General features: G+C 38.9%; 1 protein-coding gene across 1 annotated transcript; it reads left to right on the top strand.

The window, feature by feature from the left end:
* The first annotated feature begins 32,468 nt into the window (after positions 1-32,468).
* LOC109035769 (uncharacterized) lies at positions 32,469-46,671 on the top strand. Its single transcript, XM_019049517.2, has 2 exons — positions 32,469-33,785; positions 46,348-46,671. Exons 1-2 carry the CDS (start codon positions 33,041-33,043, stop codon positions 46,578-46,580), a joined length of 978 nt encoding a protein of 325 aa, XP_018905062.2. The 5' UTR covers positions 32,469-33,040; the 3' UTR covers positions 46,581-46,671.
* Positions 46,672-72,089: the final 25,418 nt, after the last annotated feature.

The following is a 72,089-nucleotide window of genomic DNA, read 5'->3' as shown; positions in this document are numbered from 1 at the left end:
ACGGTGTGAAAAATCGTCTTTTGGCGTCAATTTCGAGGATTTTCGGTCGGTTTCCGGTTTCCATCAGGCCGTTAATCGATCGGTAAATGTATGGAAAGTGTCGATAGTCTGATTTTATACATCTTAGAGGGTAAACTGGGGGAAAACATCGTCAATTGAAGTGTTCATTATCGAAATATTTGGATTAAAATGTAAAAAATCGTCTTTTTTTACCAATTTTTGACCTTTTTTGGCCTATTTGAATTTTTTTAGGCCCTTAACCGTCCGATAACTATCGAAAAAAGTATATGAACCAAAAGTATATATCTTAAGCTTGAAGTATTAAAAAAAAATCGAAAATCGGAGTGACTGTTTTTTAGATAATTCAGTTTGAACATTGAATGGCGAAAAAATAGTAAATTTTAAAAAATCCTAAATTACGGCCATTTAAATAATTTTTAGCTAAATTTCGATGGCATATTCAGAATCTACATGAAAAACTGGTCTAGAAACACTCTTTCAAAGTATGATGGATTGATACAGAGTCTCGCTATGGAGAGTCAAAGAGAGGAAAGTCGAGAAAATGAGAATCGCTAAAACGGGCTTTTTTGAATATCGCTAAAATTCACCCCATCTTTGGGGGTCGATATCTCGCGAACGGGGCGTCGGATGGGAAAACCCTTCAAATTAGTTTCTTATAATGATGTAAAGACCCCGTATACCAATTTTCAGCCAAATCGGAGGGGGTCGGGTTCCGAGCCTGGCACAGTTGACGTGGAATGACCCTTAGGTAAAATTTTAGAGGGGGTAGAAGGGGCTTTTGGGACACCCTGTAGAACAAATCCTTCCCATCAAAAAATGAGCTTTAGAACTCATAATTTGAAGCAAATGTCTACGAGATACAGTGTTTTAAAAAAAGACCACACCCGCTGCTTTTACGGAGAACTTTTTTTAAGCATTAAGTGAACTACGTAGCTGATGTTAGAGAGGTAGAGCGATTGATATTAATCAAATAAAGATCAGCTTTGAATTTTTTAATGATTTAAAACAAATGATGAAATAAAAATGTTCCGTAACCTCTTAAAAGAAAGAAGAAGAAGAAAAAAAAAGAAAAGGAACATACCATATTATTCGTCTTTCTTCTTTCAAAATAAGGAAAAAAGTAAAATGTGCTCCGTCTTCCGAGGACCTATGCACAACACATCTGCTTTACTTTTATCACTATCGTAATGTGCTCATATGCACGATCCTCAAGGAGATTAATGAGCTCAGCGACTTATTTAGCTCAATGTCTATTTTAAACCAATGTTGACATTTTTATTTCTAGTATAACACAGTGTTTTATTTACATATTAATGGAAAAATTTAGCCTTAAACTTGGTACCAACACTCTTGAAGGTTAGCGGATTTTGAAAAGTCGTTAAATTCCTAAAGATAGCGGATGTTCGATATCCGCTGTTTTTACAGGTATGGCTTTAAAAGTCCATTTAAACTTTTTAATTGAGATCTGAAAAATACAGGTAAAATGGGGTACTTGGTTACATGAAATCTTTTTTATTTATTCTCTTGAACTTTGAGATTTACTGAGAATCGAGTTATTTTTTAAAGAATTTTCCGGTCTATGGGAACTCTGAGAAAAAACTCCCCTAAGTCAAAAGTAATTTGAAACGGGTCCTTTTCCGCGCCTAGAAACTACGTGAAACCGCACCATGACGCCACATGGTATACACGCAGGTTTACCGTATGTTACATGCTTGAAAATAGGTGTTCATTTTTACAAAAAATAAAATAAAATAAAAAAAAATAAAATTGCGGAAAATTATTGAGTTTCGCGTCTACACTTGATTTCTTGGCCACGATGAAAAATTATTGTTACGTATAATATTTTTAAAGTAGTATTTAGGGCGGGTCACTATTTGGACATAGTTCGGCCGACTATATATATTTGAGGGCCCATTGTTGTTGAATTTTCCTGTACTCTCTAATTTTGATGGAATACTTTAAACATTTTGACAGATTCTCCGACTTTTAAAGTGAAGACCCCCCTAAATAGGGTGGGACTTATTTTTTTAAATCGACAAAACCAAATGTTGCATGGTTTAATGGTTCTATGTGATAAAAAAAAAAAAAAAACACGGTGGCCAAGAGGATTTTGAAAAAAAAATTTAATCCAGCGCGCACAGAGCCTAAACATCGAGATTTTTCCAGCTTTTTTGGCATTTTCGCCGTATATATTTGGTATTTTTGCCAGCAACCTGGATTTGACGCTAGATGTCCAAAAATTGGTACAAACCTAGCACATAGGTACCTTGCAGATTAAGAGAAAAATTCGTTTTTCTCCTAGGTCACTCTCACTTCGCTTGGTAATGCTCAAACCATCTCAGTTTCGCAGCTCGAAAAATCGAAATTCCGCTGTTCTCATAGATTTTTTCGTATAATGAACTTTTAGAGCAGCCTATAATGGTATTGAAAATCCGACAATTTGTGGAATGCAAGTCCATACCAATTGGAAAGGCAAATGTCAGAACACTCCTAGGTCTTTTATTTTCTGCCAAGCTATGCCCACAATAGTGGATAACTGGCTCAATTTTGACCGTTTTTTCGCGTTCGAAATTTATTGGACACCAGCTGTAATGACAATGAAGGTCCGAAAATTTGTGGAAAGTAAGTTCATACCGTTTGCATGGAATAAAGAAATTTTACTTGGTTCCTATACCCAAGTAGCATTGTCATCTACTTTCTAGGTGGCGCTCATCAAGATAATTTCTACTTTCTAGATTAAACAATTTTCTTAAAAGAAAATAGGTATAAAGTAGATCTAGAAAATAGACACAAGAAAACAGAAAGAAAATACATTTTTTCCTTGCATTATCTTAAAAGAAAACATTAAGAAATCGGCTCGAAAATAATTCTTCTTTCAATAAATTTTCTATCTTTTTTCCAAATGGAAAGTTGACAGAAAGTAGACCTATGAAATAGATCTATTTTCTTTGGTCAGACTTTTGACTCGCAATGTTTTTTCATTCTTTTTTCTAGATAACTCTCATTTTCTTGGTATTTTCTAGAAGTTTTCTTAATATTTTTTTTCTAGGAAAGAATTCTATGTTGCTACTTGGGTACGTATTATATTCTTCGTCCTGCGATACCCGAAATGGCAGCGAAAACGTAAAAAATACCTCAACTTGGCCGTTTTTGGAGAATTTTTTTGAACACCTTGTAGTAGCAGTGGAGGTCCGAGAATTTGTGCCAAGTAAGTTCATACCCTCCATAAGGAATAAAAAAATCTACTTGGTTCCTACCTATGTCTTACATTCCTCGGTGTGCGGTGCCCGCAATCACTTCGAAAACGTCAAAAATATCTCAATTCGGCCTTTTCTTCAATGGCGAAATTTATTAGACACCCTGTAATGACACTGGAATTCCGAAAATTGGTGAAAAGCAAGTCCATACCATCAGTATAGAAGGAGACATTTCAAAAGATCCACAGATGTTTGATTGTTTATCGCACGGTGTCTTCAGATAGGTACACAAAAATCTAAAAAATACTTCCATTTTGACAGGTCTTTCGCTATCAAAATTTAATAGACACCCTTTAATGACAGTCGAGGTCAAAAACGTTGCTCAAAGTAAATTCATTCCATTTTTATGCAATAAAAAATTCTACTTCGTTCCTAAGTTATGCATTCCTCGTTGTGCGGTGCCCGCAATGGCATCGGAAACGTCAAATATACCTGAATTCGGCAAATTTTTTTTTCTCGCATTATTTTTCAGACACCCTGTACTGATAGCGGGGGTCCGAAACTATGTAGGAAGCTAATAAGCGAATTTTCGCGATCGAATGTCATTCATCAAACGAATTGATCAGTGCTGAGTGATGCCGATGATCGGTGATGTCAGGAGCCAATCAAAGCTCAAATGTTTTTCCTAAATGAAATTAAGAAGAAAATAAGAAAACACGAAACACTAAAACATAGAAATTGCGAAAACACCAGACTTGAATCGACAAAACACAACAACAGATAGAGATGACAGAACAAAAATTTTGGTGAGAGATGAAGTTTCTGACATCGATTGCATCAATTCAAAAATCGAATTCAAGTCCCGAGGTGAATTCGAAATTTCAAATTGATGGCTTTCAACGCACGGTCTCTGGTGAGACCAACGAAGAAGTCGAATATCATTGAAAAAAAATGCACAATCGTCGAATATCATTCAACGGTGAATGATATTCGATCGCGAAAATTCGCTTAATGTGGAAAGAAACGGATAAATAGGTATTTTTGAAGTTTTCGCTTCACTCTAGGGTGATTTTGATCACATCGATGATCCAATTAACACCTTCGACCAGAAAGAGGCGCTGGGATTAACTTCAGTGCAGTCATGTTCGTGAATCGTCCTAAGTATATTCGTGTGCCGGTGAAAGGACCGACAACATGCGGCCATTGGTTTCTTACTTGTTCTTTCGCCCTGACTTATTCAAAGAGCTTATTTTGTCTCTGCTACACTCTACTAAAATGCTATTTTGTCCGTGCAAAGCGCGTCAAATACTTCTTCTTTCGACCGCGAACAATTTATACTTTTTCGTGTATACTTCTGAAGTCTGTCCCGATAGCCTGTAACTCCTGCTGGCTACCTAGCGGAAAAAGTATACGCACGGGCTACACCAGCTGGGAGTGGGATGGTTCGGTGGCATCGGAAGGAGGGGATGAACAAATAAAACAAATTTTTGTCACCATAATAAGAACTGTCACGTTTAGAGATTGTAATCGCATTAATAAAATAAATTGTGATTGAAGAAGAACAAAAAGGAAGGAAAGGGAAGGGTCGTTCAAAGAGTGATGGGTGGGGAGGGGGTGGTACTGAGCCTCCTGCCACTTGTGTCGCGGAGTCCTCTGCGGGTCTCTTCTCGAGGGGGCTGTAGAGGGGTTGTTAGGGATTGGTTCTTGCAGTTGAGTTGACGTAGGGGCGGGGTCTATGAGCATCCAGTTGGAAACATTGACCTTTTTACTCGACTTTATTTCAATTGAAATTCATCATTCATGTTTTTATTGTCCTCTTCCAAAGAACCGAAGCCCTTGTGGTCGCTGTGCCCTCTCGCGGGCAGCCGCAAGAGGCGCGGTAGGGGCTGAAAACACCCGAGCCTTGTTTTGCCCATCGGGTGTATACTGATTGTGAGATACTGCCTAAATAGTTAAAATCTGGGAGTAATCGACGTTTTCATTTTAATGCTTTGATTTGAGTGCGTCCGATTTGCGTACTTAGGTCAATTCAGCTCCGATGAAGAGCGCTCACTTACGTCCCGATTCAGAATGATTTCAGGGAGCAAGCATGCGAGAGACACTGTACACTGATGTTGTCGCATTCACCGTTCGGTGATGCAGAGTTCTCGCAAGTAAGTAGCTCATATGGACTACATTTTGCAATTTGGACCTATAGATTTTAGCCCGGTTTAAATACAACGTGTGTGCCATTAGTTTCCCTATGCACATAAGTGATTTTCCAGAAGAGCCAGAATTTATAGTTCCTAATTGCAAAATGCAATCCATATAAGGATATTCGTGTGTCACCTATAAAACTGGTATGAAAATTGAGTGTACCAAATAGTGTAGATTAAAGCTTCAGCGAATGAAGGAGGCAGGTAACATTTTTTTGATTCCGAGAAAAACCGAGTTTAATATTGAAAAAATGTAGTCTTACAACTCAACAAATGTTTGAAATGGTACCTAGAGGCTATTAATTATGTTTTAAAGCTCAGGTTTTGCATTGAGTATAATTTGAAATGAGATTATTTCAAAACCACCTCTATTTTAATTTTTTCAAGAATGTCACTTAGGTACCTCGTATATTCACTGGAGGCTTAAATTTTGAAACTAGGTATGTCGTAGGAAAAGGCTTTTTTTAGAGGATGAGTTTTTAAACGGAGCATGAGAAAAACAGGAGAAAGAAAAGGTAAAGTTGATTTCAATCGACCCAATTTGTAAATGGAACATCGCACGCAAAAGCAGACTGCCTCCAAATTTTTTGGGAGGCTGTCTACTGTCTATCATATAAAAAGCATTGTACATCTTGATAATACATCGTAAGGTCTTATGATTCATAATAATTTCTGAATATAATGTAGGGTAGAGTCCCTTTATACTGAGAGTCAAGACAACACCCCTCATGGAGTCACAAACGGGAATAAAGATTACAGAAATTGAACGTTTTTTGTAATCTTTGATCGACCCATTCTCGAATTCCTTTCTTCGTTCCTTCCGTCATTCCGTTTGTTCCTTGCCGAACCCGTAATTCCCCGGTCCATTCCAGATTATAATCTTTGCAATCGGTGAAACTGTAATCTTTATTCCCGTTTGTGACACTGTGAAGGCCTAAAATACGGGAACCAATCAGAAATGGATTCACATTGTCTTGACTCTCAGTATAAAGGGACTCTAATGTAGGGGGGGGGGGGGGGGGCAAATGAACTACTCTTTTTCTAAGCCGTCTACAAGCTACAGAGTCTTAAAGCATATTTTGTGAAAAATTCGCTTTCAAATTCTAACACCAAAAAGTAAGTTTGAACTTTCTTTTTGCCATAAGAATCCATGTAATTTCGAAAATTTCAAACATGTACCTACTTCTTTAATACAGCAAAAACTGCACGTATGTGAATACTCGTCTAAGCTCCTCCTTAGTGTATCTGAAACATTTCAAAAACAGTCAACGTCTTAAGAAGTATTAGTCTGAAAATAAAGAAAACATGAATTTTTTACGATTTCCGACTGGAGCATAGAATTAGGTTTGAATCGGCGTAAATGTCAACAATGAGTAATCCTATGGCATGGCACTATTGCTGTTTCTATAAGAAAGTATGTACGTAAATAAAGGCTTAGTTCTGAGGCGTAATTGTTTAGATCAAATGGAGCCAGCTGATATGGCAGTACTGCTGAGACCTACCACCTCTACCGTCTGCGGGGCTGGACCCTAGAGTTGTGAGGCTCAGTACTACTGCCATACCTATTAGGGCCGATTTTATTTAACGGGAGAATTGAGGGATCGAACGTTTTTAAGAAAAAAGTTCTTGAAACTATAAAAACCATACATTTTCTGAAGGCATATACATCCATCTATGAGAATAATATCTTTTTCACGAACTTTAAGGTCCTGTTTAAGAGTAAAAATAGTTTTATGGTCAGAAAACCGCGCGCGTTTAGTTTTAATTCTGGTGCCTGACGCTTTTCACATTTGCCTTACTTTTCATGGTTTTAACTTTTACACATTAGGAATAGCAAATAGGTATCTCTGAGATTGGTAGTTTTATAATAGAAAATGCAAGAAATATCCGTTGGTATACTAGATGAAGATTTTCGGGTGATGGAACGTAAATTTCCGAGATTCTTAGGGTAATTTTCTTTTATTATCTCCATCGTCCGAATAAATATTTTTTTCTCAAACATCATTGACGTGAGTTCTTGTCAGGTACACTTTAAGACTCACAGAAATTCTCTAACTTTTTCTTTATCGACGAAAGTTAACAAAAATTGTAGAAATAAAGGTGTCACCAGAATTATAAGAACTATCAAATGATGTAGAGTTTCTCGCTTTCCACGAATGAGAATACGTGTATCTACACTAAAGTATGTCCGAAAAAGTATATATACGCTAATATAAGTGCGAGAAAAAATGTACGCTAAAGTATTTTCCATTATTACCTACGTAGAAAACTCCCGCTTAGTACTCCATCATTTTTAATGTCGTGAATTTTGCCCGGGTGAATGACAGTTTTTGATAGATATCCTTTTGATTAACTCCTTTTTCGATTAAAATAGGATGAACTTACTGATTGCGACGGCAGAAAGTGGTTTTCTCAATAGGTAGTCATACCTAGTCAGAAATGGGTCGCTCATGATAAACGTAACGGTGAAAATTGCATATTTTGACTCCCTTTTTCCCCCTAACGCACCCTGAACGTAGGTAGGGTTTTACCTCCGTAGCGGACTTTCGAAATCAATTGAACAGGAGCCATAGAGTACAATAGAGTCGCAAAGTACTGGATCGCCGATGAAGTCACTTTTCGAGGCTGTTTTGTCCAGTTCTCCGGGGACTAGTGTGCGGCAACTAGCGATGACGCATATCGACGGTGAAACTACCAAACCACGTATCTCGGTTTGCGACGTCGCAGACTTCCTGTCATACTTTATTTTTTAAATGAAAAACTACTTAACATCCAGTCTTGAAAATTTCTGTGATTTTTCTTCTTTGTGCGGAGAAAATTCCGTGAAAATTTCAAGGAATGATATCGATTTGGTCTACTTCAAAAAAATAAAATGTGAGCGTAGATTTTTAAACACCGCAAACGAGATACGTGGTTTGGTAGTTTCACCGTCGATATGCAACGCATATGCAGAGACTCGCGCTCGGCGCTCCCCACTCCCGACTCTACTCCGTTCGTCGGCTAGGTCCACACACATTGAATCGGCTAAGTAGGCCGGTAATAAGTCTGAAATTGAGTCCATATATGAATATTATCCAGGAGTAACATACATTAATGGATTCATTATGGCTTTGAATATCTATTTCAAGCAAAATTTGCACAAATTATTATAGATGGCATTAAAAAAGTCGAAAAAACACAAGCAGTCGTTGATTTCTCCATAAGCCACCGTGTTACAAAATGCCGATTGGTTCACACTTTGTATAAGTCAGAAATTAAATCCCTGTATGAATAAAATCCAGGAGTAACATACATAAATGGATTCATTATGGCTTTGACTATCTAATTATGGCAAAATTTGCACAAATTAATATCGATTGAATTAAACAATTTCGAAAAAACACAAGCAGTCGTTGCTTTTCCCGTAAGCCGCCGTGATAAGAAATGTCGGTCGGTTCACACTTGGGTTAAGTCTTAATTAACGTTCTTTTTTGAATATTATTCAGGAGCATGATACATTAATGGATTCACTATGGCTTTGACTATCTGTCAATAGCAAAATTTGCAAAAATTAATGCTGATTGAATTAAAAATGTCGAAAGAACACAAGCAGTTCTTGATTTCTCCGTAAGCCACCATGCTAATAATAAGTGCCGTTGGGTTCACACTTGGTTCACACTTTTCGGAGCACAAGCGGCTCGGAAAGGCCCGTTAATGGATTGACTTCGTCGGCGCTCCAGTACATTGCGCCTCTATTGTACTCCATGACAGGAGCCGACTTAGCATTTTAGGCCACGGCCGCCATCTTGGATTTTGAAATGAAAATCTGACCAAAAATTCGAGTTTCCCGTCGAGGAGTACCCCCTGATACCGAGTTTCACGAAAATCGATCGAACAGGAGTCGACATAGCATTTTAGCCCACGACCGCCATCTTGGATTTTGAATAACTTTGGATTTTGATACCTGAAATTCGTCTAAAATGCTGGGACGTCATGCGGCACGATTGAACCTGTTCAGCACAGTGCGCGTGAACAACCTCGTATCCCCAATGCATTACTCTAGGGAGAAACAATACTTTCCGCTCTTGCGGGCGTCCTGAGCAACGTATTGGAATTGGAATACGATCAACTCCTCACGACAATAGCTAAGCATTTACCAAGTTCAAAGGAAATCGCCCCGCCTAATTTTTCTCTAAGAGGGGCAGAGTGAGCCGGTACGGCAGCTTTATACAGCGTGATCCAAAAGTCCCTTCCACCCCCTCTAACTTTTTACCTAATTGAGGTAAAGATTTGAAACTGGAATGTTCCTAGGTCAAAGGGAGCTACTTTTTTGCCCCCCTTACATTTTCAGGGGCCCCCCTTAGGGGGCAACGGACCCCAACTTTTAATTTTCAAATAGGAAGACCCTCTTTGTGATAGCTCGTTTGAAAGAGCATAAAAAAAGAAAACTTTTCGCGCAAACCCGAAGTCGACATTTCAAACTGTTTCAAAATGGCGGGCGGTTAAGGTTCATAATGGCCGAAAATTCACACCGGTTATTTGTCGATGGATTTGCGCAAAAATCGGTATTCAGAGGTACTTTGACACGAGAAAAACGAATTTGACGTTAGATTTTAAAAAAACCGAAATTTCCAAAATGGCCGCCGGTTAAAGTTCAAAATGGTCGAAAATTTCTACTTCGGTTTTTTGCTGATGAATTTGCCTACAACTTGGAACTTGAGGGTACTATGGCATCATATTAACACATTTAAACAAAGATTTCTTTAAAAAAAACAATTTTTGGTCATTTTGAACTTTCTCCGGCGGCTATTTTGGAAATTTCGGTTTTTTTTGTGAAAATCTAACGTCAAATTCACTTTTCTCATGTCAAAATACTCCCCGAATACCGATTTTCGCCCAAATTCATCGTGAAATAACCGGTGTGAAGTTTCGGCCATTTTGAACTTTAACCGGCCGCTATTTTGAAACAGTTTGAAATATTGACTTCAAATTTGCGCAAAGAGTTTTCTTTTTTTATGCTCTTTCGAACAAGCTATCATAAAGGGGGTCTTCCCATTTGAAAAAAAACTCGGGGTCTGTTGCCCCCCCAAGGGGAGCTCCCCTAAAAATTTAAGGGGGGCCAAAAAGTAGCTCCCTTTGACCTAGGAACATTCCCCAAGTTTCAAATCCTTACCTCAATTAGGTAAAAAGCTAGAGGGAGTGGAAAAGACTTTTAAATCACCCTGAATTGAGTAATATATGGGTATATTACCCCACATTACCTATTGTGGAATAAGCTGAATTCAAAACTTGCTTACAGGCGGTGAAAGTCTCCTAGTGCTTTTACCATCACCAATGTACCGGTGAAGGGAATACTTTGGTCTCTGGTCTTGAGGTGCCAACGCACCAAGCGGTGACCACGATTATTTTGTCTCGCGTCTCAGCAATATTGCGGTTCTTGAGTTAGTATACCTATATCCATAGCTTTTCTTAACAGACTTGATTTACTTTTCACACTTGAATGCTCGAATGACACTAGACTAGACCGACACGCATTAGCGAGTGAGCCTAATGCAGCCGCATCGGGGCGTTGATGGAGGTGGGACTCTACAGACAAGAGGCTATTCATTTCAGATGATCAGCACGGAGAGTGAAGAATGCGCACAATATCTTTTCTTTTTTCTTTTCGAGGGGCCTATGAGTTTTCGAATTATGCATTTGCACGCGACAGCTCAGGACTAGAGCAGGTGTGCGTTAAGGCATGCAGCCAGGTAGGTACGTTGCTTAAGTCAGCAAAATAGACCCGATCAACGAAAGCGCTTAGCGGCAAATAAAGCAAATTTCATCAGATTCAAGGACAAATAAATGGGCAGGTTAAAAAACCACACAGGCTCACCTTTTTTTGGCGTTTTTCATGGGTATTTACTCTCCAGGGGTAAGTGCGTGTACCCCTAAATTTTACGCCCGAATCCCCCCTCTAAAATGTGTTCCATTGGTAGGAAGTCCCCCCCCCCAAAAAAAAAAAAAAAAAAAAAAAAAAATACAACCGTGTCTATGTAATCAATTCGAAATGCCAACTTTATGATTTTTTTATGTATATGGAACCAAAATATGCTTTGCAATGGAATACATGTAAACGTGGAGCATTTGTTATCCAGAGCGTCTTGGACGAATTGTTGGACGGGGTTGGTGTATTTTTTGTACTATTTCCTCGATTTCATCTTAAATTTCATTCTCAACTTGACGAATAATGAATTTTTACATTTTCTTTAAATAAAGGCTGGAATACTTACGTGAGGTTCAGCTCTAACCCCCCTCTCCCCTCGTAAGGCACCGCACGGCTGTTAGAGACCTCCTCTCCCCCTCCCTCCTAAGCGAGCCTTACGTAATTTATGAACCGCCCCTAACATGGCAAAGAGAGCAATGAGGTTGTTCAAAAAACGCCGATTTAGACCCTCCTTGGATTTGGCCCAAACTTTGCTCAAATATTGTGCCAAGTGTCCCCGATGCCTAGGCAAAATTTCAGACTCCTTGGATAATTCAGACGGAGGGGGCAGGCTGGCAAAGTTACCGATTCCGCAACTTTGAAAATCGATACCTCCATGAAGGTTTGAGTGTAAGCGTTGCGATTGGAGGTAAAAAACGTCAAAAAATATTAACTAGGTACATGAAAATATAAGGGGCTTACAGGACAAGGCGCATAAGTGCAATTTTTGAAAAAATTTAGATAGATATTTATTATTTCAAATAAAAGTAGTCTTATACTGCATTTTCTGTGAAAATTCGCTAGTCTAATATTACGCATCAAAAAGTCCGTTTGAATTGTCTCCCCACAATAAGGATCCATTTAATTTCGAAAAGTACTAGTCAGGGGGCACACGTAAAAAAACATAATAAGTCCCGTGTGAAAATTGATGATAGGCATCTCAAATTTCATGCAACCCCCCCCCCCTCCATTCAAGATGGCGGCCAAAATGGCGGTTTTTGGGTGAAAATATGAAATTTCCAAATACGCCGTGTCAGGTGTGATTTTTTTGTATTTTGGATCGTAGAACCCGAATTATTAGTCGAAAGTTAGCCTTGAGGTCATTTTTAGGCTAAAACCCAAGATGGCGGCCAAAAATACCACTGAGGGGTACTAATTTGCCTATACATATACAGATGTAGATGCAAAGTGAGGTATCAATCATTAGGTTTTCAGGGTCGAAGAGTCCAAAAATGAGATCCGTTTTTCGCTGCGGCTCTTAAGAATCCCTAAAATAAAAAATGGCGCCCAAAATGTCCACCGGTTTTGCGGCTGGAACATCAATTTAGCGCAGCTATGACAAACAATTCGTTCAAAATGAAATTTCTTGGTTCAAGGAATTCGAAAAGGAGATCGAATGTTTACTCCTATAAAAAATTAAGCTTCCGAATCGAAAAGAGCTGCTGACATAGTTTTCAGTTAGAGGTGCAGACCGGTAAATGACGATTGATATTAAGGTCTCGGAAAACGATTCCTGACTGAGACATGTGTAGACACAGAACTAAAATGTAAGCTTTGATTATCACCGAAGTAAGTGTTTACTTATGTTGGAAAAGTAACACTGGTAAAACTGAGACTTGATGACAAGGTATGATAAAATCCTCTACGAGGAAAAAAAGCAGATCAAACCGACGAGCAATTTGGTTTCAGCTTTGACCATAAAGACCGACAGGACAATGAAGAAACGCGATAAACTTTAGGAACTGAAGTGAAAAGGTATTAGGTCGATACGGGTTGAAAGACAAAAAAGCATCTTAAGTCACAGAAGATGAATTTAAGTTAAGAAATTGTCAACAGATCGAGCACTGCTGGTGGCTATTATCAGCTGACCAAGTGTCGGTAAAAATCGGAGGGTGTCAATTTCAAGTTGAAAAAAAAATTTTTCAAGTCGAGCTGTTCAGTGTGTTTGAGGATAAAGTGGACGTATTTCCATCAAACGGAACTAATCGCCATAGGGGGAGGAAGGGAGAGAGGGGCTTGGATTGGCGGGTGTTGCTTTTGCGGAACGCGATGCTCGTCACGTCCTAAACTCGCAATTAGGGATGGACGAATATCGAATTGGAATGCGAATACCTATTCGATAGTATTCGAAACTTTTCGAATGCGATTATTGCGATTATTTGAGAATTCGAATCTTGCGATTGCGAATACTTCGGAAACGAATATTCAAATCTTGCGATTGCGAATACTTTGGAAGCGAATATTCGAATATTTTCGATTATTGCTTTGATTTTGGATTTTTTATGAACCGTGAGAGATAAATGACACTTTTAACTAAGACGGCCAGTCATTCCCGTGTGGAGTTGTGGACGAGTTTTAATTAATACCGAGATTTAATTAATATATCGAATTCGAATGCGATTATTCGAATGTTCGAATAATTTCACGAACATTCGAATGTGATGCGATTATCTCGGTGCCGATGATTCGAATATCGAATATTCGATTATTGAAATATTCGTCCATACCTACTCGCACTGCTTTTCCAAGGCGCTTAGTTAGCAACCATGTATCTCGGTATGTGACGCTGCAGATTTTTAAAGAGAGATATTAAGACCTTTAATATCTCGAGTAAGGAAGACCTTGTGAGATGCGATTATGATGCCATCTTTTCATTGCTTTCACCTTATTCAACAATATTCGGCAAAATGTGGGCAGTGCTTAACATGACTTTAGATGGCAGCTTGCAGTGTGAGTCCAATTGAACCTAACCTAAATCAATTTTAAAGTGTTACTCAATGTTTGCACTAGAGAGCCATTCCAGATGTTTAGTTCGTTGAAAAAACAAGATGCCCGAAATGCAAACACCTCCTTTTTTTATCGAGTTCTTATCTGTGAGTGCCGTGTTACACCCTGGTTGATTCCCACAACACACGTCTATATGTTTATTTCTTGCCAAGTAGCCCTCATCCAAGTTTTGTTAAGTTGGTCACATTGAAAAAAAGATACCAGTAAAAAACCATGAAACAATCCCTCAAAGTAGGTACCTATTGAAAATCAATGATCCATTCTCTGGACATGCCTATGGAATATCGACGGTGAAACTACTAGACCACGTAGGTACCTCGTTTGCGGTGAATAAAACTCTCCGCTCCTTTGTTACATTTTGGAAAGAGAAAGATCAAAATCATTTTTTGAAATCTCCTCAGAATTTTCCTCGTATATAGGGAGGAAAAAACACGGAAGATTTCAAGAATTGACGTTGATTAGTTTTCCATTTAAAAAATAAAGTACCTATGGCAGGAAGTCTGCAACATCGCAAATCGATATACGTGGTTTGGGAGTTTCACCATCTTTATAGGTACCTAGGTACTCTAGGTGACGGGAGGGAATCACATGAAAAAGGCTATTGAAACTCGACCGATCCGAAGTGAAATCAAGGTGCAAGCGAAACCCCGTATACTTACATAATAGTTACGAGTGGGGAATGATTTGTTGCCGAAACATATGCAAAAAATGCCGAAGTCGAACTGGCGGCGCGGCGGGGCATAATAGCGTTCCATCTTCGTATTGACATTTTTGAGCGTCAATGAATCAACCCAAGTGTCATTACAAATCGGCCACCTTCCGGTTTGCTTCCAGAATTCTGGAAACAGTGTCGATTAGCAATTGTGCCTCTTGATTGATCAGTACTTTTTGAAGTGAGCGACGCTGGATACACTTAAGAACATATTCGAATGATGTCGGACCTATATATCACATTCGTGTTTCATACGTTATTTTAAAGGGCGAATTTCGTCATTTGCTGGTTCTTTCAAATCCCTCCGCGATTGTGCAACGTGTGGATGGCTCCTGGTTGAGCATTTCCGGACGTTGCGTCCATCTTTATTGTTACCGTTATTTTGACGCGACCTTTTTGAAGCGATGTCGCTCCAATTTATGCTTTTTTTCATCAGAGCTTAACGAATATCTATCCTTAAAGTCCCCTGCCATGTGTGATCACTCGTAAACAAATCCATCACTTTTTTACTTTTTTTTGTTATTATTGGTGTAGCGAAATACTTACGTGGTAATTAATATACAAAATAGAGAGAATATTGAATTAGAGGTGTAGGTAGTGATTCATGCGGTTTCTTGTCAACTTTAAATGTTCCTGACTTCATCCCCGGAGATGAATGATATTTACTTAGGGAGAAAAGCGAGGAAAGGAAAACGACGGGGTATAGAAAAAAACGACGAGGAAGATGAAAAGGAATAAGAAGCTACGTCAGGCACGGCTCCGTTGAGGGAAAGTTATATGAAAAGTGAATGTACATCTCCGATCTCTTCGGCATCTTCAAGTAGGGTAAAAATACTACGTTTTTAGCCAAAAATCGAAATGTGTTGTTCGAGCTCCTCGAAAAATAAATCGACTTTTAGATTTTTTCCTCAAAAAAATCACGAAATCGAAGAGATTTCCATTTTTTTCAGGAACAAATCTATTCGCAAAATAAAATCCAATTAAAAGCTCCGTTAAGAAGCTCTTGCTTTCAGCTTTCTAACGGTCTACAGTTTTTGTAATTTGGAGCAACTGGCCGCCTATAAACTGAATTTTACTGCAATCATTTCATGGAATTTTCCGCCAACTCGGACGGCCGGTTCCCTTGCATTTATCTCGGCTGTTTTTGAAGTTAAGAAAAAAAAACATGTACACCGTTAGAAAGACCACACTCTCAGCTTTCTATTAGTATAATAATTTTTGAATTTTGAGCAACTCAACGCCGGCACATGGGAATTTTTCGAAACTATGTCCAAAAACGAAGAAATACGGGTGGCTCCAATCAAAGTCAATTTCTCGCCGCCCAAATGCACCAAAATGAAAAACCGACATGTCGTTAGAAAGCTGAAATCGTCAGCTTTCGAATGGTGACTTGGTTTTTTGTAGCGTTAAAAAATCTTGATTGAAAAATACGAATCGAAGTCGGAGATGAAACCTTGTATTTTGGCTACTCTTTTTTCTAGGGAGGCATCTCTTAATTTTCCCCCGTCATTTTTGGGGAGAGTTTGGTCACTCTGAACATTACCCGAGAGTCCTGTGTCTCATATGACACATTATGAATCACACCTGTCTCAGTGAAATTCATGGTTGCCAAATTTGGCCATTTATCATGGCTTTTCCAAATTACCGAATGTAATTATCGTGTTTTTCCGTGCAAGATGCCACCGTCCGACAACAAGTTTCCTTGGGTTATTACATTGCTCCGGTTTTTTGCATTAATGATTATTTTAATATAAACATTGATTGATGATAATGTCACGGAATAGGTGAACATGAACAACATGAAGGAACGTTTTCCGCCAAAAATATCGAAAAAACCCTTGTTTTATGTTAAAAAAAATAAATAAAAATCCGGCAACACTGCTTCGGAAAGTTCACAATAGCTTTTAATCGCGTTTCCATACGATCTCAGGGTCGTATTCAGCCTGTAGACCGATGTACAAGTCTATTTAACTACAGGGTGTTCGAAAAGTCCCCTCCCCCCCTCTAACTTTTGACCTAATTGAGGTAGAGACTTGAAACTTGGAGGGTGTCCCTAGATCAAAGGGAACTACTTTTTGACCCCCCAAAATTTTAGGGGGCCCCCCTTGGGGGGGTTACGGACCCTAACTTTTTTTTTTCAAATGGGAAGACCCCCTTTGTGATACCTCGTTCGAAAGAGCATAAAAAAAGAAAATTTTTCGCGCAAACACGAATTCATTATCTCAAACCGTTTCAAAATGGCGGCCGGTCAAAGTTCAAAATGGCCGAAAATTGGCACCTCTGCTATTTGCACATGGATTTACTTGAAACTCGGTATCGGGGGGTATTTTGGCACGAGAGAAACGAATTTGACGTTAGATTTTTAAAAAAACCCTAATTTTTCAAAATGGCCGCCGGTTTAGGCTCAAAGTGGCCGAAAATTTGACAAACTCGATTTCTTGCCAATGGATTCACCTGATATTCGTCATCTGTGGGTATTTTGACCCGAGAAGAACGTATTTGACGTTAGATTTTTAAACAAACCCTAATTTTTCAAAATGGCCGCCGATTAAAGTTCAAAACGGTCAACAATTGGCAACCTCGACTTTTTGCCAATGGATTCGCTTGAAACTCGGTGTTTGGGGGTATCTGGGTAGGAGGATAGCAGAGGTGCCAATTTTCGGACATTTTGAACTTTGACCGGCCGCCATTTTGAAACGGTTTGAGATAATGACTTCGGGTTTGCGCGAAAAATTTTCTTTTTTTATGCTCTTTCGAACGAGGTATCACAAAGGGGGTCTTCCCATTTGAAAAAAAAAAGTTAGGGTCCGTAACCCCCCCAAGGGGGGCCCCCCAAAATTTTGGGGGGGTCAAAAAGTAGTTCCCTTTGATCTAGGAACACCCTCCAAGTTTCAAGTCTCTACCTCAATTAGGTCAAAAGTTAGAGCGAGGGGAGGGGACTTTTCAAACACCCTGTATGGTGCACCGGACTAATAGTCCAGAATTCCTTGATTTTAGCATATAAAAATGAAAAATTGGAAACGCTGTACAGCCGAAACGAAGTGTCACTCCAAGTTAAAACTTTGCCTGGAAGTGTGCCTTACCATAAGCTTTCATTGAGCCTTGTCCGGTTGACCAGCACGGTTATCCAAAAAGGGGCTAAAAAAACACCCCTTTTTGGCGAGGCTCTTTGGAAAAGCTATGATAAATGGCCAAATTTGGCAACCATGAATTTCACTGAGACAGGTGTGATTCATAATGTGTCATATGAGACACAGGACTCTCGGGTAATGTTCAGAGTGACCAAACTCTCCCCAAAAATGACGGGGGAAAATTAAGAGATGCCTCCCTAGAAAAAAGAGTAGCCAAAATACAAGGTTTCATCTCCGACTTCGATTCGTATTTTTCAATCAAGATTTTTTAACGCTACAAAAAACCAAGTCACCATTCGAAAGCTGACGATTTCAGCTTTCTAACGACATGTCGGTTTTTCATTTTGGTGCATTTGGGCGGCGAGAAATTGACTTTGATTGGAGCCACCCGTATTTCTTCGTTTTTGGACATAGTTTCGAAAAATTCCCATGTGCCGGCGTTGAGTTGCTCAAAATTCAAAAATTATTATACTAATAGAAAGCTGAGAGTGTGGTCTTTCTAACGGTGTACATGTTTTTTTTCCTTAACTTCAAAAACAGCCGAGATAAATGCAAGGGAACCGGCCGTCCGAGTTGGCGGAAAATTCCATGAAATGATTGCAGTAAAATTCAGTTTATAGGCGGCCAGTTGCTCCAAATTACAAAAACTGTAGACCGTTAGAAAGCTGAAAGCAAGAGCTTCTTAACGGAGCTTTTAATTGGATTTTATTTTGCGAATAGATTTGTTCCTGAAAAAAATGGAAATCTCTTCGATTTCGTGATTTTTTTGAGGAAAAAATCTAAAAGTCGATTTATTTTTCGAGGAGCTCGAACAACACATTTCGATTTTTGGCTAAAAACGTAGTATTTTTACCCTACTTGAAGATGCCGAAGAGATCGGAGATGTACATTCACTTTTCATATAACTTTCCTTCAACGGAGCCCTGCAGGGATATCATACGTCGTACCTGTCTGCCTAAAATAACATCAATAGCACACACATAGATTCTAAATTGATTACCTATGAGCCTAAAATTTTAATTCCTTACCTATTGGGATATGTAGTTCGATTGTGCGATCATCAAGAACTTCTTCGAACTTTCTCGATGATTCTCGTCAGGCTGACAGTGACATTAATCTTCAGGGGTTAGACCGCAGAGCGGTCAGAGGTTGGTGCCCGGTACCCCATAGTAAATTAAAAAAGATAAAAATTAATTTATATGAAAAAAGTGAAGGGCGTAAAAATGAGCCCATGCACAATGTCCAGGATCAAGAGTTAAGTTTTGGCAAGGCATTGTGTGTAGGTAAGGATGATGGCACGCGCGTGCTTGTCATAGCACATTTAAAGAGGTGAACTGAGAGTGACGAATGAGGACTAATCCATCAAAATTTGTCCCATGCAGCCAGCACAACAATAACATTGCAGGCACGGTGACTCTGCTATGTACACTGTACAGGGTGTCACGAAAGTCTCTTCCACCCCTTCTAAAATTTTGCCCAATTAAGATTTTGAAACAAACCTTAGGGAATATGTCATAGATCAATGTGAACTACTTTTGGGGCCCCTCCTCGGGGAGGGGCTACGGACCTCAACTTTTTTCTTTAAGCGGTAACCCCTTCCCTGTGACCCACCAATCGAAAGAAAATAAGAAAATAAACTTTTTGGCGCAAAACGCAAGCCAATATCCTGGATATTGACAAAATGGCGGCCGGTCAAAGTTCAGAATGGGGGAATAAATGAATTTTTGTTTTTTATATTGGTAAATGCGCGTAAAACTTGGTATCCGTGGTTTTTTAGGACTAGGAAACTGAACGTGGAATTACTGACTTAGTTTATGGAAGAAAACTGGAAAAATTCATTTTTGTACTGTTCTGAACTTTGACCGGCCGCCATTTTGTCAAAAATCAAGATTTTGACTTGTAATTTTCTCTTATATTATTGTCCTTTGTTGATTGATGTGTCCCAAAGGGTGGGAGGTTGCCATTTGAAAAAAATGTGGGGCCCGTGACCTCTTCCCGAAACAGGCCCGAAAATTTTAAGGGGCCCCAGAAGTACCTAACATTGATCGATGAACATTCCTAAAGTTTCGTTCCAAAATAATAATTAGATATAATTTTTGAAGGGGTGGAACGGACTTTTGGTACACCCCTGTTTGAATTAGCAGGCAGCCCATGCTATTGTATCTCTGAATTTTATCTAAAACAATATCTTTTTTTGGATTTAGCCGAGATGTAAGAGTTTGCTACGCATTTTTACATTTATTTTGACGAAGAATATTGGTTTGAGTGTGCGAAACAGAGAGTATGAAAATTTCAACCAAATTTTTGGCTAATTTTGGCGCAAACTAAAAGCGTAGTTGCATCAGCTAGAGATATGGTTTAGTCAGCCAGAGGTAGAGGTTTGGTTAAATCAACCATGCCTCTAGCTATAGAAACCCCACCTTCCGCTGCTGACAAAATCAGCCAGGAACTTATTTATTTGAAATCATCATATTTCTTTTTCCACAAATTGCTTCTAATATCCACAGAATAATATTTTCCCTTCGAAGCTTACACGATTTTAATTTTTTTTCAACTTTGATTTTGAGCAATTAACACTGAGTTTTTTTGAGCTTTTAACACTCAACACTGTCTACCTAATGTTCCATGGACCAATTTCACCAAAATCAGCCAACTGTTTTTCATCTTGCCTAATTTGCTTTCATGTTACATTTTCACGACAGATTTTGTGAAAATCTTCTCCAAAGGTTCGTGAAAAATTTGGGGAAAGCTTTGATGCGATAAGTTTGCTAAAAACTTTGAAGAAGATATTCACAAAATTTCAAATCAGAATATTCCTTACCTTCCAGTTAGAAAAATAAAGCACGAGGAGCCAATTTGCAATGTCTAATGCAGTGGGCCTGATTCTATGCAAATTCCTCCAATTAATCGTAAAAACTCAAGAAAAAAGATTTTAACGGTTTCATCCTTTCCTCTTGGAGGAACTTTAATAATGCTATCAATGATAGACCATCTCGCTTATTACTATCATGATGTTTTCATGTTCTGAAGTGCAACCTGCTCAAACCAAGGATTTGAATTTTTCCAAATACCTACCTAAGTATTTGGATTTTTTTTTTTTTTTTTTTTTTTTTTTTTTTTTTTTTTTACTTTTTATAGTTAATACCTACTGATTTTCACAAAATGTAAGTAAAATGGTTTGTTTCTTTAAAATACTGCTGGGTTTCTAATGAGTTCAAAAATTCCTACGCTATGTGTTACTCGTTTATTTCAATTTCAATTTTAGAAAATGCTAAATTAGTATTTTAAGAAACGTTAGAAAATTTTCTGCAGCGCAGCGTAATACAGCCACCGTAAAACATATTTCGAACTGAGAAATTTCCAAGTCAAAATTTTTTTAAAGTCTAAAAATGACTCAAAATTTGTAAGGTTATTGTTTTTACTTTTTGTAATGTTTACAATAATAACATATATTAGGTATATCATATATACTTTAAGCGTCAATTTAAAATCTGTTAATTTAGAAAACGTATAATAAGCTACACTGCAAAACAGACAATACATACCTACATCTCATCCAAAATCAAGACCCTCTACAGTGATTTTCTTACAAAAATAATAAGGTACGATGAATCGATTTAATTTTCTTGTTTTTCCAATGTTCTTGGCAACAAAATTTTACCCGTTATCCCCTGATTGTATGTCTCGATGTTTTTCATTTTCAATCATATTCAAGTGTATTCCTGTCAAATTGCATACTGTCGGGTCCGGAGTGGAAAAAGAGAGAGAACCGGAGGACCGTACTAGAAAAAAGGGAAAAAAAGGAGGAAAGGAAAATCCATCTCGGGGACAGAACCCAAGGCAACTAGGCGAACCGCATACCTAGGCATCCCACCACGAGAAGAAGAAAGCATAAACTAAAATCGGAGAAACAAAGCGGAAAGAAAACCTGAACGGAAACTCAAATGGTCAGAAAACAAGATGAACGAGAAAACCTAACACACGAAAAGCATCACCACGGCATGGCACTTCGTGGTGGCATGTCAGGGTATGTACGTCCTGACGCAACTCGAGGAATGAACGTCTCGAGGGAATCTCTCAGGGAATGGACGTCCTGAGGCAACTCTCTTTCTAGGGAATGGACGTCCTAGAAAGGAGAGAAAAGGCAAAAGACTTAAGGAGTCTGCTTACTCTAGGCGTTGCAAGAACGGGAAGCTAAGAACGGGGGAACTCTCGTCGTTGGCCTTCTACAGAGCTGATCGCAGACTGATCGCCGCCGCGGCCACTCTCCTGACCGTCGCCGTGGGTCGCTGCGTGCGCGTGGGCTTGCGCACTGGTCACTTGGCGCCTGCGCACAACGACTCACGATCAGGAGTGGGGCCGGCAACGGAGTCGCGGCAGAGCGACTGCGACTGGCTGGCGATCCCACGCTAAAACTAACAAGGGGAGGCTACCGATTGTCCACCTCAGATCGGGTTCAAATTTGGCAGAGAGGTAGAATAGGTTAATATAAGAAACAGTATTTTTTTTTAGGTGCCAATGCCCAGCCGTTTTTGAGTTATGAATTTTTGAAGTTGCCGTTTTTTTCGTGTCAGCGACGCGCTCAAGTTGAGCCTACTGTGCGCGCATCTTTTAATGCGATCCGAGTGTCCCGGCGTTCAAGTGAGTCAGTTGCTCAAGCGGTAGCGCGCTCGTCTACGGTGCTGCAGGTTTGGGGTTCGATACTACTTCCGTGATTTACAATTTTGCAATTGATTATTTTGTTTTTTAATCGCTTTATCACAACAAATTGTAAGTCACCTTGTAGACGTTATGATTCTAATTAAATTTTATTATGTATTTTTTATTTTTTTAATGAGTGTGTAACAAAAAAGGAAAAAAATATAATCAGCACCACAACGTCTACAAGGTGACTTACAATTTGCTGTGATGAAGCGATTAAAAAACAAAATAATCATTTGCAAAAATGTAAATCACGGAAGTAGTATCGAACCCTGAACCTGCAGCACCGTAGGCGAGCGCGCTACCGCTTGAGCAACTGACTCACTTGAACGCCGGGACACTCGGATTGCATTAAAAGATGCGCGCACAGTAGGCTCAACTTGAGCGCGTCGCTGACACGAAAAAACGGCAACTTCAAAAATTCATAACTCAAAAACGGCTTATTGGCATTGGCACCTAAAAAAAAATACGGTTTCTTATATTAACCTATTCTACCTCTCTGCCAAATTTGAACCCGATCTGAGGTGGACAATCGGTAGCCTCCCCTTGTAAGCCAAAAACTAAAAAACCTCTTTTTGGGTGTAAGACCCAACACATACCTATGGCTGCTACGCATGACAACATAAGTCCGAGATACCTCAGAGTAACAGAGTTTGACTACCCATTCTCAAGATGGCGGCCATTAACCGGGTATAGCTGACCGCATTGAAATCTCAGGGTTTTTGCAGTTTTTGAACCAACCGAGAGGTTCATTACATTTGTGTGCTTAATGCTTGTTGACGACCTAAGCTTATTGACGCTTACTGATGCTGCTAAGTGATGTTTGCAAAAGTTTGTCGGACTGCCATTTGGGAAGATGGAAAACAAAAACTTTTGATCTGTGCAGAACGTCTCTTGTGGCAATGGTATTATTTACGCATTTATTTCTTTTTCTTTTTCACCTGTGCAACTCGAACTGAAAAAGAATCCTACTCGGTGGATTATTTCTTTCCTATCCATGCGTTGAAGTCTTTTATCGAACGTTTTATTGTTTCACTACCTCGCGTGGGGAAGGATGCGAGCTGTCGAAGACCACATTGGACTACATTTTGCAATTAGGAACTACACGTGTGTCTTTAATTTTCCCGTGCAGATAAGTGTTTTTACGAATGAATCAGAATCTATTAAGGAGAGTTATAAATAATTCATCGTCACAATCTGTTTCACTAGAATGAGATGTAAACACGCCAGACGGCATTGCCATCTGATGCGCTCTATTACAGGGCAAAATTCACTATGAGTTAATTAGATATTATGTACTTAGTGTGCGTGCCCGTCCACGAAACAAGGGGAACTAACCTATAGTAAGGTAAAATGGCTTTATTGTGACAGTAAGTAGATACACAGCTAACTGCACTAAAGACTGTGAATGGCAAATATGCTCAGGAAAGTCAAACCAAATGAGAGTGTGGTTCAAAAAACTTTGTTCGTAGAAAAATCTATCCAAAATTCTATTCCACTATGTTTCGGGCACAAAGTGACTTACTTTACTTGCAACTGATTCATTATGACATTCGAAATTCGAATACGTTCCATTAAAAATACCTATTAAAATCTGATTTATCGACCGAATTGGACGAAATTTGCCGTACTAAATATTTTGCCTACCCCTAGTAGCATGATTCACTTTCCCCTTCCTAACAAACGTATAAGGAATTAATACCGGTTATATAATCACCATTTTAACTAAAGTTTATATATCGTGTATATAAGTTTTATATAAAATGCCCATGAAAATAATTATTCATATTTTCAGAAGATAACGTTTATATAAAATTTATATAATTGAGGAAGGGTTTTTATAATTTTTCTTTATACGCATAGTATCCTTTTGCTTAATTTGCTTATTATAACTGTTATATAAATGACCTGAATGACTTTAACGTAAACCTATCTCATTTTCATGAATGATGATGATGATCTCATTTCAATGAACACCCTCGACTCTCAGACTGCGTGGGATAGGTATTATTAGAGGTACTAATGGCTCCGAGACGAGTTAAAAGGGGATATTTCGGCACACAATCCGAGGAGCCCTGTTACCTCAGTTGGTAGCGTGTCTGGCTCATAACCCTGCCCAGTTAGACAGCAATATTTTAAAAATATTGAAATTTAATATATTTTTAAAATGTTTTTCATGTATTTTTAAAATATTTTCAAAAGTACTTTTGAAATACAATCAATGAATATTTTTAAAACATTTTAAAAATATATTAAAAATATAAAAAATTAAAATTTTTAAAATTATATTTTATAATATTTTTAAAGTATATCATAATTATTTTTGTTAATATTTTAAAAATATTATTAAATATTATTTTAAAAATTTTGATTTTTTTTAAAATGTTTAAATTAATATTATAAAAATTTAAAAGAAAAAAGGAAATGATAATAATAATAAATAAATAACATAAATACATCGACATAAATTCAAACTAGAAAAAGGCCCAAATAATTAAAACTGGAAAAAGACGCAATTATAAAGTTAAAAAATAGAGAGAGAGAGAGAGTTAAAAAAATGAGAGTTAAAAAAATAGAGAGAGTTAGAAAAAATTATAGTTAAAAATCATGATAGTTAAAAAAAGAGAGAGCTAAAAAAATGAGAGAGAGTTAAAAAAAATGAAAATGAAAAAATTACATCATGAAATAAAAAACAATAAATAAATAAATAATAAATAATAATGTCTGGTAAAATATCATAAGAATCCGTCAATAAACAAACATATTACGGACTCAGAGGCCTGCGATAGTTAAGAGATTGAATTTAGGGGCCCATTCATATCAAGCCTGGCTGGTCTGGTGGTAAAGTACTGGACTTCGGATTGCAACTCCATCCCGAGGCGTGGGTTCTAATCCCGACTAGGACGCCGCGGATTTAAGGTAAGTCACAACTCTACGATGATCCACCACCTGGTAGTAACGCATATGAAAACTTGCACACTTCATAACTAGAGTGCGCTACCAGCCAGGAAGAATAATGAAAATTCATTTTATACACTCTTTGAATTTGGTTATATAACTTTTATACTAAGGGTTACATAAGAATGTAAACTTTTAACTAAAAAACTTTACATCCATTACATAAACAATGAATATTCTTTAGCTTGTGGTTATTTACGGTTTATACTTTTAAAAACAAAATGTTTATATAACTCTGCTACTAGGGACCTGTCACCCTGGATGGCAACAAATGTCATTCATGTAAGCTGAACAATAGCAAACGGCGCAGCAGGTGACGGAAGATTTTGACTCAGGTGGATCTTTAAGCGGACCTTTCACGTACATAGTAATAGCCTGCCTGCACCTTAGTATCTTCTCACAACTGTCTTCCATTTTTAACTTATGTTTATGTTCCATCTTATGGATCATTCGCCTTACTGGTCTTATGTTTCTTTGACTTTCTGTCTTTTTTCTTTCTCCTTTTTTTTCGATCGATTCTTGTGAAACTCAATGCCGGGGGGGGGGGGTATTTTCCGACTGGAAACTCGCCTTTGGAGTCAGATTTTCAAAATGCAAAAATCTAAGATGGCGGCCCTGGCCTAAAATACTATCTCGGCTCCTGTTCCATCGATCTTTGTGACACTCGGTATCAGGAAGTAATTTTCGACGGAAAATTTGAATTTTTGGTCAGATTTTAAAAATTCTAAATTTTTGTGAAACTCGGTGTGAGGGGATATTATTTGAGGAGAAACTCGAATTTTTTGTTAAATTTTCAAAATCCCGAAATTTAAGGTGGCCAAAGTGGCCAAAGAGGCGAAGTTGTTGTCTTTTCATTATTATTACTTTTAAAGATGACAGCCGTGATGGGCGGCTCGCGGAGCGAGGAACCGGGAGTCCAGGGGCGCTCCCCGACTAGGCGTGAAAGCCGGCATAGCGAGCTACTCACGGCTAGTGTTATATAACGTTAACTGGAAGCAACAAATATAATATTGCGAGGACTTGCTTTTACACCACCCAAAAGATTTGGTTCATGGTGCGCTTAATTTTTACTTATTATCCCCAAAACCCGAGGATCAATAAGTTTTCCATAAAACGTATTCTTTGAAACTTCTGGATTCCATCCGTTATGTGTAAATTATTCTTGCCGTACAAGTACATACGTACACACGCGCCTTAAAACACATTCAATTAGGCAGTCATCAACAAAACCACAGACATTATAAATCAAAGTGTTGAAAATAGTAATCCAATGTAAGATTGTTCAGGTTGTAGGCCTAACCCACTTAAACAATAGCGGCCATATTCACTGGCCCCGTTCAATTCATACTCGTTTGTTCTCTCGTGACTCTGATGGCCCTGTCATTTCAACGTCAGTCGGCAGAGGAAGCTGAGGAAATGGATAGACTTGATGAAGTTGGTATATGAGAGAAATGTCATTTTCATTTTCATTTACCGACTGAAGGTCATCAAAATCTTCGGCGTTCCAAACGGGGATGGGGGGCCGTAGGTAAGTTGCTTCCCCCCCCCCCCCTCCCTGTTCGCCAGAAAAAAGTAGGAAGATAAAGGAACGAAATTAAGAAGAAAGGAACGGAAGAAAGAGGAAAACGGCTCCTATATTCCCTGGTAAAAATGGGAAGTGTCAGGTCAGTGGTAGATTGCTCTGACGCCAGTTTTGCTCTGACGTTAGTAAAATTTGCTCTGACGTCAGTAAAATTGGCTCTTAGGTAAGTGGTAAGGACTTGTCCCAACACTTAGGTAAGAGGTCAGCACTGAGGTGGTAAGCCGCACTGAGGTCATGAGAAGGACTTACGTAAGTGATCGGTTTTGCTGAGGTAAGAGCCACTAATGTCAGGAGCAAAACTTACCTAAGTGTAGCACCATATGCTTACCTCAGAGATGGAGGATGGATATCCATCTCTGAGGTAAGAGAGACTGAGGTCTGGACTTGGTACAAAGGGTTAGTCTCTGACATTAGTCCTGATTGAGCTATACACATTCCCAAAAAGTAGAAATGGCTCTTTCTCCTCTTCCACCCCTCCCCCATTCATTTTCGTGGGGAGGGGAAGGCATTTTCTCGGAGAGAGTAGCAGTGCCCGCGGAAGCACTGACATCAGAGCTCGGGAACATTGACTTCAGTGCTTCAAAAAACTGACATCTGAGCCCTGGAACGCTGACTTCAGTGCTTCAGAACACTGACAGTGTTCAAGTCTGTTCCAAATGCAAGCGCTTCTGATCTGAGCACTTGCCATTTTTACCAGGATTACGTAAAAATTTATAAAAAACATTGACTCAAACTGAATATTAGATGCTATAAAATTTCGAAAATTTTCTGGGAGAAGAGTTTCGGACGTCCCTCCACCCCTCCCCCCATTCGAGGTATCTAGATCCACCGAAGTCAAAATCTTCCGTCACCTCTACCGTTAGCTGCTGTTCAGCTACATGAATGACATTTGTTGCCATCCAGGGCGACAGGTAGGCAAAATTTTTAGTACGGCAAATTTCGTCCAATTCGGTCGATAAATCAGATGTTAAGATTTTTAATGGAACGTATTCGAATTTCGAATGTCATAATGAATCAGTTGCAAGTAAAGTAAGTCGCTCTGTGCCCGAAACATGGTGGAATAGAATTTTGGATGGATTTTTCTATGAACAAAAGTTTTTGAACCACGATCTTCAACCGCCATATCACTCCTTTTCGGTCCATATCCTGAGCATTTTTGCCGTTCAAAGTCTTTAGAACAGTTAGCTGCGTACCTACTGTCACAATAAAGCCACTTTACTTTGCAATGGATTAGTTCCCCTTTGTCTCGTGGACGGGCACGCACATTAAGTGCGTAATATTTAATTAACTCATAGTGAATTTTGCACTGTTGGTAATAGAGCGCATCAGATGGCAATGCCGTCTGACGTGTTTACACCTCATTCTAGTGAAACAGATTGTGACGATGAATTATTTATAACTCTCTTAAATGGATTCTGATTTATCCGTTCCGGATTGCAAACTAATAAGTAGCATTTTTCAACGGAAAAATCGCGATTTGTTTTGATTTTGTCGGCGATAAAATCGCTAAGATCATCAACATCTGGGCGGTTATCCTAAGTCCATCGCGATATTATGATCGCAACGAAAATCGCCATATATGGCGATTTAATCTCGATTTTATCGACGAAAATTGATCGTGATTTTATTGAACAAAAATTGCGATGCATAGCGATTTAATCGCCATAATTCGCAATTTTTTATTTGATAATATTGCGATAAATTGCCAGCGATATAATCGCTATTTATCGCGATCACTGCTAGTTGGGTTGGGTGATGGGTAATAAAAAAGTAATCGAATAATGAGTGAATAATGGTCAATAATCGTCAATAGACAATTTTACAGAATCTTGACATCAGTGCGCAATGCGGTTCTAAATAAATAAAAAATAAATAACAGCAATAATAGGTACCTAAAATTCTTTCAGCAGAAGAAATTTTATTCCATAACAGATAACAATCAGGATAATCAGAATATCGACGAGGTATTTCACGTAGACCAAAAAAGTGCTGTGGAAAAAATGTTAAATTTACTTCCATAAATATAATATAAAATTATCCTTATTTTTGAACTCGGTACATGTAATTATAAATTTCCATCATCCTCCCTCACTTCATTTGTCAATAGATCAACCAACAGACATAAAAGGAAACAATGATTGTAAAAAACCGCGAAAAATGCCAATTTCTGCTCTATTTCCGAAGTTTGGCATGCGGCAGTGGGTTTAATTTTGCCTTCAGCAAAAAAATGTATAAAAACAATTTTATAGGTAGAGAACTAGCACGAACACAAAAAACGCATCAATCATAACAAACAAAAAAACACATAAAAACACAATACACAAAAAAAAAAAACCACATCAAACACAACAAACAGACCAAAAACATAAATAAAGCATTTTGATATCTACGTATCGATATATAGATCGACTGTCGCATGTATGGCGATATACATCGCACAGAAAGGTACCTAGCAACGCATGCCTAGCAAGCAACCGTGGGCTCGTACCTCCCCCCAAATTTCCCATTTTTTGACGATAATATTCCAAAATCTTGAAAGGGAGAAAATTGAAACAGCCAGTGTCACTTACCGAACTGGAAAGGATCAGTATACAAATTTTAGGGAAGATCGGACAAACGGCATGACTCCACCTTCGTGAGTGCGTTCAAAGCTGACCTTTACTTTACACAGGGTGCGGCAAAAGTCCCGGGACGGCTGTTTATTTTTTAAACGGCTACACGTAGAAAAACGAATTTTGGGGGATGTTCTTGGGTCAAAACAAAGCTACTTTTTGGCACTCCCCAAAATTTGTTTGGGGCCCCCCTAGGGGAGGGCGGGGGGCAACTTTTTTTTTTCAAATGGCAACCCCCCCCCCCTTTGTGATACCTCATTCAAAACATAATAAAAAAATAAAATTTTTGGCGCAAACCGCTGGTCAAAATGTTCATTTTTGACAAAATGGCGGCCGGTCAAAGTTCAAAATGGCGGAAATTTGGCATCTCCGTTGTTTATTGACGGATTGGTGTGAAACTTGGAATCCAAGGGTTTTTCGAGATGAGAAAAACGATTCTGGCATTGGTTTTCCAGAAAAGTCAGTCCTTTTCAAAATGGCGGCGGTCAAATGGCGGCTTTGAGCGGGAAGTGGATATTTAGGTTGCATATCGTTGGATTTGCATGAAACTCGGTACCTGAGGGTATTTCGGCACGAAAAGAACGAATCTTTCATTGGATATCTGAAATTTTGACAAATTTCTGAATGGCGGCGGAAAAATGGCGGGAAATCAGTTTTACGGCTCTTTACCGATGGATTAGCATGAAATTCGATATCCTGGCGGTTTTTGGCTCGTTAAAGAGGAATCTTTCAATAGATTCTTGAAATATCAAATAATTTCATGCTAATCCATCGGTAAAGAGCCGTAATACTGATTTCCCGCCATTTTTCCGCCGCTATTCAGAAATTTGTCAAAATTTCAGATATCCAATGAAAGATTCGTTCTTCTCGTGCCAAAATACCCCCAGATACCAAGTTTCATGCAAATCCAACGATAAGCAACCTAAATATCCACTTCCCGCTCGAGGCCGCCATTTTGACCGCCGCCATTTTGAAAAGGACTGACTTTTCTGGAAAACCAATGCCAGAATCGTTTTTCTCATCTCGGAAAACCCTAGAATTCCGAGGTTTCACACCAATCCGTCAATAAACAACGGAGATGCCAAATTTCCGCCATTTTGAACTTTGACCGGCCGCCATTTTGTCAAAAATGAACATTTTGACCTGCGGTTTGCGTCAAAAATTTTCTTTTTTTATTATCTTTTGAATGAGGTATCACAAAGGGGGGGGGTTGCTATTTGAAAAAAAAAGTTGCCCCCCGCCCTCCCCTAGGGGGGCCCCCAAACAAATTTTGGGGAGTGCCAACAAGTAGCTTACTTTGACCCAAGAACATCCCCCAAAATTCGTTTTTCTACGTGTAGCCGTTTAAAAAATAAACAGCCGCCCCGGACTTTTGCCGCACCCTGTATATAAGATAATGCAAAATATGCCTTGAGACTTTGAGATTATGTTCTTAGGAATGTTATTGACCATCCCAAACTGAGGAAATTATTCAATATGTCGAAATGCGATGTGTAAAAGCTTGTTGCTCATATCATCAGGATTTTTAACCAGTTGGATGCATCAGTTCAAAAACTTGCTCAGTTTTCTCAAAACGAGTCAACTGTCAGTTTTTGGGGACAGCCTAGTGTGGCATCATAAACTTTAAACAGACATATTTCACCCTAAATCGATCTGTTTACCATATATATATTCCCAGTAGCACAGATTGCAATAAATTGCGATTACACGGAAGAATTATCGCTACTGCAGCATCTGCTGCTGCTGAGGTGTTGTTTATGTTGCCTATCTACTGATTGAAGGCACCTGGCTTATTGAAATTTGTGGCAACAAAAATGAAAAAAGTTGCAATTTTCATTGCACTCTACACATTACCCATCATTTTGCCACCTCGAACTCTCTTTCCTGATTATTTTTAAAATGGGTACATATTCATTGACCAAATAATGTAAAAATAATGCAATATCATAGTGAAGAAATTTCAAATTTAATGCAATACATCGTAACTTTATTTCAATATTTTCATTGTACCGTGCTACTTAAGATAGTGGAACCTCATCGGTTATTCGGATAGGTATCTGTTGCGGATATTCACGCCTAATAGTTACTGAAAACCCCGGATAATTGAAATATCCACGGAATACGTCAGATATAATGAGAAAACTGTAGAAGTTGACCTCGTAGGTACATAGTGTTGAACATTTATCTTTAAAAACGCTCGAAGGATGTCCGTCGGATACCTACCTAACTGAAGCGTCGAATAACCAGACGACGGATAACCTGCCTACGTTCGACACTGAATTGTGTTCGTTATTTAATCGGAAGTGTCTAAATTATTAAATTATTAATGGAAAATATTCATAACTTTCCTGAAAAATAGGTTTTTTCATAAAGTAAATTAGAGGAAATTCGAAACATTTTTGTACGGTGTTCCTCCCTGGGCGGCAGTATGATTATGAAAACAATCGTTAGTTCTGCAACATTGACAACTGAGTACGGAGAGTCTAACTCAGAAGAATCGAGTTTTGTATGGGGAGCAAACAAACTCTTAAACTCTTCACAGATGCCTAACAAAATGGCCACAAACATTACTGTCAAGCTCCTACCCTAACATCCTAAACTCAAGCAGAGGATACTTTATTATTACACACGGATTACAGTAGTGCGCGTGGAGGGTTGGTCAAGTCCAACCCCCAGCTCACAAAGCCCGAGCCCCATTCCATTCAAAAGATCCTCTTGAGCCTTTTTCCCTCTTCAACCTCAGCGCTCAGCGCGACCCTCTCCGCGTTAGACTATTGGAAGATCATTCTATGTCACACCTTCACAGGTGTCTTTTCGCCTGCTCCGCCGATATATTAGGGGTTTTTTTCGGTACCGGTCGAGTGCGATTTTTCGGTTCCAAATGTTAAGTGTTTGAATCTGTGATAGTTAACTTACGTCGTATTCCTCGTTATTTGTTCCTACCGCGACTTTCTCAAATATTCATTGAAGTGACGCTTAAAATTTTCGATTTTTTACTTAATTCTTTAATTTATATCGGAAAAAAATTAACGGAATTTGTGTTCATAAATCTGTGCTGGTTGGAAAAAGTAGAACTGTGCGCATTCTTTCAATGTAATTTTCGAGATTCACGCGTCACCTTTCACATCTCAGTTCATGGAAAGTTGTCACATTTTGCACGAAAAAGACGACGGAGAAATTTCTTACCACTCATTGCTCTTATGTGTTGTTTAATGGCATCCGAAATTAAATTGTTCAGGCCATGGACCGCCTACTCTTACGATTTACTGCAGCCACCCAAATGTCAAAAGTCGAACAACTTTCAAACCGATCTTTCGATCGAGTCTCCTCAAATGACCAGCGGTAACATTACGACGACGGATACCAAAGAAAGGCAGATGTTCGACTCGAAACCATCGGTAGCCTCACCGTCTAGCGTCTTCGATGAAAAACGTCAGACGTGGTGCAGTCTAAAACGCGAGTTTCTTGAGAGGAGATGTTCAGTGCCGAACATATCGAAAAACTTGGATCATGAAGCTGATGAGTTGAATCATAAGGTGACGCTGGCCGGTCAAGTGTCGAACGAGATGAATGCAATGAGCACTGATAGCCGAACTTGTGATAATCGTTTTAATGTTAGCCTGGATTTCTTTCACGTGGAACCGCAAAGTCTAGATCCGTTACGCACAAAGAGTCTGCCGAGTTTCAGTTCGAATTATTTCAACTACCCAAACTGCTATGACCCGAGTTTAATTGCTTACGGACTTAGTCCGGAGGATGTATTTGGCGTCCAAAACGAACTCTTGCATTCTCACTCGACGGATGCCTGGAGTAATCTGGCCGAACTCTACAGTCAGGCTAATCAAAAAAAAGTCAAACAGCGCCCAAAGAAATTTCAGTGTCCTCAATGCAATGTTGCATTCAGCAATAATGGTCAACTCAAGGGGCATGTCCGAATTCATACAGGTAAATTTATTCATCAGTCTATCTCTGATTTTAGCCCGCAGGTACACTATATTTGTTGATTTACGTGAATTTAATTGTCTGGTATAAACTGAATTTATTTATTACTAATTTACTTAATACGTAAAATGCGACAGCAAATTTTTGCAGTAGCGTGACTGTAATAGGTAGGCGTTTGTTATCATGGGAGTTTACAAGCGATTCGTATATGTATACAGAGCTGGATTATTAGGTTTTTGACGACCGGTGCCAAAAAAATTTTTCCGCCTCCTCCCTCCTGGGTAGGTGGGTGAATTCAAATAAGGGTCAAATTCCAGGTTCTATTTCCTCTCAAAATTTTTTTGTGAATTTTTGGGCAAACCAAACTTTATTTTGACTATCATTAGGTATGGACTTAGGAAATATAGCCCGTCGAGCTTAATAGTTGGGCTTAAACCCGAATTTCCACCGTCAAGTGTATCTTTTCCCAAAATTTGCTCTAATTTTGCCTGATTTCCCAAATTTTCATCTCAGAGGTGACATATAATACTTTTAATTGAAAATTGAACACAATTGTCATAATAGCATCGTCGAGCACTAAATTAAAGCATTTGAAAACATGTAACCCTTTCATATCTTGCAGAACCAAAAGATTGAGAAAAAATTCATCCGTCATAAAAGATATCTGGAGCTTATTCTGCTTGTTTTTTAGACAGTTCCGTCTGTTTACCAAAATGCTCACTGTCTTCCTTTAACACGAGAAGAAGCTTTTATTTCTTGGAAAATTGCAATACGAAATGAATAAATAACACCGAATTTTAAAATTTCGAGTGCGCGTGTACCCGCTTAAGTGGCGATAAAGCCAGGAAAAGTTTGAGGACTTCCATTAACATAACAATTACGCCGGTCAACTTTTTTTTTTTTTTTTTTGATTTTCCGAAGATTTGCCAATGGTTTCGAAGTAGATTTTTGGCACTGATTCTGAAGAACACCTCCATTTACCTGCATCAGTGCGATTTATCCTGGGAAAGTTCGGGATTTTTCCGGAGAAATCGGAATTTTCCTTAAAAATCTAGCTTTTCCAGGAGAAATCGGAATTTTCCTTAAAAATCTAGCTTTTCCAGGAGAGTCAATTTTCCGGGAGAATCTGTGCTCGGTGGAAAAAACCCAGGAATTTTTCGATTTCGTAGCCTAAGATACATAAGGAACCCTATTGCACCCCTCTTAAAATTCCCTTTCTTTTCCTAATACCAAGGTTTTCCGGTCCAGTTTCATTAAAATCAATTAATTAGTCACCGAGATAGTGTTTTAAGCCAATGCCAACATCTTAGATTTTCGATTCTTGGAAATTTCACTAAAATTCGAGTTCCCCATTCGAAAATACCCGCGGGTACCAAGTTTCGCGAAAATCGATTGATAAGGCGCTGAGATAACATTTTAGGTCATGTCCGCCATCTTGGATTTTCGAATTTTGAAAATACGACTAAAAATTCAAGTTTCCCATTGAAAAATACCTCCAGGTACCAAGTTTCACTTTAATCGACTGATTAGGTGCTGTGATAGCATTTTAGGCCACGTCCGCCGTATTGGATTTTCGAATTTTGAAAATTCGACTAAAAATTCGAGTTCCCCATTGAAAAATACCCCCGGATATGAAGTTTCACTTAAATCGGTCAAAAAGAGCGCCTACAGGGCTTAAACAAACAAGTCTCAGTTGTTTAGGCGCTGCGATAGTATTTTAGGTCATGTCCGCCATCTTGGATTTTCGAATTTTCAATATTCGACTTAAAATTCGAGTTCCCATTGGAAAATACCTCTGGGTACCAAGTTTCACTCAAATCGGTAGAAAAGAGCGCCTACAAGGCTTACTCAAGCAAGTCTCAGTTGTAACAGTTTTCCACTCTGTCCCCAAACTGGGACACTGGGACAGGATGGAAATGGGACATGATGGAACGGGACATGATGGAACGGGACATGATGGAACGGGACAGGATAGAACGGGACAGGATGAAATAAGCTGTTTTTTAAGCTTATCTCCAACAGTAAAGACAATTTTGGTGTTTTTTTCACGGAATATTTAGTAGTACCTACATCTTAGAGTATCGGAATAAGAAAAAATTTTCCCTAACGCACACTTCGAAGGTATTTTACGAGCTGATATTAGTGTGTGTGTGTGTGTGTGTGTACGCTTGACGCCCTGTTAGTTATCGCGTATAGCATTTTGTTTGGCATCGTTAATGCCGTTAATCTTGCACAAAAATTTGCGAATTTCAGAATTTTTGCCATCTGCGACGTGTGAACTATTCAATCGAAACAAAAAAAAATCGTTTTTGGAAAAACCTCAACGTTACGGCAATCATTTAGAGCATATTACATCGTTGCCATGTCTCTCCTGACTGTTGCTCGGGACAATGATTCTAGCGCGTGAAAAAGTTATTGATGGAGCAATAAAGAAATTGACATATTTTTTTTCTCAAATTCCAAAGCATTACCTATCATCTCCGATAAAGTTTTCATAAAAAATCACTCTAGTTATGCTGCAACATCGATTTAAAGTCAAGAACCAAGCACGGGGGACACGCAAATTTGGGACAAATGCAGGCAATTTGCACATTCAAAGTTCTCCTAAATTTTTATTTCAGTCCAAATAAATTGGAAAATAGCATGTAGGTAATAGTCAACAATAGTGTGGAAAATGAGAAGAAAATTTAATCTGCCCATGTTTCTCAGATTATTACGATTAAAACAGCATGGGAACACCAGATTAGACGCTTAGTAATTGAACTCACCCAGGTATGTACGGTGCAGTATCTTATAGAAACATAGGTATGGCACGTATGCATGACATTTCAGTTTCGGAAACACGGCAAAAGCGTAACCGATTCTGCGATAGTTACGAGGATGTGCATTTGTGCAAAAAAGTGTTGTAAACAAAATATTGTAGGAGGGGGGATGATTTTTCAAGGAATTAGGATTCGTGACACGAAAAAGGGGAAAATGAGACAGAAAATGAGAAACGCTAATTGAAACATGGTAAAAAATTAAATGATACTAAAGTAAGAAACAACGTATCTGCGTTGCCACGTATCAGAATTACGGCATCAATTGTCTTTTCTCAAAGAAAAACAAGCCAACTTTAGCTTGATGTTAGCTGGGATTCACCTGTCTTCCTAACAACCACTGACACTGTCTGGCGCCCCTGGCGGCGATCGCGATTTCCGAAAAGTCATCTCCAGGATCTACTGCGCGATCGTTGCAATATAGAGTCACACGTCCGCTTTTCGTGAAAGAGAGTTACCGCGGCGGCAGTTTCGTCCCACGACGAAATTAAATGTTATTCATCGGTGACATCGTTCTTACGAGGCTGAAGTCGCCAGACGGGACGGCCCTCATGGAGTACGAGCAAATGCTATATAATTTCGCGTAGGTATAGAGAGTCAAAAAATAATTTCTGTCGTAGAGGGCTGATTTGCCGCCTTGAGGTTGCCCATGATTTTCAAAGAGAAATACGATGACTTACCCGAAGATAGAATGAATTACAAGTGGAAGCCAGTGCCACGCCGCTACATGCCGCGCAGGTTTACCCAACATTGATCTTCTTCAAATCCTTCCATTGGTATTTCCCTCATTTTTTTTTTTTTTTTTCACACAATTAATTGGGGTACTACCGTAATAATCTAAAATGCCCATAATACCCGACAGTTCCTACCTCTTTTTTTCCGTGTCTCTCCTCTCTTTTTCTTAAGAAAAAAAGAAGAGAAAAATCCGAGATTTGCCGCCGGGTGTGCTATGGCATCCTTCGCACTCCCCTAAATACGGCTCTGTATGTAAATAAAGGAAGGTAAAAATTGATAAGTATCTACGTCATATAGTTTGCGGAATGCTTATTGATGAAGGTACAGTTGGAGCAGTCCGGTCATCACCTTTCCTCTCAACTTTTTTTGGCTACTTTAGGTACTTAGTGCCGACGGTCGGAATATCATGTTGAGACTAAGAACATGAATAGTATTTTGATTGTAAATCCATTTTTGACCTCAGTTTGATAAATTTCTTGCCTTACAAATAAGTTGTTCTAAAAGTACCGCATGTTTTTTCTTTTTTCGGACGAGCGGTCCGGGTGCCTACACTACCAAAACTGTTAGGGTTGGCCGCTCCTTTGAAGTAGCGTCATTCGCAAACAAAAATATACGAATCATACAGTCATGGAGAGAGAGAGAGAGATGGGGGGGGGGGGTGGCTAAACAGCCGACAAAGCTTCCTTTTCCTTCCAATGAAGAATTTGGACTTTCGAAACGCGAGGTAGGCAACTGCTTTGTCAGCTCGTTTCAGAAGAATGATATCTGTAAAAAAATAAATTCATTTGTTCAAAAATAATCATTAGAATTCACCGCGTAAAGGCGGCTGTGCAATGCATCGAGCCCCCTTCCCCTTGTCTCCCACCTTTGTGCTTCTTTTTTCAGTACCTATTGCATCATTAGCATTTTTTTAGGAGCGAAAGGTTGAAATATGATCATGGAAAATTGATGGACTCATGATGAATATATTGACAAATCACGACTTAAATCGAAAATTTCAATATAAGTAAAGCTTTCTGTTTATATATTAAGAATACATTTTAAAAATACTGAACTTAATTAATTAAATGGAAAAAAAACAGAACGATATATTACAAAAAGAGTACGTATAAGGTTAGGCACCTAATTTCTTTTTTAAAAATTAAATGCTGTTGCAAAGTAAGCAATTGTTGAACCTGTTTAAATTTTCTGGCTATCTTGCAAAAATTCCTTTCGTTTAAAGAGTATTCGGATGAAATCTTAGACCTTAAGAAAACCAAAATTACCTACGGAGTGTAACCTCTTTGAAGGCTATTTCAGTAAAATATTAAAAATTACTCCCAAAAAAACAAGGAAATTCTACTCCTAGTCGTCATCCTCATCACGAAGATCAACAAAGATTTCGTCTTCCATATTTTCACTTTCATGTGTCTCATCGACACCTACATGGATCTCCTCGGACTCTTCACTGCATGTTTCTCAAAAGGTCGGAGAGAGCTTTTGACATTGTCTCTGCGAAGACCCAGTCGAAATCTGAGGCTTCCTTACTGAGAAATGTCCACCATGCTCCTCTGGTGGTGGTATTCAGTTGAAAGCCGTAACGGTATACAATGTTACATATTAATTCAGAACACACTCCCGCAGTCGAACCCTCAAACCTGGATGTAGCGAGCTGGCTGTTATTTCTTGATATTTCTTTCTTCAAGGTTTTACCGAGGACGCCAAAATAATAGTATCAATCATCGATGATAAAGAAAACTTACCGATGGCAAAACTGATGAGATGAGGAGACCAGTATGATTAAGATGGGGGCAAGGGAGGTAGACGTAGGATCCTCCTTCGGTTACCAGAATTAAGTATCAATACATTTTTCTGCATGGTGTTAAATTATACATATACACTGGATATTAAAGTAACAGTAAGTGTATAAAACGTGGGACCGTTCTGAATGAATTTAAGATGTTTGATGAAGCGTTAAGAATGATTTATACAAATTAAGAGAACATCCATGGTTTAAGCATTGGACTGTCGGAGTGTGTTGTAAATTAATATGTAACGATGTATACCGTTACGTCTTTTAACATGATCCTAAGTTACTAAACAATTGATTTACAAAATAAACTTATCTTCAAATAGTGATAAAAAAGTAAAAACTTATAAAAATGGTTATTGCAAATTATATATTGAGCTAACTTTAACCTCTGTTATCACTATGTCAGATGTAAACAAAGGCCCATTGACTATAATTTTCCGCAAAAAAAGGGTTTACCCTAGGCCCCTTCAAAATTTCCCAACTATTTTTCCCAGCTTCGCGTTAGGGTAGGAAAGTTGCGTTTTGGTCTAATATGAAAGACTAAGTATCACACACACAAAAAAAAAAGAAAGAAAGAAAGAAAGAAAAAAAAAATCGAGGGTATTTTTGGGCCGCCCATAGGCACAAATTGCGAAAGGCTCAAAATATCGGTCCAAAATCGTGTTGTTTCGCGATTTAAGCCTACGTATACGTCTCAGAGTTGATTTTAGACTTTGTAATTGACTATTATTTATGCTTGGGTATAAAATTCGACGACTTAAGTCGTTCACAGACAGCCATGGATGCTTTTTGCATCAAATTTCCTGAAAAAAGCTGAAATTTTCGACAGTTTTGACTATGTATAGTGCGGACCATTAGAGCGGCACTCACTTCCAAATTTGACGACCCAAATTTGGGAACGGGAAATATTTGATTTTTAAAAAAAAATTAATCATTGATTTTTGAAAAAAAATTAATCAATAGACGCGTCCGAGCTGTTTGGACGTGGCGATGCCGCGGAAAATCGTGCTTTTAGGGCGATCCTCGTATCTTTTTGAACATGATGCCATCGCTCTAAACCCTTCATAATGCGGACTTAAACACTCATTTTTACATTCTTTTACATTGTATTAGCAGTTGTCCCTCCAGATTTTTAGATTAAGATATTCCTTCACCGAAAGGGGGGCGAAAACGGAATTGCGACCGCGGCTGTGCCGCATTGTAGTTTTTTTTTCCTGTGATGAGACTTCCTTTTAGGTAAGATGCATACGCAAACTGGTTCCATATAAATTCTCATTCTAGCTCACATTGTCTCGCACTTTCACTTGGTTAAGTACCACACTTTTTCCCTCAAAACTCTGAATAATTTATTTTGATTCGGGGGTAAAGCACGATTTCACTGATGGTTTTTCATGAAGTTCCTTTTTATTTCAATTGCATTTCACTTTTCCGAAATGTCAAGAAATTACCAGAAGTTTGCACAGAGGTTCTTTCGAGTAAGTGATGTGCCTTGCGAGCCAAGATCCGCAACCGCGTCAACTGCAATACCTCCAATAAGTTGTCAAAAATTGGAGATGGAAGTAGGTATCCTGAATTCTTGAGGCCAAGATTCAAGATTCCAGTTCAAGATTTGAATTCGGTAAGTAACTCAAAGTTAGACATTCATACCTACGAATATTTTTCACTGCAACTCTTGTCGAAAGTTTTTGATAGAAGTTGATAAATGTGAAAACTATTTGTAGAACGGTTTCAGTTGTGAATCTTACCTCGCAGGGCATATCACTTACTCAAAAGAGCCTCTGTGCAAACTTCTGGTAGGTAATTACTAGACATTTCGGAAAATAAGTAAAATGCAATTGAAATAAAAAAGGAACTTCATGAAAAACCATCAGTGAAATCGTGTTTTACCCCCAAATCAATTTAAATTATTCAGAGTTTTGAGGGATAAAAAGTGTGGTAACCACGTGTAAGTGCGTGACAATTTGAGCTAGAATGAGAATTTTTATGGGTCCAGATAGCATGTATCTTACTTAAAAAGAAGTCTCATCACAGGAAAAAATATATTACAATGTGGCACGGCCGCGGTCGCAATTCCGTTTTCGCCCCTCTCTCGGCGAAGAAATACCTATCTTAGTCTAAAAATCTAATAAGTCGTCGAAGTATCTAGGTACCTAGGCACAAGAAATAATTAATCACCAAAACTAAAATTTCTCGATATTTGCATTTGAAAACCGGCTGCCAATTCCTTATGGGAAAATATATTGTAAGTGATGAAAATACCAGATTTGCCCTATTGTGACGTAGTGAGTGTGCCGAATCCGTTTCCGCGTAAAAGTGACCGTTATTCGGAAATCCGAATTTTGAGGCGTTTATAAGTTGATTTTTTCGAGGATTTCAGTGATCAAAAAACTCTGACTGAAAATTTCTGTGACATCAGGAGCCTTACCTAGTTGTTTTGATTAAAGCAATAAAAAAAATCACGCAAAATGCCCATTGCTTTTCATAAGCACTTGAGCAAGGAGAGTTTGACCAGGGCCTGTTCAACGATAAATGCTGCTTTATATGTCACTCTGAGCTGTTGGTTCGATTTAATGTCAGCTCATTGACTACTATTCTCGCGCCGAAGTCTGTGAGGGGCGGGGAGAACCTCACCTGAACATCGGTAGAAATGTAATCGTGAAGAAAGGGTGTTGAAACATGTTCCTCAAAACTGATCATGCACACTGAAAAAAAAATCTTTGTGTATTTACTAAGAAAAGGGTAAAATTACCAAAAATTCAGGGTTCTATTTGATCCAAGTTTTCTTCTTGGTAAAATTATCATTTATGGAATTGGTAATTTTACCACGAAATCTCGGTAAAATTATTGAACTTTTTCGGTAATTTTACTGGACCTTGGTAAAAACGCCAATATTTTGTATCGACTGTGGTAGAATTACCGAGATAAAATGGCAAAGTTACCGGGAATTGATTACCAATAAAAGTGGTATTTTTACCTGGAAAAAATAGTAAAAATACCGGTTTTTAGGTAAGCTTGCCAGTCTGTCTTGGTAAAATTACCAATAATTGGTAAAAAAAAAGTGAGATGGTAAAGGTACCAACGGACCTTGGTAAAAACGCCGAGAATTTTTTTTCAGTGCAGACTTGAATCTCTAAGAAATTGATTTAGGATTCAAAGCGTAGGCTATGTGAAAAAATAAATCGAGGGCGGGGGGTGGGGGGTTGTCACCTGCAAAGTGAAGGCCCCCCTTTGACTTGGACATGAGGATTTAAGTTTATGCAACATTTTTTGTAAGTCGATCAACCCTTCGGACAGCTCCTCCGAATTTTTGAGAATCAAGCTCATGTCAAAATTTTTAAGACCAAGATTGTACCTACTCTATTATTTCCTCCCATCATAATCTACGCTCACTGTTTTCCTGGCCTTACGTATTGCTAAGGGTGTGGGCATTCTTAACGGGTGGAGGGGGGTCTTCATTAGAGGTGACAACCGCCCGCCTCCCGCCCTCGGTTTATTTTTTCTCTTAGCCTATGCTTTGAATTCTAAGTCAATTTCTCAGAGATTCAAGTCTGCATGATCAGTTTTGAGAAACATGGTTCAACATCCCTTCTTCACGATTAAATTTTCTACCAATGTTCGGAGGTTCTTCCCGCCCCTCACGGACTTCGGCCCGAGAATGACTGTCAATGAGCTGATATTAAATCGTACAAACAGCTCAGAGTGACATGCAGGGTTATCCAAAAGTCACTGATCACCCCTGTAACTTTTTTCCAAATTAACATAGAAGTTTGAAACTGTGGCAATGTTCCTCGGTCTAAAGTAGCGACTTTTTGGTCCACACAAAATTTGGGGGGGGGCGGGGGCTAACTTTTTTTTCAAATGGCAACCCCCCCCCTTTGTGATACTTCATTCGAAAGATAATAAAAAACGAACATTTTTGGCGCAAACCGCAGGTCAAAATGTTGATTTTTGACAAAATGGCGGCCGGTCAAAGTTCAAAATGGCGGAAATTTGGCATCTCCGTTTTTTATCGGCGGATTGGTCTGAAACTCAGAATCCTAGGGTTTTTTGGGACAAGAAAAACGATTCTGGCATCGGTTTTCCAGAAAAGGCAGTCCTTTTCAAAATGGCGGCGGTCAAAATGGCGCCCTAGAGCGAGAAGTGGATATTTAGGCTGCTTATCGTTGGATTTGCATGAAACCTGGTATCCGGGGGTATTTCGGCAAGAGAGGAACGAATCTTTCATTGGATATCTGAAATTCTGACGAATTTCAAAATGGCGGCGGAAAAAAAAGGCGAGAAATCAGTTTTACGGCTGTTTACCGATGGATTTACATGAAATGCGATGTCGATTATTTAGTATTTAAATAATTAATGAAAGATTCCTTTTTATCCAGCCAAAAACCACCAGGCTATCGCATTTCATGTAAATCCATCGGTAAACAGCCGTAAAACTGATTTCTCGCCTTTTTTTTCCGCCGCCATTTTGAAAGTCGTCAGAATTTCAGATATCCGATGAAAGATTCGTTCCTCTCTTGCCGAAATACCCCCGGATACCAAGTTTCATGCAAATCCAACGATAAGCAGCCTAAATATCCACTTCTCGCTCTAGGGCGCCATTTTGACCACCGCCATTTTGAAAAGGACTGCCTTTTCTGGAAAACCGATGCCAGAATCGTTTTTCTTGTCCCAAAAAACCCTAGGATTCTGAGTTTCAGACCAATCCGCCGATAAAAAACGGAGATGCCAAATTTCCGCCATTTTGAACTTTGACCGGCCGCCATTTTGTCAAAAATCAACATTTTGACCTGCGGTTTGCGCCAAAAATGTTCGTTTTTATTATCTTTCGAATGAAGTATCACAAAGGGGGGGTTTGCCATTTGAAAAAAAAGTTAGCCCCCGCCCCCCTCAGGGGGGGGGGTGCCCCCCCAAATTTTGTGTGGACCAAAAAGTCGCTACTTTAGACCGAGAAACATTGCCACAGTTTCAAACTTCTATGTTAATTTGGAAAAAAGTTCCAGGGGTGGTCAGTGACTTTTGGATAACCCTGTATAAAGCAGCATTTATCGTTGAGCAGACTCTGATCGAACTTTACCTGCAGAATTATCGTAAAAAATATGCCTCGAAATGATGTTTTGGCAATTTTGGGGGGTATCAGGGGCTGCGGGAAAATGGTAAAGTGGCATATCGCTCCAAAATTTAACAAGGATTCAGAAAATGGTGCTCTTCGTAGTGATACGAGCCAGGCCCGCCACATACCATCTCGGGCCCTGGTACCAGTTTTAAGGCCCGGGCCCCAAGCACGGGGGGGGGGGGGGACTGAGGGGCATCCCCCGAGAAATTTTTGAATTTCTAAAACTATTCGGACGCATTTTGAAGCCTCCTTGACGAATTTGTCCATCAATTTCTGCGGAATAATTACGCTTTTTTTTCTACTTTTAGCTCAAAAAACTTGCGAATTATTGCATCCAAAACATCTGGAAAATTTTTATTTTTTGGGGGGGGGGCATATGATACTATTTTCAATTCTGAGGGGGCCACGCCCCCTGGACTCCCCCTTCGTTTGTCTATGGCAAGGGAGTTGAGCCATGAGCCTTTGAAGTCGAGGATGCCCAGACTGGAGACTCATAGCATCTAACGACGGAAGAAAATGAAACGCAGTTACTAAAAATATCCTTCTGCACTGAAAATCTTGAAAATAGATGAAAATTTTCCAAGAAGTATACTTCTTTGAAAAGAGCTTAAGGCAAAAACGGCTTTTTTCGCCCCCCCCTCTGGAATTTCTTCAGACTTTATCTATTGATTACTCATACTTGAGCGCTTCTTTTCCCAAATTTTCAGACCCCCAAAATATTGGGGGGGGGGGGGGTGGGGCTAGCGGGGTGGAAGTCAAAACCTGTGAACCTCGATATCTCTCAAACGAAGAAAGATATCGAGGTCCGGTTTGGACGAACAATCGTCTACAATTGCATACTTTAAGATTCTAAGGGTCGAAATCGCGATATCTCATATTTAAGTCAACAAATGTGCTTTTCTCCAGTTTTTAAATCTAGAAAATTTCTTTTAAACGAAAAATTTACAAAGATCTCAACTTTTTATTTAAACCAAAACCAGTTTTTAAATTGTTCGTCTTTTTCCGCATCCAACGAGTGGTCCAATAGGCTAGGGTACCAAACGGTTCCGAAGTTATGATCGATTGAAGTTTCCGCTCAACGCGCGCCAACCGATTTTCGCGCGCAAAAAAGTCGGATTTGACTGCTAATAAATCAGATTGAATGTTCAAACTGAGCAAAATGCATTATTAGGGACTCTTGAGGGTTGCTGAGTTCAGAAATTACAGATACTTCCAAAAAATTCACGTTTTTAAAATTACAGCTCTGTACAGGACCCCTGAGCGGCCAGTCCGCGCTCAGTGGGCCTCTAAAATAGCGCTAAGGAGCTGTAATTTTTAAAACGTGAATTTTTTGGAAGTATCTGTAATTTCTGAACTCAGCAACCCTCAAAAGTCCTTAATAATGAATTTTGCTCAGTTTGAACATTCAATCTGATTTAATAACAGTCAAATCCGACTTTTTTGCGCGCGAAAATGCGCCCGGGCCCCGGTACCAGGGACCCAGTATCCCCCTCCCCCCTTGTGGCGGGCCTGATACGAGCAACCGTTCTTGTGTTTTGGCCGGCAAAACAGATTTTGGGACATTTATCCCCCCTCAAAATTCCAAAACCCGCCACGCTATCAATGAGGACTTTTTTGGGAGGACCTGGGGGGTCGTAAGGACTCCCTGTGCCCAAAATCAGCTACCTAATGGGGAAAAGTATGGTTTTAAAGAGTAGAGTAAAATTGTTAGGTTTGCAACGTCAAAACAAACATTATTGCTTGTAAGTATATTGTGAAAAGTCACGATAAAAAAAAATTTGATGCCTGTAATTGCTGCTAACTGCCATTAAAATTTGCGTCCAAAACGCTAAAAAGGCGAGTCTCAAACATGTTCGCCGAGACTAAAAAATGTGTTGCGGCAGTACAAACAATAATCCGATTTAACTAAAATTTGGGAATACTGAATGTTTAACATAGTGACAAAATAAAACCATCGAACATCGATGATCCAAGAAAATGTTTTGGATGGTTTAAATTTGGGACACCCCATCGTGCACCTATCGGGGAGTTTCTCCTGTAACTACAAGCACTCTTCAGTTTTGCAGTGTCATTATTCTAAACATCATACGATTTTTGTATGTGCAGGTGAACGACCATTTAAATGTGACGTAGATGGGTGCGGAAAAAGTTTTACGAGGAATGAAGAACTGACCCGACATAAGAGGATTCACTCAGGTCTGCGGCCGTTTAGTTGCGTACATTGTGGTAAGAAGTTCGGACGTAAGGACCATCTGAAAAAACACGTTCGGACGCACCTTCCTCAGCCGAGGTTTGCTGCTGAGCTAGTTCATCTCTATCCATTTCTTTACGGATACTGAAAAGTGTGATTTTTCTCTACGTTCATGAAAATTCGCAAGAATAGGAAAATCCAAAACCTAGGTATCAAATAAAATTGTCTAATAATTCTGACCCGCAAAATCCTTTTGTGACGTAGGTATGGGATGGTGAAACTACCAATCTACACTTATATACATTTTGGAAAACCTGGATTTTCAGGAGAGCAAAACACTGTTTTAAGTTCCTTATCTACATATGATGACAGAAAGATGAAGACGATTCTTGAAGACATCAATGATAATTTCCATTTTTAAAAAAAAGTTATCTGTTGTAAAGTATCCCGAGTAGCACAGTGCAATGAAAATATTGAATTGAAATTGCGATCTTTAGCAATTGAAATGACATTGTTTTACTATGAAATTGCAATATTACTACATAATTCGGTCAATATGTGTCGATTTTGAACAGGCAACAAAAGGCGTTCGATGTGGCAGAATGAGAGGCAATATGCAGCGCAATGAAAAATTGCAACTCACTTGAATTGTATTGCAATTTATTTCAATAAACCAGGTGCCTTCAACCGGTATGTAGGCAATATACACAACGCTTCAACGCAATAGCAATGATTTTACCGTGTATTTAAATGTAATTTATTGCAATCTGTGCTACATGGGATGGATGCAGATGCCTTAGGGGAACGTGTTTTGGGAGTTAGGGTCCAACGTTTATCTTAAGATACCTATTTAAATTTAGAACGAAGGTTATAAGACAAATTTCTGCCTAATATTAATCAAATTAAGATGAAGCAAAAAAACCTCCAAGAATAGCATTCCTACTTATATTTACCGTGTTCAAGCCTCTAATATCTCCAAAATTCCTTTATCGCTGTTTTGAGCTCTTATTTTAAATGAGTTGATCAAGGAGTATTCGCACATTGCATAGAGCACTATAGATGTGAATATGAATCTATCCCACCTACAGCCAAGTAAATAGACTCTTAAGAGAAAAACTTTATTACTACAAATTACAACAAACTTTATTAACCACAAATATTACGATGAGAACGTTCATAAAGTCTGAAATCTACTCTTTGGCGCGTTAGTAACAAGCTTTCCAAATTGCTTGCGACCACTTCCTTTTTTAAATGCCGGCAACCAGGTCTACCTAAAAAGACGCATAATAAAACCTAACCTAAATAAATTATCAATTTCGCAAAAGTTTTCCAGCATATGATTTCTACCGTTTAATGTCTGATGATAACTTTGTTTTGAAAAAACGAAAGCATTGAATCAATTTAAATCATACGTTAGGAAAGTTTGCAAATACTTGCGAGATTCCTGTATATTAAATTTTCTCGCATTTTTCTCTGTTCTAAAACCCGATTGCCGGCCGGTACGAAAAATCTGCCCGCAGAGGCCGGAAATTTGAAAAAGTGTGTCACAAACTGTGCAGATTCCGCAAGTCGCACGGCTTCAAGCTTTTATAGTGCAACTATCGCGATTTAAGAGCAAGATTTTACTTCCGGAGGTTTTATTTACTCGGCCGTAGGTACCTTTTGTGTGAACCAGGTCCATTAGAGCCCGCGTGGGAAAATTATAATGGATGGCGTCATTCATTGACACGATATACCGGGTGCTCCAGAGCACTCGTTAACTGAGCACCCATTCACTATCTTTTTCTCGAGAACGGCCGATAATTGAGCTTCGACCCCAAAAAATTCAATGAAAATATTTTCAGCCCGCCAAAATCCAAGGGGGGGGGGGGGTAAAGGGGGGGGGGTGCTCCCCGTTTCTCGCATATTTCTAGGAGGAAGGATATGTTTTGACTTCGGATTTAAAGTCTACGGCAAAAATCCTACTTTTCCTATTTTTTTTTTTTAAGTTACGGGGTATTTTGGGGCATTTTTTGGGCAAATTTAAATGAGACACTTTGGGCGTTAAAATTATCCGATTTGTAAAATCTAAAAGTCCTCTGAGGATGGAGGTCAATTCCTTTTTATTGATGTGCCATATAACCCATTGCCATATAACCCATGTCATATAACCCATTGCCATATAACATATGCAACATGCAACACATGCAACATACCCTTGCCATATGGCAAGGGTTTGTTATAACTCCAGATTTGGATTCTTCGCGAAACGTTATGTGGAATTGATGTGGCGTATGGTCCATTTGCCCCAAATTTTTTGCCCCTTTTTTTCCCTCCAAAAATACACGGCTTCTTCCGGGGAAATGGGGTTCTAAAGTTGTTTAGAGCAAATAGGCCATATGCCATAAAGATTCTACTTAACTTTTCGCGTAGAATCCAAAGCTGAAGGCAAAACATACTCTTGCCATTTGAAATTTTCGACTTAATGTCCTCCAAAGCACCAAAATTTCCAGGGGGACATGGCCCCCATAACTTTGGGTTAGCAGAGATCTTATGGCACATCAATAAAGAGGGATTGGCCACTATCCTCAGAAGACTTAGATTTTAAAAAATCATATAATTTTTACGCCCATATTGTCTCATTAAAATTTGCCCAAAAAGTGTCCCAAAATGCCCCGTAGGTAACTCCAAAAAATGGAGGTTTAAAGGAAAAGTGCATAAAACTTAAAGGTCTTATTTTGGCCGTAAAATTTAAATTCAAAGTCAAAACATATCCTTCCTGTTAGAAATATGCGAGAAACAGGGAGCACCCCCTCCCTTAACCTCCCCCATTCATTGGGTTTTGGGGGACTGACAATATTTTCATTGAATTCTTTGGAGTTGATTTACCCATGAGATTTATCGTCCCGAAGCTCAATCTCAATTTTCGGCCGTTTCCGAGGAAAAGATAGTGGACGGTTGCTCTGGAACACCCGGTATAATATACCTCTAATGAGGAAATCTTCCTAGTGTCGCTGAAGGTGACTTTACCGGAAGACTCTCTCACTTCTAAGCGGAAAACTTTTACAACCTATGTCATTTTACCAATTGAACTCTTAAATGCTGAGTAAATCCTTTTTGAGGAGATACATTTTAAATTTTTTAAGTATTTTTTAACCCAAGATTCAAAACTTATAGTTACGAACATTTGTTACGAACAGTTGAACATTTTCCAATATGCGACGAAAAGCTGATGGATTTCGATATACTTGTAGGTACACCTACCTGTGTTAATAATTCCAAAGTTGTTTACTTGTTTCACGATTTCCTACCAATGATCGAGAAAATTAAGGTGTGACTAAATACAGACCCATATTATTTTTTGAAGCAAGTTTTTATTCATTTTTATTTGAAATTTTTTTCATGCGTGTTTTCTTTAATTTTTTATCTTGTACCTAACCATGTATTTATGAATTTATTTATTTTCAATCACTGTTGTATGTTAAGATTCTTTATGCGTGTCACAAATTTGAAAATATTTTTGTTTGGAAAAAGCAACAGTCATTGGTATAGTTTTATTTATAAATCATTATGATCATCATCATTTATGGTTCTTAATGAACTTGCAAGGATTCTACCGTTAAGGAGAGGTGATTCTTCCGTCTATCGTGTGTACTTACGTGCCCTCTCCCCTTAAAATAGCGAGCGTTCATCCTATCGAAGACTAAGGAGCAATATTGTTTAACTGACGATTCTGGCAAAAATGAGTCAGCGACTTTGTTGCATTCTACAATCTATGTTGTAAGTTTTCAAGTCTTCTAAATGTTCACTTCTAGTTATCGCATAGTTCCAGCGTTTTATCGGGCCACTTTTTAAGATTTTTGTGCTTTTCAACAGGTGTTCTATCAAAGACATTGAATCAAGTAAGCCGTGCATTCAGCTCGGTTTTGTAGGTGCAGGCAAAGCGGGGCAAGTTTCTCGGAGCTCCACGATGGGTGAGCGGGGAAGGGAAGAGAGCGTGTGTCCCAAACACTCTAGTAAAAGACTCCAGAATAACGATGGAGAAATCTTTCGTGCGCCCGATTTTCGCGAATAACTGTTTTGAGTCCATTTTCAGACAAAATCACCGAAGACAAAAAATGTACAGCATATGATATTACAATCGAATTGCAAAGTTTCACTTCTCCGAGCAAATTACCAATCGAGAAAAAACCTAACAATCCGACAAAAATTCAGTGAGGCCGCTACTACGCATGAGCAGATGTGCGCAGTTGGGGCATAATCTATAGTAAACGAAGCATTTTGATGGCCAAAAATGAACATAAGTCTGAAATGAAGCCCAATCGATTCTACTTATGAAAAGGTGTTTTTAGCCAAAAGTCCCCGTAGATCCTCTCGGGGGATTCCGCACAGTGGTCCGATGATTTGAAAATTGTACATATTTTCAAAAATTCATTGCGGGGCGAGAAATAAACTTGCAGAGCTCAATTTTTTTTGAAAATGTAGGTAATTTAGTTTACTTTTCGAATAAGCTTTAGTTTTGAACGTCCAAGTAAGCTAAATGTAAGTAAAGTTGAAAAAAATTGAAAATTGAGAATGTATCGTCAGCATTTTTTATATTTAGGTAAGTCCATATTAACGCCCAGATCGAACAATACTCTTATGCGAAAGTTGTAGGTCGTTCTTTTAGCGTTGATTTGGTTACATTATATAGTTATCCTCAAAAGTGAAGGAAGAAGAGGGCAAAAACGAAGTGGGTCGGCGCGCGGCCTCCTGTGTTTCGAATCGCAAAATGGCGATTTTGAGTAGCGGGTCATGGCAATACCTAATGGTCTTTTCAGCTGTGCCTGTTTACAGAAGACCCAAATGAGTAATTTTCATAATTGAAGCTCTTTTTCAAAGCACAATAGTCGCCAGTTTTCACTCCATTTTCCACTATTTAATCATTTGTACTGGCGGCCATTCAAGTAATATGTCAAGTTTTTTGGACGACTTCTTCAACCTCCAACCCTTGTAAAGCACCAGTGCAACAACGAATCGACTCCATTTTGATTCAAGTAACTGCCCTGATCTCCCTCCCCCCCCTTAATTTTTTTTTTCGAAAAATAACAAAGAAAGTTCGAAAAGTGCGGCAGATTTTTTTTCTATTAATAATTATTATTTTCTTTTAGAATGGGAGGCTCACGTAAGATCTGACTTGACTCTCCTCAGTCCCCCCCCCCCCCCCACTTCGCTAAACCCCGTGGGCCAAACTTACACCACCTACCCCTCCCCCTTGAGCAGTTTGCGTAATACTTGAACGGTCCCCCAGTGCGGCCCTTGTAATACGGAAAGCACTGTGAAAAATACAGATTACTCAAAGTTTTAATGTTCGTTTTCCTAGTACTAACTCAGTCTATAGTACATATCAGGTTTATTTTGGAAAACGTATGGGAATCTAATGGTAGCGAGGAGCTTTTTTCTTTAGTTGTATCGTTAATCAATTTCACGAATGATAAGATATAATGGCGAGCGTGAACTCATCTTGCGTTCTCGATGCTAAAAATCGTTCTCAATAAAAAGTGGGATGAAACGAGCCGTAAAAAATAAGAATGTATATTTGTACCTCCAACGAACAAATAGCACGGACAGTAACGCTATTTTCATCCACTGTCACCAACTTTTTTTTCTTTTTTTAAAAAAAATACTGATTGTGATAGACACACGAGCCGTGTATGGACCGTAATTTGGAAATGTAGGGAACGTGCGTTACAATGCAGAAAACTGAAAATCTCACTTCAGAGGAATTACCTCACCCGAGCACAATTTTCCCACAAAGAGATACCCTAAAGTGCAACACTAGTTACGACGTAATTACTAGTGTTGCACTAAATAGCGTAGGTATCTCTTCCCAAGTAGCAGAGGTTGCAACAACTTGCAACAAAATCGTTTGAGTCTTGCAACTAATAGATTGATGTGCAGATTGCCTACTCTCTCCCCCGAAAGAGCTTTCATTGTCGGAACTAGTTGCAATTATAAAGTTGAAACATGTTTCGACTTCAAAGTATTGCTGGTTGCCTATCTTTAGATTTTAAACAACTTTGGTTCAGCAATTTTGCAATCTCAGCAGGTTGCAACTTTGTCTTCCGATCAGATCGCCGAAAATCGGCACTTATCGAACCAAAAGTTGACCGAAAGTTGAAACTTTGTTGCAACTAATACCAACATTGTTTCAACTTGTTGCAATTTTTACATTGAAAAATGCTACTCGGGTTGGACGGAAAATTGTGCTCGAATGAGCTATTTCCCTCTGTATTGAGATTTTCAGATTTCTGAATTGTAACGCACGTTGGCTACTTTTTTAACTTGCTGCGTTTGATTTTTTTTTAGTGGCTTGGCTAGTACCTACGTACAAATTGGGCTTTAAAATTCTGGAGAATCTTTTCATCGTATATTAAGAGCATGCAAGATTCATTTTATATTTTCATTTTCAATGAATATTTTTGTTGCTCCGAGGAGAGTCTAGGAGGGTTGAAAAATATTTTTCTGTCGGCTTTTCAGCGATATTCGCTCATTTTTTGCATTAATGAAAAATTGGGCCTCCAACTTTGGAGACTTTATTTGTAGTAGATTAAGATGTTATAAAATTGTTTTGCTGAGATCGTGTTTTTATAGGCCACTTTAGAGGCAAGATCAAAAGGCAAGAGAAGACCGCTGAAAATTCGATGAAGATAATTTATTTATTAACCTTTTTGCTGTCACTCAAATAGTGCGAAACGTGCATTTTACTAGATAATTTTTAAACCTTCTTTTCCTACCATAAAAAGTATCTGAAAATTGGAAGTCCAATTTTTGCGCAATCATCAAGTTATTGAAAAAACTCGGTGAACTTCGCTGAAAAGTAGATAAAAATTGTGTTTGCGACCTGCTACTGATACCTTGGAGGGACAAAAACACTCCCTAGCAAAACATTTGTTGTACTCTCTCAATGTCTTATAAATTGGATTTTTAGAAATAAAAAACTCCCAATTTTCCGATGCTTGTCAAGCCGGGCTATGATAGGCTATGATATAGCGAAAAGCAAAAAACTGTAGACATTTAGGCCATATCAAGCGTTTCCTCCGAACTTTATGCTTACACACATAGAGCAAAAGAACCGCATATCTAGAAGACCAGTAATTTCTCTTGATTTATAACAAGAATGTTCCCCGAAAACCGGAAGCAGATTATCAGCGTGTTAGCATTAAGTCACTTAAAGAAGTCTATAAAATCGTGGAAATGGATACCTATCGCAATTGTGTATCCATAGTATTTCTAGAGGCATGTGAAGAACACAAAAATTATTTTTTTCCAAAATTTAACTAGTGCGCTTCAAAGTTAAACCAATTGCGAGTTTTAACTCCAAAAATCAGAGCATAAGTCGATTTGTCCCATTTATAAAAAGTGCGATTGAATCTACAGCAGTGCCGTATACAGGTGGTCCAAAAGTAACTGAAAAGTCTCTATGACTTTTGAGCAAAAAGAGATATAGAGTTTCGGTTTGAACCGTTGCTCATTGTGAAACGCGGCTGATTTTTTCAGGGGGGCTCATTAATGGGGCCCCCCGAGGATAGGCAACTCGAGATTTTCAAATGGAACCCCCCCCCCCCCTTTGTCATGCATCGTTAGGAAGAGGATAAAAAAACAAGAATGATCACGCAAACCGAAGATCAATCCGACTTTTCCTTCCCGAGTTATTCACGATTATAGTTCAATTTGGACCTGTTTTCAAAAATTGATAAGTCCTGTTAGAAAAGTCGCAAAGAGGCCATCTACGGTTTAAAATTCGTAGCAATACTATTTCATTCATAGCTATAAGTTATCAGAGGATGTGCTTCTCATCAGTTCGCATGGGGGGGGGGGGGGGGGGCTTACCTCCTGAAATTTTTACATTATCGGCGTCGTTCTCCCCCGTTCCAAAGCGCACTCAGTGTCATAACATCGGCTGCTGATTTGCCAACATGTAATGCAGGAACTTTGAGAATTCTGGAATAAAATTCGTATCACAAATTTCAAGCGGCGAGCCCCCCCCCCCCCCCCCCCCCACGAGAACTGATGAGGAGCACATCCTCCGATAACTTAGCTATGAATGAAATAGTGGTGCTACGAATTTTAACCCGTAGACGGCCTCCTTGCGACTTTTCCAACAGGCCTTATCAATTTTTGAAAATTGGTCCAAATTGAACTTTAATCGTGAATAACTCGGGAACGAAAAGTCGGATTGATCTTCGGTTTGCGCGAACATTCTTGTTTTTTATCCTCTTCCTAACAATGTATCACAAAGGGGGGGCTGCTATTCAAAGATCTGGAGTTGCCCCCCCGGGGGGCTCCCTTGGGGGCCCCATTAATGAGCCCCCCTATAAAAATCAGCCCCTTGCCACAATGAGCAACGGTCCAAATCGGAACCCTACATCTTTTTTTGTTCAAAAGTTATAGATACTTTTTAGTTACTTATGGCACACCCTGTATATAAGGCCCGCAATTTGGGTGGACCCACGTCTCTAAGGAGCCCAGTCGCCTGCTGGAATATTTAAAGGGAATCGCTTCATCGAGCCCGGGTGGGGGGGGGGGGGGTGTATTGAGGTGGACCCGGAAATTCAGTTTGTGGGCAGGCCTGCGCTTGGTGAGTTACGCCACTTTCTACTTACTGCTTCAAGATAAGAGTAATTATTTACATTACAAATCATTGCCGCAGTATTGTTTGCCAAAAGTTCCGTCTCTGGTGTGATCACCATAGGGATTGAAACCGGATTAGCTTCAGCCATTCCAAACTTAGTTAAAATATCTGTATTCTGTCTGAGTAATTTTGAAGTCTCTCTCTTGACAGAATAGTTCAAATCCCAAGAAAGTTTTTGATTCTCATTTTTTTATTATTTCAAATTCACTTTTCAAATGTTTCTAACAAGGAAGTAGCAGCATTTTGGAATTTACTGATTATACAATAATCATCATCTACGGATAGAGCTAAAATTGTTTAACAATTTTCACCTGAAAAAACGCAACGCTCACTCTTTACATAAACAAAACCCCTAAATTGAATACTGCTGGTGAAACGCCTTTTCCATTTATTACTGGCCTGTTTCAACCCATATAGCAATTTATTTAACTCAAACATTTTGCCCGAATTTTCAGCACATTTCATACCCTCAGGTAAGTACATAAATACATATTCATTTAGTGGTCCATGTAAAAGTGATGTTTTAACATCAAATTTGAAAACAAAATATTCATCAGATTCCATGGCAAAGCTCATTCGAATTACAGCGTTGTCAATAACAGGACTAAAAGTGTTAGTAAGATCCATCCCATTTTGGTGTTCGAAACCCCTCACAACCAGCCGAGCTTGAAAAAGCCCGCCTTCTTTTTTAGCAAAAACTCAGCGATTCGATAGGACCCTTTTATCACCAGCTTCATGGTGTAGAAACATTATGTCTAGGCAGGAAGAATGAACCATCATGTATGTTCTATACTTCAAAAGTGTGAGTGCAGGCATCGCAAATCAGGGCGTATATATTAGAATAAGTGACAACGTTAGCAGTTGTAATTAATTTTTTGAACGTGCAAACTTGAAATATTTTTTAAACCGACACGTTTCACGCCTTTTAGCCGCAATTCTTATAAACTAAGATGCATGTCTCAAATTGTAATATAAGGTATTTTTAACTCCAATTACAAATTATACAACCCAATAAACCTGTATATATATGTAAAGTCGCTTTATAACGCACTCTGGCGTTCTACGACACCCAAACGCCACATATGCCTGTCTTCCCAGAGGTTATCGGGCAACTGACACCGCAACATCTCTTCGTCAACGCCCTGCCGCCAACCCTTTACGGGACGTCCCCGTCGCCTCTTCCCAGGTGGTACCCAATCCAAAACTTGTTTGGGCAACCTCTCCTCCGACATTCTTTGCACATGTCCATACCAGCATACCTGCCTGGACATGACGTCGTGCACGATATCTTTCTCAACCTTCATCACCTGGCGAATTCTCTCATTACGGACACGGTCCCGTCTCGAAATGCCGGTAGATCGCCGCCAAAAATCCATTTCAGTTGCCCTCAACATTTCTTGCGTTCTTTTCGTCATAGGCCACACTTCACTACCATAGAGCACGATACTTTTAACGATGGCGTCATATATCCGGTGCTTGTTTGCCTTTGAGATGCTCTGATCCCAGAGCACCCCGTTCAGCATCGCGATGGCTCTCCTGCCCTGGATGATCCTGTCCTTAATTGCTCTATCCATCCTTCCATCCTGATCGAGCCAAACACCGAGATATTTATACTCGTCACACTCTTCGATGCGCCGTCCATCCTCAAGCTCTATGCTTTGCCGTTGATGCGCTGCTCCCACGACCTGCTTCTCTGTCTTGGACACACTAACGTCCATGCCCCATTTCCGATATTCTTCGACCAACTTCCGCGTCATGTAATCTGCATCTTCCTCATCTTGAGCTACGACGATCTGGTCATCGGCAAAGCATAGAGTATAAAGGGTCTGCCCATCAACGAGTGGAACGCCCATTCCCGCAACCTTATTTTTCCATTCCTTTAACACGTGCTCTAGGTAAACCTTAAATAGTGTTGGTGACAAACAACAGCCTTGTTTTAGCCCTTTTGTGACGAAAAAACCTCCGGACAACTCTCTACGACATTTAATTTTTGCTATCGTCCCGTTATAAAATGATATAATTGCCCCCACAAGTCCTTTGCTAAAACCCCTTTTTTCCAAGGCTTCCCAAAGCTTCACTAACGGCACGCTGTCATAAGCTTTCTGAAGATCCACAAACACCAAGTGCAGCTCCTGGCTGACCGCCCTTTTCTTCTCGATGACCTGGGTAATGGTGAACAAATGGTCGACGGTAGACCTACCGGCTCTAAAACCAGCCTGTTCTTCGGCTTCCTGGCCGCTCCAAACCTCTTCGACCTTCGCCTTGAGAATTTTACCGTAGACCTTGCTCAAGGTTCCTGTGACCGATATACCTCTGTAGTTGTCGCAATCTTGCTTACTACCTTTCTTATGACTGGGAGTAATCCAAGATTCCTTCCAGTCCTTTGGTATTTCGGAACCATGCAAACAGTCTTGCATGAGTTTCCTCAGATGTTCAAATAGTTTACCGGTGCCACATTTTATCAACTCCGCCGGTATACCCCCAGGTCCAGGAGCTCTGCGAGTTTTCAACTCCCTCACAGCCTTCACTACATCTTGGAGCTGGATCTCCACGTTGGAATCTTCTTTAGTGCTCATGACTCCGCCTTGAAACTCGGGTCGCCTCTCCGTTAATAAATCTAATAAACCGTAAATAATATCCGTTAATAAACCTGTAAATTGACAAATATATTGCTATTCTAAGGTCAAAGCTGACCGTATGATCCTATAGGGGATAACTGAGGGGCCGAAGTATTTTGAATTCAAGATTTGGATTTTGCGACGAGAATCTATAGGATTCGATACGTCACATGATAGAGGAAGCTATTATATAATTTTTTGGTTCCAAAATTTCATTAATTTTGGCAACCATTTTGGAATTTGAGGCTTTAAATGAATCGCAAAGGATTTTTTAACATCCTTCGATTTTACGGTCCAAAAATTGATATGAAAGACACTTCACATGCCATATAGGAGAACACAGGCCTGTTTGACTTTTAAGAGGGGAAATTTGGCCGCTATCTTGGATTTAAATGTTTTAAAGAGGTCGGAGTACATTTTTAAGCACATAATCATATTTGAAATTTTCGACCAAAAATACATAGGAATCAACATATATGTCGACCATGGGAGTCAGTTTCAACGACTTCATCCCCTTGGCGGCCATTTTGGGTGCCATCTTGAATTTAATGGTGTTCCGGGAAAATTGAGCCTGGCAACATCGAAATTCTATTTTAGGACATCAAAACGAAGAGATTGAGCCATCTCGCCAACTTGTATCACTAACGGTCCCACGGGACCCCAAAAATGGAAAAGTGCTCCCGGACTGTAATGGGAAGATCACCGGGACAGTCTTTTTTGTCTTAAAATAAAGGTCCTTGCGGGAAATTTCATGAGAAAAACACTGGTATCGTTGGAAGGGGCCATTGGGAAGGATTCTGTTCCCCCCTTCCCAGAATCTTGCAACATCCACGTAGAAAAAGGAACAATATTAATCTCATCAGGAATCACAGACGGTCCGAAAAAAGCTATATATTTCCCCAATTTTCTAAAAAATTTCCTTCTCCATCTTGTGCGGAAGTTGTTCTCTCCACTCGGCCCTCGAATAGTTTTACCCCCCCCCCCCTTTTAAAACGTCACTTTCTGGGTTCGAGTGTGCTCTCACAGGATTGGTTGACACCTGAAGGGCCCCAATCTGAGATTTTTTAGCTTTTTTGGGGGGACCCAGAAGGCGCCATACTTAGGGTGTTTGTTATTTTTTAAATTTTCGAATTCGAAGGAGGTCCTGGTCTTAAAAGATGATGTGTGGATAGATTAGAAGCCTTGTACAAGGAAAAAAAATTAAAACAATTTTTACCCGGTGCTCAAACGACTTAAGTGACACAGGTTGACATTTGAGGTTTTTAGATGAAATAACACTATTTTCCTATGGAAAACGCCGAGTTACGGTCCTAAGGACGAGAATTTCGTCCGTTTGGTCGTATTATCTGCAATAGAAAAGCCGTAATACCGGTTTCCTCCAGGACAAACTCCAAAACTGAAAAAAGCTCTGAAAGTTCATGCCGTAATGGAGGGATATCCCACGCTATCCCGAAAGTCCACCTCTGTATCAAGTCAAACTCTCCATGCAAACAGCAAATAATACATTGACAGGGTAGTCACTTTGTTTGGGGTTCCCAAAACTGAAAACACGGCAATCTTGCTGATTCATTTTGACGGTGTAAGTCGGCAATCACACAACTCGGTATGTAACGTCGCAGACAGTGGCGTGGCGTGAACAATCGATTATCAATATTTCCCCACTTGCAGCTGTAGTAAAGAATCGATTATTAAGGTGTTCGTTACGAACACCTTATTTATCGATTCTTTTTCATAGGTTCAAATGGCAGATCAATCGATAAATCGCAAAGCACGCCACGCCACTGGTCGCAGACTTCCTATCATAGGTAGGTACCTACTTTACTTTATGAACGGAAAACTTCTCAACGGCAATTCTTTAAAACTGCCGTGATTTTTCTTCTCTGTACAGAAAAATTCTGCATAAACTTCAAAGAATGGTGTCAGTTTATTCTCCTTAAAAAATAACATTGTAGAGACGGAGATTTTCAGACACCACAAACGAGATGATATTATGTGATTGCGAACTTACGCTGTCGATTTGCTCCTTATCTTTGCATAGAAAGTTTGGCTTGATACAGAGGAGGTGGACTCTCAGAAAAGCGGGGATATCTCCTTCGATACAGCCTTAATTTTGAGAATCTTTTTTTTTTCGTTTTTGGGATTTTTTTCCAGAGAAAACCAGTGAAACCATCTTGTTTCACGCGGAGTTTTACGAAGGAATCAGTACTTGAATTGCCAACTCCTGATATGAGCAAGTGCTGTATTTTCATGCTCTCTTACAAGTCACAGCCAAAGTCAATAAAACCATACAAAAATAATTAAAAAAGTCCGATAAACATTTTAAGACTCTAAGCCTTAAAGTAAACTGTCGATTATTTGATTTAGTTGATTAACTTTGAATTGTTTAATTTGTTGAAATTGATTTTCCTACATATAGCCGATATTTTACGAAGAAAATGTGCATTTTTGATGTAATTATACATTTCACCTGTTTTGCAATGTTAAAGTGTATCCAGGTCAATTCATAATGATAAATTGCAACGGACGGGAACTTTCGAGCTCGCGTAAAGCTTAGTGCGTGCGTGCGGCATGTCGCTTATCAGGCAGCGCCACTATGGTCCCAATCCGCTCGGGAGCGCTCAAAAATCGATATTTATGAAATTGGACGACATTTGTTTTTCGAGTCAAAATTGATAAACATAGTATCTACGGGTCATAAACTACACGTAGTAAACCTAAAAAAAATTTCTAGTCACTTTGAAAGTGTTACAAACTGTGCGAATAGTCGGATATGTATTTTCTGACCCGTGAAGTGGCTATTTCTAACAAAGCGTTCAGAGCCTCTCCTGAATCATGAAATGGTCTCCTAGAATTCTTGCTTATACCATTTTGTAGAGGACTCGAAGAGGATTGTAACGCACTAATTACAATTTTTCTCCGAGGGATTCTGATACATTCTACACAAGGTAGAAGTTGGGTACCTATTTTTCATGAAAAAATGCCGATTTTCCCCACGTACTTTCATTTTAAAGAAAAGTCACCAAAGGCCACCTAATGAGACACCTTTAGGGAGCTTCTACACATCCTTGGGAAGCTTCAGTAGAAATATTTCGTGCTTTGGTTTGCTTTTTCTCGAGAAATCGAATTTATTAGGTCTCTAAGTCGGTGGCTAAAATAACGGTATTTAGCAAGGTTAGCCATCGATCAATCTGCAGTCGTCTTAAACTTTTTTGAGGCATGCGACACCTCAAAAAACGTGCTTAAATAGTCTCTATGAACCCTTAAGAAGGATTTTAAACCAAAAATTGTTGGTTCTTCTTGCTTTCTGAACGAATTTTGAATCTTTTTCGTACCTGCGTGTTTCCTTCAAAATACTGTATTACAACCCTGGAAAGCCCCTCGAAAAATATTCTGAGACATTTGGCACCTCCAGAGACACTTTTAAGTCGTTTCTACAGATCCTTAGGAAGGCAACCGAACCAAAAATAATTGCTTCCGCCTGCTTTTTCGACCAAATTTGAATTGTTTACGTGACTACGTGTTTTCCTCAGAAAAACTCAATTTTTTGCCCTGGAAAACACCTGTAATTGCAGCCTTACCCTAGTAGCACAACCCGTTTCACTAATATTTTAGAAACATCTCATAGGTGTCTAACTTGTGTCATCTCACTGAAACGTTTCAGAAATATTTTTGAAATATATAATTGACACGAAGCTTTGCAGAGGTTTCATTGATACAAATTTGAACCGTTTTAAAAACGTTTTTTTTTTTAAATTAAAAAAATTAAAATCAAAATATATTAGAAAGAAATTTGAAATAAATTGCGGCTGTAAAAAATCAAACAAAATAGAAATGTTTCAGAACTATCTTGGAAACATTATTCCGAAACCTACGTCCAAATTTTGTACCTAAAGAATATATTGGAAATAAATTTGAAATGTTTTAATTTCAGTTTTTTGATGCGTGATTACCAAAATTTTGAATTGTTTTGAAAACAAATTTTAAAAAAATTTACGCGATTTTTCAGAAATATTTCTAAAACATATCAGAAATATTTCGTATGAATTTAGAAAAATACCATTTCATCTGAAACATTTTTGAAACAAATTTAAAACATTTTGACCTAGTTTGATCTTTGTTACGTTGAACTGAGTCAAAATTATTTTCCAAACATTTCTTCTTCATCTCATTAATCTTTGTTAAAACGTTTCCAAAACAAATTATAAATGTCATCTGAAATGGGTGGTTTTAGTTGAAATATCTGGAACACATTTTGAAAATGTTTCAACAAATCCTTTTCAAAACATTTTCAAAATGTCTCTAAAACCTTTATGAATATTTTGTTTGAATTTATACGTCACTGAAAAATGTTTTTGACACGTTTTAGAAATGTTTCATTGATTAACATAGAAACATTTCTAGGACCTTTCTAAAACTTTTCCCGGTTCAAACTGAATCCACCAGAGGGCGTTAATGTTTAATTTCTCAATTTTACCAAATTTCAGCTTAATTTTTCGTCTCAAGCTATACTTTTTGCACATTTAATTATGTGGAGGTTATAAACACGTTTAATTCCTTGTATGAATCGAGTTCATCTCCATAAAAGCTCATAATTTATGGATTATCTAGAATATTGAAACCGCACATCGTGCTTTACGTATACTTTTCTAAAGTGAAGGTGTTCTAATCCCTCTGATAGGTTGATAATGATGAAGTGTAACGATTCAGCCTTCAGGCATGGTTGGTATCAAGGGATTCCTGTTGTGATGGTTCTAATTCCACAGCGACATTAGTTAATAAAACAAATGTCTGAAAATTTTTGATCCTTAGCCTCTAGTTAACCCCCGAGGAAACACATTTCTGAAACATGCAAACATTTCTAAAACATTTCATAGTGAACAGTCAAAACCTAATTTTTCTCAAACACATGTTACAGAAATGTTGCTGAAACAATTCAGTGAAACCTTGAAACATCCTCAATAGGTTTCAGAAACATCTTCCCACGGTGTAGGCGGCACAAGAATTTAGGGTGACAAAGAGAAGTGTCTGAAACGTGTTAAAAACTGAATGAACACATTCTGAACGTGTTTCATATGTTTCGATGAAACTTAAGAAATATTTTGAAAACCATCGAAATGTTTTGGAAATGTTTCTGAAACAATTTTGTGAGAGCATCAATCACCTTTCCTTTCAAAAATGTGTTTCAGAAATGTTCCTGAAACGTATCAGTGAAACTTTGCTACATCCTCAATAGGTATCAGAAACATCTGCATAGGGTGTCAGTTTGACAAAAATTTGGGGTGACATAGAGAAGTGTCTGAAACGTGTTAAAAACTGAATGAAAACATTTTGAACGTGTTTAAAATGTTTCGATGAAATGTGTTGACAATGTTTTTTCGATTTCAGTGACACATTTTTGAAACATTTTAAACACTAATTGTGCTACTAGGGTAACACGTGCTAAGCAATTTTGCATCTACAGAGACGCCATTATGTAGCTTCTATGAATCTTTTTGAGGTTGACCGTTTCGAAAAAAATTTGGTTCCCCCTACTTTTTGAGATTTTTTGAAAAGTTTTCCGCTCCGCAGTTTTATCTTTAAAAATGCTCTTTTCAATCCTAGAAAGTACCTATTGATGTAAAATTCCTTACTCCCTGAATATTTATCCATTACTAATTGAATTTTCCTTAACGTGCCGAATACTGCCCCCCCCCCCCCCCGCTCTTCAACATTGTTATGTACCCGATTTGCGTTTCCCGGCAAATCAACATAAAGAAAAGTCTTCTCTGAAGCATTATTTCGACATTTTTAAAATGCAAATGAATTTTAGATCTATTTCATTTTTTTCAGTTTAGTTATCCTAAAAAAAAAAAAAAAAAAAAAAAAAAAAAAAAAAAAAAATTGGGGGGGGGTGTCAAAAAATTAAAACATCCTTAACTTTGCATGAACTGTACATGTATGTGCAATGAGCGCATGGTTTTCATCCAATCTAAGCAAGTATAACAAGCCAATCGTATGGCAGTTTGTGATTTATGTGAAAAAATGACGGTAACTTTTGCCAATGATTTTGTAGGGAAAAGCGGAGGTCAAATTCGGATTCAGCGCATCAAAATCACGAGGAAAACATATCTTGAATGTATTTATACTCAAACGGAGAGCCGCTATGATTTTTGATCACTGTGAAGTGAATTGGGACCATAAGGCGCCGAGGACGCGCGCGCGTTGCGCTACGGCGCGGCGCGCCCGCTTTGCTCCTAGTGTATCTCATTGCGCGCGCCATTCTTGGGTGTTTTACGGCTTTTGTATTGCAGATAATACGACCAAACGGACGGAATTATCGTCCGGAGGACCGTAACTCGATGTTTTCCATAGGAAAATAGTGTATTTTATCTGAAAACCTCAAATTTCAACCTGTGTCACTTAAGTCGTTTGAGCACCGGGTAAAAATTGTTTTAAATTTTTTTTCCTTGTACAAGGCTTCTAATCTATCCACACATCATCTTTTAAGACCAGGACCTCCTTCGAATTCGAAAATTTAAAAAATAAGAAACACCCTAGCCATACTACACGTTGATAAAATTGAATTTTTTAACCACCCAATTACTGATTGAAGGGAATCGAATAACTCGACGCCATCCATCACCGTCCGCGTTTGCAACAGCAAGCGGACGGAAGAAACTGTCCAGCTTTTTACATGGTAAAAAACTGAGGAAAAACTAATTTCTTTTTTGGAAAAACTCTAATTCTCGTCTTTTTTTTTGGGGGGGGGAAGGGGGGTTCTTTTCTTTTTTCTCTTTTTTTTCGTACCGTTGAGGGGTGTATAGGAATCAGTTAAAGACCTGTGAGGTCTTTACCGATCCACTCGGAGGAAGCTGGTTTTAGGCATGGCAAGTCGTGAGGAATTGCAGAATCCCATGTCAGTAGCAGGGTTAGGCGTGTTGGATGCGAGTTTTAGAGACACGATTGTTTATGTCCACGCGCGGAGTTTGCAGCCCTATCCTGCTCGCATCCCGACCTCCGGCGAATCGGAAGTCGGAGTTGGGCACGAAAGCCTCGGACGTTAGCATAAGAGCTCGCGATAGCCGCTCGTACCGGCGGGGTTAGTAAAAGTGAGGTCCAAATAGCATTAGACGACCCGGTCCGGCCCCTGTGAGAGTAGTCAAGGAGTAGATAAAATATAAAGAAATTGTGGGAACACCCAAAAGTGTGGTTCGGTCGTCCCCCTCCCCTATCGTCCCCACTTCATTACTTCCCTACCAGCTGCCTTTTTCGTGATTTCCTCATTCAGATCTTCAACAAATTGTCCTTAACTGCAACATTGGTATCGTCATTTACCCCGTGTAGCGTGATCTAATGACCTTATATATAAGTTCGAGTTCCTTTAATTGAGGCTCTGGTTCAAAGCCTCCCAATAGGTCAGTTGCGTTGGTCACAGAATCGTATTTTGATGCTTCATTCTTATGGATTAGCTAAGCATAATAAGATCCGTACAAGCAGCAACTCTATATGTTCAATATGAACGGAGATATCGCGCTTTAAAAAAATTCGTTCAATGACTTCATCCACCACGGTAGTGACACCCTTGGTTTCTTCCACCTTGCTTTCATTTGTCAGGGAGACACGCATTTCCACTGGTTATATACTCAATGTGAAACCCGGATGAATGCAAGGTGGAAGAAACCGAGGGTGTCACTACCGCGGTTAATGACGTCATAAATCGAATTTTTCAAAGTGTGATATCTCGGTTATTACTGAAGGTAGAAAGTTTCTGTTAGGACAAATCTTGTAACTTTTAGCTGATCTACGTGAGTCAGGCATCAAAACACGATTATTTGTCCAGCGCAACTGAGCCATTGTCGACAAATCTACATAGACTTTTCTGCATCATTACAGCAACTCAGAACAATGCCGTTTTAGTATCCGTCAAAACAACAATATATCCACTTTATGCTCCTTGACCTCCGGTATAGCTTCCGGTAGTTTTGTTGAGATGCCTTGGACATTCCGCGTCCCATATAATTGTCCTGTTTCGTAGTCTTTTTCGAAGAATCTGTTTTTTTATATGGGCACCCATTTGCTCGATCGTTTGAAATTTGAATTTTTTAAAAGTACCTACCCGGGAGTCAGCCAGAGACAATAGTCAGCCCAATAACTCAACCTCTAACATGGACCACCGGCGCGGCGTTTGAATTCGGAGTGCGCTCTCCTAAATAGGTTGGTTGCCTTCACTACGGCTGAGAGCCCAATCTGCCCTTCAATTATTGGGTAGCTCGTATGTCCAGAAGCCGGTGACCATATCTCCAAAGACCCCCTTTGAGGCAGAGCCCCGGTCAAAGTGGAACATGGTGACTTTTTAGTCATGGCGACGTCACTATGCTTTATGAAATATACTGTCTCAATGACGTCATAGTGTCAGAAATTGCGTCAATGTGATGTCATTATAACGATAATTGAGACTCTGTGTTTTATAAAGCATAGTGATGTCTCTATGACTTTTGATCACTGAAGTTATTACGACGTGAGATCATTGAGATGCCATTTTTCTTCCATCAGAGTGCTATAGCTGATGAAACAATGTATATTTTTATCAGAATTTCCTGAGCATGTTCTCATTTATGCTTCATATCAATTAGAGGTCGAAGAAAGTGTCACCTTTTGATCTGGCAATTATTTTTTTTTGTCATGCATTACCTACTGTTGCGCAGTAAAAGAAAAAAGGTTAAAAAATGTTATACTTATAATACCTCTGCTACTGGAGGAATTGGACATATACCTCACTCTGACCGGGTTTTTATTTATTATTATAATATCATAAGCTTGGATTTGCTCTGTGAGAGTTAATCATAATAACGTCAGAGCGACGTCATTATGGTCATTGTGATGTTGCTGTGACGTTATTATGTTTATTATGACATCACGACGACGTCAGAGTGATGATCACTGTGATTATTATGATGTCATCATGTTCCATTTTTACCAGGGAGGTCACCAGCTGAGGTCCGCAGGAATGCTAAACCTGTGACAGTACAGCCCCCCATATGGTTCCTATTCCTCTTTCGATTTTTTTCATCTCATTCATTTTTTTTTGGCCTTCTCTTCATATTTCTTAATTTTTGTCAAGCCTCTTTGTTGCCTTGTGTTTTTTTTATATTTTTAGCTCCTCTTTTATATTTTTCAAAATCTCATCTCTACTTCCTCCCCCTCTTTCGTTTTTTTCCTCTAATTTTCCTCCTCCGTTTTTCTTTTTTTCCTTTCATAGTTCATTGTTTCCCATCATTGTTCCCGCCTCTTTAATCTTCATGTTTCTTCCTTCTTCCTCTCTTCACACTTTGTAGCCAAAGTAAAGCGAATCACGTAGCGAGTGCGGCCCCGCGGTCCAGGGGGCGGTATAGTCTTTGACTGGCTGTGGCGGGTCGCTGTACATAACGAGCCCGGAACAGCCTATTATAATAAATCGAACTTTACTTTTTTTCTATTTCTTTTCTCCGTAGGTATATTTCACTCGCACAGTATAAAGTGCCTTTGTGTAACACGAGATAATTTTATTTTTTTACTTCAATTCTTCAATAGCTTTTGCTTTTAATAACCGCATTATATTTTTATGCGAGCTCGAGCTTTAACCCTGGATTGTGTGATGAACCCTTTAAACATGATTCTCTGTAGAAAATGTACGCTAAGATTTGTCTTCCTCTCTTTCCTCCCAGTCCATCTGTCCCCTTATATTTTTTCAATCATTTATCTTTCACAAATTTATGTACTAAGAGTATCTAGTAAAATGACACGACCAGTGGCTTAATAATTTGTCTCGGGCATAGAAACTGTATATTTTATTCAAAAGTATATTTCTTTCTTGTGCTTTCTTATGCATATGCTTATGTATTTTCGTTTTTGTTTTTGTGTAAAGATAGGAAAAAGAATATTTTTGATGAAGGAATTTGATTCATATTGTTCTCTAAAATGTTACCTATTTATTTATTAATTTTTTTGAGAAAAAAACCCTGAAATGTTTGACAATGAATAAAAAAATCAAAAAAATGTTTTGCTGAGAGTATCTGAATCTAAACCTTTTTTATTTTAAAAAGTATTTGCCAGTAGAAGTAGAATAGTTATTGAAAATATACAAAACCAATTAATTGGGCTGAACACAGTCCAGCATTGGGGGATCAAAATCCTATAAGAATAGCGACAGAAATTAGGATACACGGTTTTTTTTTTGTTTTCAGCCGTTCATTGAATGTAAGGAAAAATCCAAAAAAAGTCTCCAGGAATCCGAGTTGTGTTTAACCCAGGAGAGAGGACGAAGGGCCAAAATCAGGTACCTATTTTCGGATTTTTATGGCTGAAGCGCTTAAATGTTAACCTGAGCGCAAAGAAGTAGGTATTGAATTCAATTTGAATAATCGCGAAATACTAACAATGAGTGGATCTAACACGTTAGACCCGCCAACCCCCCTCATGCGTCCCTCCTAATTACCCCCCCCCCCCCACCCTATCGAGATTTTCATCAAGTGTCCCGATCTGTAGCGGTATTGAAATTGGTTTCAATGCAGAAAATCTTATCGTTACTCTCAAAAATCATTAAATTTGTAACAAAAAGAGCTCTTATAATACTCTCGGCCTTTGCATTGCCGCCCCACAGCCCCAAATACTCTTACCAACTCCTAAATTATTCTTAGGGTTTTGATCCCTCACTTCTGGATTATTACGACTCTCTTCTGTAGCACACGCATAATCGTCTTTACACTCTAAGATGATGGAAAATCATCGACGTGTAACGCCTCACGGAAACACCTCGTTCATGGTGGATAAGAATAAATAAGTAGCATTTAGCCATCCAGAGTGTTGTCAGGAGGCTACTTTGATCAGGGCCGGATTTACCTATAGGGCACTGGGGTACTTGCCCATAGCGGCAAATTTTGAGGGGCGGCAAATTTTGGCACTGGATTAATTGAAAGTTAAAGCGAGAAAAAAGGAAAAAATGGAGACAGAGACGGAGCGAAGTGAAAAAATGAGCGGCAAAATGTATGAAGGAAGGGAGTTGACGCTTGACGGGAGCGGCAAAGCTGCCGCCCCTTAGGTCCGGCCTTGAGCGCTAGGATGATCGTTCGTTGGAGTGATACTAAACAACACGGCAATTTTAAACATCGAGGCAGACTTGATAATCAATTTAGACGTTGATGCTCTGGTTGACAGCTTTGCTAAACTGAAAACCCGGAGAAAAACTTTTTAACCTGATCTTCCGAAAATACATTGCAACTAATACATTAAGCTACACTAGCTTCAACTTCGTCTACATTTTATTTTTGTCTCATCCATCCATTCCATTTTATATATTCGCGGCGCATTTTGAAGCAGCTACGCGCACGCGCCCAGGCGGCGCACGAGGGGGGGGGGGGAGATGAGATGGCGAGGGAAGTTAGGAGTGCGGAGAGGGGGAGGGGGAGGAGGGGATACTGTTGACAATATAGTGGCGAAATATTGAAGACCCAGGGGCGGCAAAATGTAGCTTGCCCAGGGGCGGCAAAAAGCTAAATCCGGCCCTGACTTTGATGCGGCCCAACATTACACACTGAAAAAAATAATCGGTGGGATTTACCAGAGTTTGGGTGTTATTTACCATACTGTCTACTTGATTTTTTACACAGTGAAGCTGCAGCATAGTTACCAATATACCGGTATGGTAAATAACACGATACGGCTGACACTATGCGACACAGTGCCAGTGTGGCGTTCCCGACTGACTAGTATGGTAATTTCAAGCATCCAGATGCTGCGACAAACCTTGTAGATTCTAAAATCCACTCATCTTATATTATTAAATGCTTTTGATGAAAGTCGTGGATATTTTACTTACATCTTACTTTTAGAAATTCCGTTACATACACAATCAATGGCAGTTAAAGACAGTTTCAACGAGAAATAGCAGATAATTGCTTCACTGATTTCAAGTAAATGATACCAAAACCATACTTGTTATTCGCGTTAAGGTATCATTTACAGACTAAATCAGATCCACGGAAAATTTAATTGCATATAATAAATAGATAGTTCAAAATATACCCACAAAAAGACACTACATGAAAATCCAATCGCACGGTTCACGGTGGGGCAGAAGCTGCCAAATTTTGCTTAAAGTTACAGTTAAACATCAATCCCACGCACATTTGTCTCTTCATCTGAGTATGTTGAGCTTCGAAAATTTTAACAAGAATATAGATATACCTACGAACGAAGTATTCAAAAATCACTTCTAGTCGATTATTTTCAAATTACTTCCGCACTTTTATGTTTTCGAAATGACTTTACACAGAACCGATATTCACTGGATTGCAGAACAACTTTGCGAAGGTTTTCAAATTTTCAGGATTCCTTCACTTTGCAAGCCAGATTCATTGTAGCAACTCCTAACCTCCAGAAATTGGTCGATACGAATAACGAAAAAATCTCAGAAAATGTATGTGGCAGATCAATATAGATAGATTCGAAGAGAAGACGGTACCTTTAGGGACAATTCGAACACAAATTTGGGCAAATTACGCGTGGATTCACATGGATTAATATGGATCAATAAAACACAGCCACGGACTCCGACCCTCAACGTGATAAATTTATAACTGACAAACAGACAAACGAAAAATGGCGGACCACAGACCGCAGCGCAGTCAAGCGGGAGCTCTCACCACGCTGACTATACCAGTATGGTAAATTTAACCTACCAACACCATGACCAGTCGCATACAGATGCCTACAGATATCAAACGCAAGTGTCACCATGTTATTCCATACTTTTAACTCATCGTATGGTAAAAAATACCCAGCTGATGGTGAGAAATACCTAAACGATGGACAGACACACCTAACTGATATTTACAATCCGGGTATGGTAATTTTTATATCGAGTATGATTCTCTTTTTCATCTAGATGCTTAAATCGACCATTATTTGGCTTTTTATCACCATATTTTTTTTTACTATACCATTATGGTCAATCCCACTTCCACTTTTTTTTCAGTGCAGTGGCCACATTTCATTAGGAATTTGGAATACTTTTTCAAAGAGGAACAACTATTTCGAACTCATCAATGAGAACATCTGTCTGCCTAATAAAACTGATGGCACATGGATTTTTCTCGAAAATGGGCTAAAAATAGTAGGTATTTTTACATTGCAAAATGAATTCCAATGCACTGAAAAAAATAATCGGTGGGATTTACGTACCAGAGTTTGGGTGTTATTTACCATACTGTCTACTTGATTTTTTACACAGTGAAGCTGCAGCATAGTTACCAATATACCGGTATGGTAAATAACACGATACGGCTGACACTATGCGACACAGTGTTTATAGTGTGGCATTCCCGACTGACTAGTATGGTAATTTCAAGCATCCAGATGCTGCGAAAAACCTTGTAGATTCTAAAATCCACTCATCTTATATTATTAAATGCTTTTGATGAAAGTCGTGGATATTTTACTTACATCTTACTCAGAAATTCCGTTACATACACAATCAATGGCAGTTAATGACAGTTTCAACGAGGAATAGCAGATAATTGCTTCACTGATTTCAAGTAAATAATACCAATACCATACTTGTTATTCCCGTTAAGGTATCATTTACAGACTAAATCAGATCCACAGAAAATTTAATTGCATATAATAAATAGATAGTTCAAAATATACCCACAAAAAGACACTACATGAAAATCCAATCGCACAGTTCACGGTGGGGCAGAAACTGCCAAATTTTGCTTAACCCTAGTCTGCCTGAGCCTCTGAATCAACGAGAAAGCCTGAGCGGGGTCAATTTGACCCCAACTGAAAATCAATTAGTTAGCTATGTTTTTTTCATGTTTTTAGTTACTATCAGTGCACTAACCTTACAGGCCTTAACCATAAAGCATATCTAAGTTTTAAAAAACACGGCGCAGGGTATGCAACCATTTTATCATACACATGTTGCCATGTTGTTCTCAGCATGAGAAAAAAAAATCATAGGGCTACTAAATACTGAAAACGAAAAAAATCTGAAAAATTTTGCTTATGTTTTACAAGTTTCTGAAAAAAATTAAAGAGAGAAAAATGAATACACCTTCAAAGTAAGCTTTTGTGATGCTAAATGGTAAAATATATGTTATAAGGATATCTGACCCCGCTCAGGCTTTCTAAGGGTACTCTTGAATTTTTTGATTTCTCATGCACATTTTTTTTTTTTTTTTTTTCCCCCTTCAAAATCGTGTTCCTAGATGTTTTTGTAGAGCTATTTGTGAAGGACAAAAAAATTCGTGCATACCACGAGAAATGGCAAAGATTTGAAACTCCCGTGGGGTCAATCTGACCCCACTCAGGCAGACTAGGGTTAAAGTTAGGTACAGTTAAACATCAATCCCACGCACATTTGACTCTT

This window comes from Bemisia tabaci, chromosome 1 (genome assembly GCF_918797505.1).
Source record: "Bemisia tabaci chromosome 1, PGI_BMITA_v3".
In the NCBI taxonomy this organism is placed as follows: Eukaryota; Metazoa; Arthropoda; class Insecta; order Hemiptera; family Aleyrodidae; genus Bemisia; species Bemisia tabaci.
This window is presented reverse-complemented; position numbering and strand designations above follow the sequence as displayed.

Coding starts and splice junctions, on each gene's coding strand:
- LOC109035769 (XM_019049517.2), top strand. CDS start 33,041: ATGTGTTGTTTAATGGCATCCGAAATTAAATTGTTCAGGCCATGGACC. Junction 33,786..46,347: donor GCATGTCCGAATTCATACAG/GTAAATTTATTC, acceptor TTGTATGTGCAG/GTGAACGACCATTTAAATGT.